Source organism: Homo sapiens, chromosome 4 (assembly GCF_000001405.40).
Source record: "Homo sapiens chromosome 4, GRCh38.p14 Primary Assembly".
Lineage (NCBI taxonomy): Eukaryota > Metazoa > Chordata > Mammalia > Primates > Hominidae > Homo > Homo sapiens.
The window spans coordinates 166,457,538-166,529,626 of record NC_000004.12 but is presented as its reverse complement, the minus strand read 5'-3'; the positions used below and the strand labels follow the sequence as shown (position 1 = coordinate 166,529,626).

Sequence of the window (72,089 nt, the reverse complement as noted above, 5' to 3'; positions counted from 1 at the left end):
GCCAATAGATATCTAACGCACTTGTCTTTCAGGACACCAAATCTTGGTTTTCCTCATATCTCTGTAGCCATTGCTTCTGAGTCTGTTTTGTTGATCATTCCTTATCTGTTTCTCTCTTTTGGATGAAATAGAGTTCTCTCGTTTATCACTGTCTTTATAATCAGATTTATAAAGACAAATGGCTTAAAGTCAAATGGCTTCAAATACCATCATCATGCTGACAACTACTAAATGTATATATTTAGAACTGTCGCCTAAACTCTAGGTTTATATGTCCAAATACCTGCTTATTTCCATTTATATATCTATTAGGCATCCAAATTTCATATCTCCAAAACCTTACTCCTGGTTTTCCTCTCCAAGTTCATCTTGATTGCTCATCTCAATGATTGACAAGCCTATTATACTAATTCCTCAGACCAACATCCTTAGTGTGATTCTTGCCTGCTTCTTTTGTCTCACACCCCACATCCAATCCATGAAAAAATTCTTTGTCTCTACCATAAAATTATCATACAGTATCTTGTCACTTCTCATCACTTCCAACCTACCATCCTGCTCCAAGCCACCGTTATCTCTCACCTGGATTGTTGCTATCGCCCTCTAGATGATCTCTTAACTTACTTTCTTGACACATAATCTCCTGTGTTGCTGTATTCTTCAACCTATTCAACAGAGAATTCAGTATCATTCGATTAAAACATAAGTCGGATTGTATTATAGATCTCCTTAAAACCTTCCACTAGATTACAAGGCTCTACATCATCAGTTTTCTCCCATAACCTTTTAATATAACCTATTTCTCTTATTTTCCCTGGATATACTCCATTTCACTGTTCTTTTTTGCTCTCCTAAAAATTGCCAGAAACAAATTCAGTTTGTTTTTTTCCTGCTGGAAACTTATTTCTCCTACTATAATCATGAATCACATGCTCACTTCCTTCCAATCTTTGCTTAAATGTTATTGTCTCAGCGGCGTTTCTGCTGACGACTTTATCTGAAATTACATTGCATTCCCAATTCAGACCTCTAGTATCTATTCTTTCTACTTTATTTATTTTTATGCCACTTATTACTTTCTGATCTAGTGTATGTGTGTGCGTGTGTGTGTGTGTGTGTGTGAGAGAGAGAGAGAGAAGGTATGCTATCAATTTTTTTTCTTGTTACCCTGGCTAGAATATAAGTTCTATGAGAACAGAAAGTTTTGCCTTTGTCATTCACCATTCTATTTCTAGTGCTTGGAATAGTAACTGACATATAATAGTTGTCCTGTATTTCTTTCAAATGTATTAGTTTGGTAATTTATTGAACAGCTATAAAACTCAGTTTCTTAATATGTAAAATAGGAACAATAATGTATTTACTTCAAAGAGTTACTATGAGAATTAAATGAAATGCTCTCCTTCATTTTTGATTTTTGTAATTATTGTTTTCTCTTTTTTCCTAAGTCTGTGTAGTTAACAATTTATCAATTTTGATAATCTTTTCAAAAAACCAACTTTTGGTTTTATTAATTTTATTGTTGTTTTATTTCATTGACTTCTGCTCTGATCTTTATCATTTTCTTTGACTATGTTTGCAGTAACTGCTTTAAAACCTTTGTCTGCTAAATCCAATCAAGGTTCATTTAAAGCCAGTTTAAATTGACTGTATTTCATCCTTAATACTAGTAAGAATTTCCTGCTTCTTTGCAAATCTGGTACTGTTTTATTATGAAAGGTAGACATTTAGATAATACTTTAACACCTCTGGATCCTGTTTTATTTTTCTCCCTCAGTGTACAGCTGCTGATGTCTCTGCTAGTTTTTTATTCTTATTGTAGTTTTCAGTCTGCATCACCCATGGTCAACCCTTTGCATAGTTTAGTCATCAGTTACGGCTGTGGATGGAGGTTATGCTCCAGCACCACAAGCCCACAAGGCTTTCATCTGCTAATTGGACAGGATGCGGGCTGGAATGCATGTGATGCTGTAGCCTGTTCCGAAATCTCCTTTGGAGCTCATGATTTGCAGGACCCTCTTTGATCTCTCTCATGCAAGCAGAGTTTCTGTCAGCCTGGGGACTGTGGAGAACTTACCTCACTCCTTCTATCTATGGTTCCCTCAGTTTTCAGAATCTCCCCATTAAATTTCTGGTTGGGCCGTTTCTTGCCCTGAACCAGGACCACAAACTCGATTTTTCCTGACTGTTTGTAACCAAATCTGCCACTTGTAGTTAGCAAAGCCATAGGTGTTTACATCTCTGGTCCTGGACTGAATTTTCTATGTTGGGCGCCAAAGCTGCTGTTTTATTTATTTATTTATTTATTTTTATTTATTTATTTTTTTCAGCCAGATCCAATTTGATGAAACTAAAAGTGTACACCTGTAAGTGGGGTGGGAGGGTGGAGATTGGGGGGTAATGGGGTAATCTCCAGCAAGAAGACCACTGACTCCAGTTTTTCTCAGTTTTTCCAGGATAAACATGCCTCAATTTGTTTTCTAATTTTGGTTAATTTCCAGTGTACCTGAAATATTTCTGACAAATTTTTCCTGATTTTTATATTTTATTTCTTCTGAGAGGGATTATCCAAATTGGCAACCTCTTCAGGTTACTCTTACCAGGAATGCCTCTTATTTCATTGTGAATAACTCAAATATACTACATTTTCAGAATAACCTCTAAATTATGTGCTTGAAGTCTTACATTTACATGGTAAACACAAATATGGATAATAGCCAGATTTTTAGGTGTGCAGATATTTATAATAATAGGGCTGAATGAAATTTTAAAAAATACTTGGCAATCTGCCATAGTGTCACAGAACTTGACTAAAGAATCTAAGAGCAGGAATTGTTTTTAACAAATCAATTTTCCTACTGATTTGAATTAAGCATGTACCTCTCTGAAACACATCTTTAATCATAAAAGCTTTTATGAAAATAAGTGTTTCAAAATGTGAAGCATCAGAGTATATGTCCCTATCTGAAGAGCATGTATATATGTGGCAGGAATTGTCAAATTTCTTTCTTGCTTTTTTTTTTTTTGAGATGGAGTTTTGCTTTTGTTGCCCAGGCTGAAATGCAATGGCGCGATCTCAGCTCATTGCAACTTCTGCCTCCCAGATTCAAGCAATTCTCCTGCCTCAGCCTCCTGATTAGCTGGGATTACAGACAGCTGCCACCGTGCCCAGCTAATTTTTTTTTTTTAGTAGATTTCACTTGCGTCCGTGTGAAGAGACCACCAAACAGGCTTTGTGTGAGTAATAAAGCTGTTTATTTCACCTGGGTGCAGGTGGGCTGAGTCCGAAAAGAGAGTCAGCGAAGGGAGATGGGGTGGGGCCGTTTTACAGGATTTGGGTAGGTAAAGGAAAAAGGGGGGTTGTTCTCTGGCAGGCAGGAGTGGGGGTCACAAGGTGCTCAGCAGGGGAGCTTTTGAGCCAGGATGAGCCAGGAGAAGGAATTTCACAAGATAATGCCATCAGTTAAGGTAGGAACAGGCTATTTTCATTTCTTTTGTGGTGGAATGTCATCAGTTAAGGCAGGAACTGGCCATCTGGATGTGTACGTGCAGGTCACAGGGGATATGATGGCTTAGCTTGGGCTCAGAGGCCTGACATTCCTGTCTTCTTATATTAATAAGAAAAATAAAATGAAATAGTGGTAAAGTGTTGGGACGGCAAAAATTGGGGGGATGGTATGGAGAGATAATGGGCGATGTTTCTCAGGGCTGCTTCGAGTGGGATTAGGGGCGGCGTGGGAACCTAGAGTGGGAGAGATTAAGCTGAAGGAAGATTTTGTGGTAAGGGGTGATATCGTGGGACTGTTAGAAGAAACATTTGTCATTTAGAATTATTGGTGATGGCCTGGATACGATTTTGTATGAATTGAGAAACTAAACGGAATAAGAGGAGGAGAAAAACAGGTATTAAAGGTCTAAGAATTGGGAGGACCCAGGACATCTAATTAGAGAGTGCCTAAGGAGATTCAGCATAGTCCTGCCAGCAAAGATTATTTGTTTACTTCAAGAGTTAAGAGTGGGAGTTTGGGGATAGCACCAGGAGATATCAGCTGTGATGGCTTGGAGAAACAGTGTAAACCGGCAGTGTAAACAAGAGCAGGGCATGTATGAGTAGTTGAGAACGGTGACTAGGAGTATGACTAGACAAGATAGTAGGGATGACAAGTTTTTTGGGGCACAGTCTAAGTTGGTCTGGTGTCTGGAATGAGACTGGGGCTTAATAAAAAGGAGCGTCTATACAGGAGCTCAAATGGGCTGTACCCTGTAGCATTCCGAGGACAGGCCTGAATTCTGAGAAAAGAAAGAGGTAAAAGTATTGTCTATTCCTTTTTAAGTTGGTGGCTGAGCTTGGTGAGGTGTGTTTTTAAAAGACCTTTAGTCTGTTCTACTTTTCCTGAAGACTGAGGACTGTAAGGGATATAAAGATTTCACGGAATACCAAGAGCCTGAAAAACTGCTTGGCTGATTTGACTAATAAAGGCTGGTCTGTTATCAAACTGCGTAGAGGTGGGAAGGCCAAACCGAGTAATTGTGTCTGACAGAAGGGAAGAAATGACCGTGGTGGCCTTCTTAGACCCTGTGGGAAAGGCCTCTACCTATCCAGTGAAAGTGTCTATCTAGACCAAGAGGTATTTTAGTTTCCTGACTTGGGGCATGTTGAGTAAAGCTAATTTGCCAGTCCTAGGCGGGGGCAAATCCTTGAGCTTGATGTGTAGGGAAGGGAGGGGGCCTGAATAATCTCTGAGAAGTAGTAGAGTAGCAGATGGAACACTGAGAAGTTATTTCCTTGAGGATAGATTTCCACGATGGAAAGGAAATGAGAGGTTCTGAGAGGCGGGCTAGTGGCTTGTACTGTAGCATAGCCTGCCTTTGCTGGTGTGTGGCGATTAGGCCTGGTGGGACTTCCATCAATAAACCAAGTGTGATCAGGGTGAGAAACAGGGAAGAAGGAAATATGGGGAAATGGGGTGAACGTTAGGTGGATCAGAGAGATGCAGTCATGAGGGTCAGGTGTGGTATCAGGAATAATGTGGGAGGCTGGATTGAAGTCCAGGCCAGGAACAATGGTAACTGTGGGAGACTCAACAAAGAGTGAGTACAGCTGAAGGAGCCGGGAAGCAGAAAGTATATGCATCAGGTGTGAGGAAGAAAATAGATTTTGGAAACTGAGAGCTGTAGAGGGTGAGTTGAGCATAGTTTATGATTTTAAGGGCCTCTAAAAATATTAGGGTGGCAGCAGCCGCTGCAGGAGACATGATGGCCAGCCTAAAACAGTAAGGTCAAGTTGTTTGGACAAAAAGCCTACAGGACGCGATCCTGGTCCCTGTGTAAGAATTCCGACTCCACAGCCCTGCACTTCGGCTGTGTGTAATGAAAAGGGTTGGGATGAGTCAGGGAGAGCTAGAGTGGGGGCAGTCTCTAAAGCTGTCTTCAAGGAACGGAAAGAGGAGTGGGGAAAGGATTTAGGATCTATGGGGTCAGCTAGGTTTCCTTTTGTGAATTTATATAATGGTTTTGTTAGGATGGCAAAACCAGGTATCCAAAGGCGAAAGTATCCAACCATGCCCAGGAAGGAAAGGAGTTGTTGTTTTGTAGAAGGGATTGAGGTTTGGGAGATTAGCCAGACACGATCAGCAGGGAGAGCACATGTGTTTTTATGAGAATTATGCTGAGATAGGTAACAGATGAGGAAGAAATTTGGGCTTGACTGAAGTAATGGGGGCTGTCTGTGAAGCTTTGCGCCAGTACAGCCCAGGTAATTTGCTGAGCTTGATGGGTGTCAGGGTCAGTCCAGGTGAAAGCAAAGAGAGGCTGGGATGAAGGGTGCAAAGGAATAGTAAAGAAAGCATGTTTAAGATCCAGAACAGAATAATGGATTGTGGAGGCAGGTATTGAGGATAGGAGAGTATATGGTGTTTGGCACCATGGGATGGATAGACAAAACAATTTGGTTGATAAGGCATAGATCCTGAACTAACTTGTAAGGCTTGTCTGGTTTTAGGACAGGTAAAATGGTGGAATTGTAAGGAGAGTTTATAGGCTTTAAAAGGCCATGCTGTAGCAGTCGAGTGATAACAGGCTTTAATCCTTTCAAAGCATGCTGTGGGATGGGATATTGGCATTGAGCGGGGTAAGGGTGATTAGGCTTTAATGAGATGGTAAGGGGTGCATGATCGGTCGCCAAGGAGGGAGTAGAGGTATCTTATACTTGTGGGTTAAGGTAGGGGGATACAAGAGGAGGACGCAAAGGAGGCTTTGGATTGGGAAGAAGGGCGGCAATGAGATGTAGCTGTAATCCAGGAATAGTCAGGGAAGCAGATAATTTAGTTAAAGTGTCTCAGCCTAATAAGGGAACTGGGCAGGTGGGGATAACTAAAAAGGAGTGCTTAAAAGAGTGTTGTCTAAGTTGGCACCAGAGTTGGGGAGTTTTAAGAGGTTTAGAAGCCTGGCTGTCAATACCCACAACAGTTATGGAGGCAAGGGAAACAGGCCTTTGAAAAGAAGGTAATGTGGAGTGGGTAGCCTCCGTATTGATTAAGAAGGGGACGGACTTACCCTCCACTGTGAGAGTTACCTAAACCTTGGCATCTGTGATGGTCTACAGGGCTTCCGAGGCGATCGGGCAGCGTCAGTCTTCAGCCGCTAAGCCGAGAAGATCTGGGAAGGAGTCAGTCAGAGAGCCTTGGGCCAGAGTTCCAGGGGCTCTGGGAGTGGCTGCCAGGTGAGTTGAACAGTCCGATTTCCAGTGGGGTCCCACACAGATGGGACATGGCTTAGGAGGAATCCCGGGCTGCGGGCATTCCTTGGCCTGGTGGCCAGATTTCTGGCACTTGTAGCAAGCTCCTGGGGGAGGTGGTTCTGGAGGAATGTGTGGCCACTGCGGTTTAGGCATTTGGAAGTTCTTGTGTACTGGAGATGTGGCTGGGGTTTGTCTCACAGTGGAGGCAAGGAATTGCAACTCAGAAATATGTTGCTACTTGGCTGCCTCTACTCTATTATTGTACACCTTGAAGGTGAGGTTAATTAAATCCTGTTGTGCGGTTTGAGGGCTGGAATTTAAATTTTGGAGTTTTATTTAATGTTGGGAGCAGATTGGGTAATAAAATGTATATTGAGAATAAGACGGCCTTTTGACCTTTTAGGGTCTAGGGCTGTCAAGTGTCTCAGGGTTGCTGCCAAATGAGTCATGAACTGGGCTGGATTTTTATATTTGATGAATAAGAGCCTAAATGCTATCTGATTTGGGATAAAGAAAAAGGAGCATTAACCTTGACTATGCCTTTAGCTCCAGCCACCTTTTTAAGAGTAAATTGCTGGGCAGGTGGGGGAGGGCTAGTCACAGAACAAAACTGAAAGCCGGACGGGGTGTGAGGAAGGGAGGTGATAGAAGGATTATAGGGTGGAGGAGAGGAGGCCAAGGAAGAATTAGGACCTAGCTCGGCCTGGCGAGGAGAGGAGAGGTCAGATGGGTCTGTAGAAAAGGAAGATTAGAAAGACTCAGTGAAGCTTGGGGTTGGGACTGAGGGGACTGGTGGGAGGGAAAGAAGGAAGATTTGGGATGAGTTACATTGGGAACAGAGACTAGGGAGGGACCGATGTGTAAAAGAATGCCTGGACGTCAGGCACCTCAGACCGTTTGCCTATTTGACAACAAGAATTATTTAGATCTTGTAGGATAGAACAATTGAAAGTGCCGTTTTCTGGCTATTTGGAACAACTGTCAGGTTTGTATTGGGGTCAAGTGGCATTGCAGAAGAAAAAAGACACTTAGATTTTAGGTCAGGTGAGAGTTGAAGAGGTTTTAAGTTCTTAAGAACATAGGCTAAGGGAGAAGAAGGAGGAATGGAAGGTGGAATCTTGCCCATAGTGAAGGAGGCAAGCCCAGAGAAAAGAGACTAGAGACACGGAGAAGGCGTGGGGGGTTCTTGCCCTCCAGAAAAGCAGATAAGGGGTCGGGGCATGGAAATAGGGATCAGGGCTCAGAGATAAGAGGTCGGGGTGTGGAAATAAGAGATTGGGGTGCAGAGATAAGTGGCCGGGGTTCCTGCCCCTACCCCAGAAAAGCAGGACTTGCTGCTAAGGGTGAAGGACCAAGGCAGGTGTCCCTGCGTGGTCTGACACCTCTGAAACCTGGGTAAATAATCAGAGAGTCGTCCCTGCAATGATTAAACACCAAGGGAAGGCTGCCTTCCCAGTCCGTGACCGGCGCTGGAGTTTTGGGTCCACGGATAAAATGTGTCTCCTTTGTCTCTACCAGAAAATGAAAGGAATTGAAATTAAGAGAAGGGAGAGATTGAAGTGTGGCGCCAAGATTGAAAGGAGAAAGAGGTTGAGGGATAGTGAGAGAGGTTGGAGAAGAGAGTAAAAAGAGGCCGCTTACCTGATTTAAAATTGGTGAGATGTTCCTTGGGCTGGTTGGTCTGAGGACCAGAGGTCGTAGGTGGATCTTTCTCATGGAGCAAAGAGCAGGAGGACAGGGGATTGATCTCCCAAGGGAGGTCCCCCGATCCGAGTCACTGCACCAAATTTCACTTCCATCCTTGTGAAGAGACCAGCAAACAGGCTTTGTGTGAGCAATAAAACTGTTTATTTCACCTGGGTGCAGGTGGGCTGAGTCTGAAAAGAGTTAGTGAAGGGAGATGGGGTGGGGCCGTTTTATAGGATTTGGGTAGGTAAAGGAAAAAGGGGGGTTGTTCTCTGGCAGGCAGGAGTGGAGGTCACAAGGTGCTCAGTAGGGGAGCTTTTGAGCCAGGATGAGCCAGGAGAAGGAATTTCACAAGATAACGCCATCAGTTAAGGCAGGAACAGGCTATTTTCATTTCTTTTGTGGTGGAATGTCATCAGTTAAGGCAGGAACTGGCCATCTGGATGTGTACGTGCAGGTCACAAGGGATATGATGGCTTAGCTTGGGCTCAGAGGCCTGACAAGTAGAGATGGGGTTTAACTATGTTGGCCAGGCTGGTCTTGAACCCCTGACCTCAGGCAATCCACCCGCCTCGGCCTCCCAAAGTGCTGGGATTAGAGGTGTGAGCCACCGCCCCGGCCCTGTATTGTCAAATTTCTACTGAATTGCTTCCTTCTTGTTTGACTATGTATCTGGCACTTTGCTCCAACTGAATAATACAGGGTAGAAAAAGCAAAGACTAAAAATTGCTTTTTCTTGGCTGAGCCAGAAATAATTTTAAGAATTGAAGTGAATGAATTTGTAGAACTCAATGATTCTTAACCATTCTCTCCTTCCCTACACCTTTCCATCTCTTCAGTTCCCAGGAACAGAAAACAAAGAAATAATCCAAAAGAGTGGGTGGAGTCCTAGCTCTGTCCATGTGGCTTTTCCACTGCTGTTTAGTCATGCCTGGGCTTTCCTTCCATGAGCAGGCATTGAAGGGACCACCAACTGGTGCTCAGGAAGTTTGATGAAACTGTGGAAACAGTTGCCACACAGGTGTTGCCTCTTCTGACTGTAAGCTGATTTCTTTTCTGGTGTTCACCCAGAGGAAAGCATTGTGAAATCATTTCTTTGGGTCATCTTAAGTAATTTATAAAGCCGTGTTTGACTAGTAATAATTCTGGGATTTTAATGAAGTGGATAAATTCAGTGAATAGTCAGAAGTCAGTGAGCAGAAAGGCATACTTTTCCTTCCCATGCGGTTGCCAAGGAACGCTTTTCCGTGGAGTAAGAAATGATGGCCTTTCAATGCTTGTCCTTCCCACTGATGCTTTTCACTATGTTACCGATTTGAAAGACCAAGTTTTTTTCTTTGTTTTCAGTTTTTCTCATAAAAGAAAAGAAGGAATCAGGTTTTACCTTCAATAAGTAAGAAAACCCCTATCTCATTACTTTCTACTTTTCAGTAAGTCCCTAAAATGGTGATGGCTTTTCAAATTTCTCTAAGAAAAGTAATGTTTATGCCGTTCTTTACTCTTCACCAATCCTTTGACTTTCTCCCCTTAACATCTAGACAACTGGACACCTTAGGACTGTGTAACTTGGTAACCTTACGGTGAGCTCATAAGGCTGATTTTAAGTTTTCTCAACAATGATCTGAAGTCACTTATCAATATACTAGTTCTTCTTCCTAATGAGTCAATTCTTTTCAAATTTCCAACATTTAAGTAAGCCCAACATGAAAATCAAGACTGTATTGATTTTAAAATGTGAATACTAAACTCTCTTTTCCTTTCATTTAAATTATAGAAAAATTGTGCCACAAAGAAAGAGCCAATCATGCATTTGATGGAAGTTATCATTTGAAATTAATTTAGTTTGTTTGTCAGGCACACCCCTTCTGCATAGTCACTACTTTATCATCTTGGGAAAAATTATCTTTCTCTTTTGTCTAAATAGAAAAATAATGGTGTTGATTCACATCACAGGATAAATTTCATTTCCAAGTAAATAATGTGCAATAATTACAGTGCACATATAGATTTTTTTTGGTCTCAGCCAAGAAGCACTGAGAACAGGAAATCATATCATTTATCACTTTCTGATATGAAAGATTGTTTTCTCCCCGTGGCTGCTGCTTGTTTACAGTTAGTAACAGCAGGTGGGGAGGAAGAAGCAACTCACTGCTTGCTTTGCTTCAAAGTGATTTATCCAATTCTTAGCAATACAGACAATATATATGATGGATGTGCTGTTTAATTAGACTGTTGTAAAAGCTGTAATTACATCTACTAAGTGCACTTGTATGTCTGTGTACATAAGCAATTTCAAAGAATGTCATTTATACTCCACCAGGCATTGTCTGGGCTTTTGGAATTGGTTTTAGGGTATACGTGTGTGTCTTCTGGGTTTTTATTTTGTAATCAATAACGACTTCTAAATAAAAGGATCTATTCAGAAATATCCTTTGAAAATACAGAAGATAAGAAAAATATAAGAGATCTTTTAGTATGAACTTTTGGGACACAAACATTATCAGTTCTACAATTTACATTAAGCCACGTAAGAACATCCATTTTGAACATTTAAAAAAAAGTCTGATAATCCAGTCTGTTGAAGAGCTTATACAGGCATTAGCAGTGAAGTCTACAGAAGTAATAGTGTTCACCATATTCAATTTAGACTAACATTTGTGTCATGTTCATACCCTCTTTGTGATCCATTAGTAAAATGGCTTTGCCTTATTACATGGTGTAAAAGTGATTTATTTTAAGGTTGCTATTAGACTTTGGACTCATGCTGCATCTTCAGCTATTAGAGAGCTATTGTAGCCAATACAAATGCATTCTACATCTGAAGCCGATGAAAAACATTTGCCAAAAGGCAAAAGAAAATTGACTTGAACAGCTCAGAGATTCTATGTAAATGAGCTGCTGTTCTTTTATTGTTTTTGTTTTCAAATTTTCCTTTTTATTACAATCTATTAATAGTACAGGTAGGCAAATTATATGTGCAGTATTTTCAAACTTTATTCCTAGAAAATTATAAATTTACTACTTGCATACAAACTATTTTTAAATGGAAATATTTTTATTTAATAGGGCTAAATAATGTTATTTACTTAAAAAATATAAACAAACAAGAAATTCTAAAGAAGTGACACCCTTCCTCTGCCTAACTTATATCACCTATATTATTAGATATATATATATCTAATATATATATTAGATAAACCTAACTTATATCACCTATATTATTAACTCTTTTATGTTGGCCTCTGTCTCCACTCCACGTCACTTCCTCCCAAGACTTTGCACCCTATGTTGTAAACCATGCCCGGCCTACATTAGACTTTTTGAAACCCCCAGTGAGGAAGAGTTAAAGTCAAATTTTTGGCAATTGTTATGTGATTAGGAACGTAAGGACAAAGTAGGACAAAGTTTTGAAATGCCAGTAGATCAACCTGATTTACTCTGTTGCACATGTGAATAATTGTTGAAGTTGTAAAAATTGATTGCAGCTCCCTCCTCTCTAATTAATATTTTACTGAGTTTAAGTTTCTTCACTCTAAACATTATTAAAAGTAGAACAGTCTGATAGCAAAACAGAGGAAGTAGATGAACCTAACAAACTTCATTCTTCCATATTCCAGGACTCAGCCACCATCATTCCTCATAGGTACTGAAGTCCAGTTTGAGAAATGATCAGCTACATTGACAAAATGTTTTAAATAGCTAATAAATATCTATTTATTTTTCATATCTTAATTTGATTTTGTGGGATTGTTTCATACACATAAACTTGAGTTTGAAATAGCTTTATGAAAATTAAAACCACATCCAAACATGTTCTTGAAATTCAAAGACTTTTGAAAACGAGAAGATACCTTATTGTTTGAGACACGTTTTCTTATTTCCTAAGTATTTTCTTAAGAATCAAATAAGAACTAAGACATTTTTGGATGTACGTTTCACTAAATACAAATTTTCAACAATAATTAACAATAAAACATTTATAAATCTCCTTATTTACATTTAGTTTATAAGCTCATAGTCAATCTATGTAGCAAAGCAGCATGACTTAATGGTTAAGAAGGTGGATTTTGGAGCCAAATTTCCTCAGCTCAAATTTTTATTCTGAGACTTATTACCTGTGTGACCTTGAGCAACTTGAGCTTCCTGAGATTATATTTCAATTTAAGAAATGGGAATAAAAAAGATCTATTTCATACATTCATATATTAGTCATAGTACACATTTTATAAATGATATCTTGTATTACAAGAAGAAATGCTATTATCAGACATATAATTCTCAAAATGATATTCACATCTTTGCTCTCTTGTAATTTCTAACTTTAAGGGCTTTGGACTGCTTTAGATGATATTTCTAGTATTTGTTGAGTGTCTTCTTGAGCCAGGCACTGTCATAGGTGGGAAGAAAGCACGGTAACTAAAATAGAAAAAAACAAATTTCTTTTTGATGAATTAATGACTACAATGACTCACGTACTAGTTGACAACGGAGTATAAGTTGAGGGAAGCTACCATTTCTCTCAGGTCTCGTAGCAGAGGCCAAATTGCTTAGCAGAGAATCTTCCACATAGTAATTGTTCATTAAGAATTAGTTGTTATTATTTACTGTGCATCTCTTCTGAGTCTTATTTAAAGATGATATTTCTGTAATTCAGAGTAAATGTCCTAGCTATGCTAACCTAGCTATACTAGCTATAACCTAGTAATGTAGCTATACTGAAGTCAGACTTTTTTTTTTCTTTTTAGTCTAATATATAAAGGAGTGATATAAATGTGACCTTTCTTCCCTTCCTCCCTCTAGTTGCCCGTCTTTCTTTCTTTCTTTCTTTCTTTTTTTTTTCTTTTTTTTTTGTGACAGAGTCTTGCTCTGTCGCCAGGCTGGAGTGCAGTGGCGTGATCTCGGCTCACTGCAGGCTCCGCCTCCCGGGTTCACGCCATTCTCCTGCCTCAGCCTCCCCAGTAGCTGGAACTACAGGCGCCTGCCACTACGCCTGGCTAATTTTTTGTATTTTTAGTACAGACGGGGTTTCACCGTGTTGGCCAGGATGCTCTCGATCTCCTGACCTCATGATCCGCCCACCTTGGCCTCCCAAAGTACTGGGATTACAGGCATGAACCACCGCGCCCGGCCGCCTGTATTTCTTCCTTTTAAAATTCCATCTTCTCCCAGAGTGAACCTTTAACAAGATGAGCCTCAACAAACTTAGAGAATTATTTGACACGGATGACTGGTTTTATAAGAAATGATAGACATCTAGACGTGGTGTAGAGTATTTAGCACTGACTTCTCTATTAAAATTAACATTATTTATGTTGTTCACACTTAATCAATAGCTATGTAGCTATACTGAAGTAGAACACAGAAACAAAAATATGATTCCAGAAATGTCATATGAACTCAATCACAATCTTCATATACTAGGCCAGAATATATTATGAGGCTCATCATAATTTTTGGTACTTACAACATGTCCATGACTTATTTCTTGAAAGGCAAAAACAACTGTCTTACATTTTACTAATAACTCTCAGTAAGTTTTTAGAAAATCACAAGAAAGAGAAAATATATTTACCATTAAGTAGAAATGGATCATCATAGAGGTCGTCATCTTTATTGTCTTGAATTTACTATCGGTTGTGACTATGAGCATGTGTGAGGAGAAGGATGATGGGAAACTAGCTGGAGCACATGTGAACAGATGTGAGGGACTCTTCAGTAGCCTGGTTTATCTTCTTTTCAGTGTGCTTCTTATTCAAAAGTAGAGCTCATTACGAAATAACAGAAAGACACAGAAGACTTTGGAGTATGATCTATGTTAATTTTCTATGTAATTTAGGGGATTGCCGATATTTTTGAGAGGGTTGGAGCTAAGCATCAGAAGTAGTCTTCTTCTTAATATAATAAGAACAGAGAAAAGAAATGAAGCATTTTTGACTTAAAACATCTGTTTGTATTCAAATGAGCTTTTCTGGGATGTATATGAGAGACATATTTTTTTCATTAAAACACCTATTTAAGAATATAGTTGACCCTTGAGCAACATAGGTTTGAACTGTGTGGATCCACTTATACATGGATTTTCTTCCTCCTCTGCCACCCCTGAGATAGCAAGACCCCTCTTCTTCCTCCTCAGCCTGGTCAACATGAAGACAGCAAAGATGATGACCTCTATGATGATCCATTTCCACTTAATGGTATATATATTTTCTCTTTCTTCTGATTTTCTAAATAACATTCTCTTTCCTCTAGCTTAAAAAAATCAGAAGAAAGAGAAAATGTTTGTACTAATCAACTGTTTGTGTCATCAGTGAGGCTTCTGATCAACGCTAGGCAATTAGTAGTTAAGTTTATGGGGAGGCAAAAGTTTTACTCAGATTTTTGACTGCACATGGTGCTGGTGCCCCAAGCCCCTCATTGTTCAAGGGTCAACTGTATATTCACAGTAAAATTCATTCTACACATCTTCCACACACCATCAAAAACGACATTGAAAAAGGTAGGACATTATTTCTCATAGCAGGAAGAAGACCCAACTTATCTTGAGAAACAGAGAGAGATTAGCAGTTGTCAGCTCTCATAAGTGAGTGAGTTCTTAGATTATTCATGTTCAAAGCAGGAAAAAAAAATAACAAAGTCACATTAATTGGATACTTACTATGTACCACGAACTATGCTAACTGCATTTATAATCTTATTACCTTAATGGAAGTATATGATTAAATTTTTCCTCAGCATTGTGTCAATTATCTCAAGAGTCCGCTCCTGTCATTTACATTTGCCATAAAAATCTATGGAATAAGCAATATAAATGCACTTCATGCTTTCATGGAGTTAAGAAGCCAGCAGAAAGTTTAATCTATATTCAGTAATATAGCTTCAAGATTGGCCAAAGTCTTTAATAAAAGATAGATGACTATGTCTATGTGTTCTGGCTCTAAGAACCTCCCATCTCTAAACCCCTTTTTGGCAGCTGTCATATGGAACAATGTTTTAGAGATTTACAGAGCAGAAAGCAAATATCAGATTTTTTGAAAAACTGCCTATAATCCAACTTTTCATCTTGATTTCTAACATGATTACTATGAACTTCAAGTGATCTCACTTGTGTTCTTGGAATAAAAATAATATGAAAAATTTAGAAATTTAAATCCAAAATAAAATTTCACAAATTTTTTGGAATTAGTGCATTCTTTCTATTTAAGAAGAATGACTTTGACCAAGCCTGAACTCTGGTCAATCTTTCATTTTTATGTTACAATAGAAAATTTCAAAACTTTTTGTTATTATTTAAATATTCTCCTAGAAACTAAACAGAGGGTTTTTTTCTTTTATTTTCAATAAGTGACACCAAAGCTTCTTTATTGTGACAAATGCTGTCCAACATTGAGAACATGGACATCACAAGACATAGCAGTGGTATCTTCTCCTCTGACATCTAAAAGGATGGTTGTTTTTTCAATTTTCTGATATACAATATGTTGTTATAAACTATAATCACTGTGATATTTAATAGATTTCTTGAACTTATTTCTCCTATCTAACTAAAATTTTGTATACCTTCACCAACATATTCCCAATTCCCCCACCCTCAGCTTCTGGCAACCACTATTCTATTCTCTGCTTCTGTGAGTTTGACTTTAAATTTTCACATATAAATGAGATCACGTGGCATTTGTCTTTTTGTTCCTGTCTTATTTCTCTTAACATATGCCACTCAAGTTCAGCCATGTTGTCACAAATGATAGGATTTTCTTCTGTTTCAAGGCTGAATAGTATTTAATTATATATATATTTTATATATAACATGATATATAAAACCACATTTTCTTTATTCATTCATTTTTTGATGAACACTCAAGTAAACTCCATGTTTTGGTTATTATGAGTAATACTGCAATGAACATGGCAGTACAGATAACTCTTTGACATAGCAATTTCACTTCCTTTGTATATATAACCAGTAGTGGGATTACTAGATTTTGTGGCAGCTCTATTTTTAATTTTCTGACAAATCTCCACGCTATTTTCCATAGGAGCTGTACTAATTTACATTTGCATCAGCTGTGTACAAAGGTTGTCTTTTTTTCCACATCCTCACCAACACTTGTTATCTTTTGTCTTTTTTGTAATAGCCTAATAGGAATGAGCTGATATTTTCTAGTGGTTTTGATTTGCATTTCTCTGATGATTAGTGATGTTGAGCATTTTTCCATATATCTGCCAGTCATTTGTATGTCTTCTTTTGAAAAATGTCTATATGGGTCCTTTATTATTGAGTTTTAATTCCTTAGGTTTTGATAGTTAGAGGAAAGGGAACTTTGTTAAAAAGACCTAAGTTTCCTTGAAATAATCTGGGACAATTTGTCTCATCAGTAAGTAACGCATATATTTACTCTTGTTGGAATAACAATAAACTTCATAAGCAAAGAAGAGTTTACTGGTGTACATACATATCATCTAGCATAATCTTACATCAACCAGAAAGACAAGTATTTTAGTAGCTGTGACAGGAAAAGTCTTCACCTCTTGCTGATTGTGAATCCCTGTTAACACTCTGAACACTTTATTTAAATGAGATTTTTTGTGTTCCTCTCATCCTACTTTCTTGGTGATTGACAGTGATCTATCGCTCACAAAGCAGAAGCTCTGATAGAATAATGAAAAGCTGATCGCTTTCCTCTTCCAACACAGTGTCTTTTCATCTCTTTCTCTAATCTCTGCTTATTGTTCATCTTTCACATTGTCAGTCACTGTGCTGTACAGTTTACAAATACGGGTGTAACAGGGGAGAAAAAATCGTCAATCCAATAATGCGAAGTCTATCAAGTATCTGCCTGGCTGCAGCTTGAAACTCCTCCTCCAGGCTCCTATAGAAGCCAGATCAGGGCTTAGATAACTGTTTTTCTTTAAAAAAGCAAATGGATTTTCCCTCTTCTCTCTGAAGAGCTACTCTGAGTGACTGAGTGAGATGGCTTATTCAAGGGCTCAATCTTGTTTTGTTGGATAGAGACTGATCAAGTTTTGGAAAGCAATGAAAAGAGAGCCAATGACACCTGGGTTTCTCCTTGTTAGAGAAAACACATGCATCGTCTATAGGAAAAAAAACCCATATAAACACTTGGCTTTCAGACAAATACAGTTTAATGCCTATTACTATGCTTGAAATAAAAATAAACCCATTGCAAAATTTCTTGCAGATTTTGGTTCACAGAGCTGAATAAACTCATTGAAACAATAATAAACTCTCACTGTTTAAAAAATATCTTTCATTTTTGTGATTTATCTACTTGTATCTTAAAAGTAAATTCAATTTTGATGGAAATTAAGTTTAATTGGTTATTCAGAAAACTGAATGTGTTCTTTATGTAGCTATTTTTACTTAAAATTAGACAATGTAATTTTAAATATAGAAATAATGCCCAACATTTTTCATAATTGTTATACCAAGTAAATAAGGAAACAGAGGAATGTGACCTTACCCAGAGCCTAGCAATTTATGGGTCTTCAATTAATAGTGGCTATTGTAATTATGATTTTCTTCTTGTTATATTAAAAATTCAAAGATATGAAGAAATTTACTAAGGAGTAACTAAAATTGGAAAATATAATGCATTACACTTAGTTTGAATCAAAAGCACACTTCATAAGACCTGATTGAAACTGATCTGTCATCACCATATTCAGTGTGATAAAGCTATTGCACACTGTATTCTGAACTGATCTGACTTCATGTGAGATATTGTGTAGTATTCTGGGTAGACTTTCTTTAGACTCACACACAGAATGTTCTCCCACCTACATATATACAAGAATGTTTTCTAAGTTGGAATATTTGGAAGTCATACCATATAACAAAAACCTAAAATTTATCCTGGAAAAGAAGATTCTTAGCGAGGAAATCTTGATTTTCTTCAAATATTAATTACACCGTGTTCAATGTGATTAGGTATAGTTATTTGAAGTATCAAAGAACAAAATTAGAACCAATAATTGTGATAAGAATTTGTGTTTAATATTAAAGAAAAACATTTTAAATTTAAAGTTAAGGGAGACTCTGCTGCTCGTAAGGTATAAGGTTCTATTTGATCAACCCTCTGGCATAAAACAACTTTAAATTCTACATAAATTATAAAATCAACTATCTGAAGACACTGAAGAGTGAGCAAAAATAGAATGAACCAAAGAAGATAGAACTTATACAGGATTGACTATTGAAAGAAGACAGCATACTAACTAGCCTGGGGCAGACTCTAGACTTCCCAAGCAGAGCTACTCAGATGGAAAACTCACAGTCCTACTGGCTTGAAAAACTAGAAGCTGGGTATGTTAGCCTTCTGTTGTTACCACAACAAATTACCAAAAGCTTAGTGGATTAAAACAATGAAAATGAATCTTATTACAGTTCTTTAGGTTGGAAACTTGACACGATTTCACTGGGCTAACATCAAGGTGAGGGCAGGGCTATGTTTCTTTATTAAAGATCTGGGGGAGGATCCACTTCCTTGCCTTTACCAGTTCTAGAAGCCATTCCTATTCCTTCGCTTATGGATGTGTCCTGTACCTACACAACTAGCAATGGATTAATTCTCTGACCCTTTATTACATCTCTCTCTGACCAAAGCCAAAATGGTTTTCTGGTTTTAAGGATTCATGTGATTAGACTAAGCCTACTCAGAAAATCCAGAATAATCTCTCCATCTCAAGATCCATAACCTTTGTCACATCTTTGAAGTCCCTTTTGCCATGTAAGGTAACATATACAGGTTCTGGGGATCAGGATATAGAGGTCTTAGGTGGGGAAAGTCATTATTCTGCCTACCACAATGGGGACTAGGGAAACTGCAGTTAGTAGAAAATGAGAGAAGTGGAATTCCAGACTGGAAAAAGCCAGACAAGGGTACTGTCAAATTGTACGTATAAGTTTTGTCCAGTTATCTGAAGCACCAGTGCATGACACAGATTCCAAACAGTTCAGCAAAGGCTATGTAAAAGACCTGTGGTAAAATTTAAGCTTCTGTCCACTCTAGGGGAAGAGAGGTTTTTGGTATTAGTGTGGCTAAGCAAACTGTGTGCTTACATTGAAATAATAATAGTAATAATAATTAAAGGTGTCAAATATCTTGAAAAAACCTCCCAGAATGAATTCCTTATCAATGAAATATCCAAATAGACCCTGGCTGGCAGTCTTTAGAAAACATTACATTGTATGGAAGGTTGAGCTACCCAGGATTCAAAGTACTTTCCAAATCTAAATTTTTTTGATCATGATATTTGTTCCATGAGAAATAGGTTTACATTTTTTAAAGGCTATGTCTTTAAAGTTTTGAGGCAGTAAAGTTTAAATCTTTTTGGGATTCCAGGATTCCTAGAGGAATTTAGAAGATTGTTAAACTATTGGATTGGCATGATTACGAATATCTATCAAAAGCCCAAAGTTAGTTCACTAAGTTTAGCTGAAACCCTGAAGAGGAAAAGAAACTATTATTTATTTAATTCATTTTATGTGTCAGAAAATTGACTCCATAATTTTCATATACTAGTCATTTACTTTTCACAAATTCTTTTGAAGAATAAATTATTCTTATTTTCAGAGGAAGATACTGAGGGTAAGAAGTTGAGCAGCCCCCTAGAAGTCACAGATTTGGTAAGTGGTAGACCACTATGGTCATTTAAATGCTAGTTGAGTTACATCATCTGCTGTCCTATTGGGAAACTCACTTGGGGAACTTCTGTTGCCCCAACCTTGAGAACATAATGACAATAAAATAAAATCTTCTAGTATAATAACAATTAAGTGAGAAGTTAGATCATGGCTGAATTGGTGTTGTTTTCTGATATTTGTATATACTGACATAAGAAAAAATACATACTTTAGTTGAAAAGGTAACAGTAGTCTTTAACATTCCTTTCTTTTCTAGCTTATCTTTAAGATTTATTTCTCCTTATAATTCTTGCATATTCTCTTTTTAAAGTTTTCCTCATCATGAAATATTTTACTTATTGTATAACAGTCTTCCATATGCCTGCCATATCTCCAAAAAGTACACTATGATTTTATCTGATGCTTCACTTCTCCTGGTGCCTTTACCCAATTGCTTACAAAGCTTCTGTTCACAGATAGTGGAAAGAGGGAAAACATGGCACACCTATTTCTTAAAAAGAGATGAAATCTTGTGGAAAGTTTGGTAATTTAATTTTGCCATTGAAAGTACCAAGCAATAATTTGATACTGACATTAAAGTAAAGGACAAAGAAGAAAATGGGTTAAAACAAACTATTTTATCTAAAGGGGAGAAATCCAAATGCTAACAATCTTAGTTTTGGGGTACAAATAAAAATCCATCAGTAGGAGGCAAGTAGAAATATATTACCCTTTATCAAAGAAGAAACAGACAAAAACATATTGCTATCCCAGTAGGAACATTTCAATTTAGATATAAGAATACCTCACAAGGTATATGGACTTTTAAAGTTTCCCACAGATTAAGGGTTGCATAATTGCAATATTTGAAAGCTTGGGCAGTAAAATAAAATAAGATTTATAATCTCCAATATCAAGTGTATCTTAATGCTAACCCACAATCTCTCCCATTTTCCTTGGCCAGTTCACTTTCCCAGGGGTTATTTAAAATATCCTTTACTTTTTTAAAACATCAACTCTATATTCCACAGTAAATGACCTCCCACCCAGGCTTCATCGATAATGTTAGATAGCATCTTACTTACTTTTCAATCACAAAATTGGTTAAAACAACATTTCATAGACAAATTTGTCAGAAACATTTATCAAATTTTATTAACTTGCAGCAAAGAAATCAAAATCATGACAAAAATTTTGTCATTTCAGAGAATATGAAAATAGGGTACCATTTCAGAGAGGGTAGGCAACATTTCACTTTTATAAGTGGCTAGTTTTGTTTTTCAGGAAGAAAGTTTTGTTTTAGTTATCTAGTTTAAAAGAATGCATGTATGTGTGTATGAGAAAGAGAGAATATATTTTATATATCCATAAAAGTTATTGAAAAGACTGGTAACATGCTTCAAGATGACATCAATATCTTCTATCAGAATAATAACAGCATATAGAAAAAGCAAACGTTAAAGATATATCTGTATATGAAGTTAGAATTTAAAAGTTTCACACCTTAGCATTAGTGCACAATACAGTCAACTAACAGGAAAACATAAAATGGAATCAGACAGAAAACAGAGGTAGAGGACCAAGCAATAATATAGTTCTAATTTTAAACATGCCATTATTAAAGATTGTTGTAGGCTGCAAAGGTTCAGGATACAAAATATACTCATTTGTTATGCTTGGGACAAAACTTTTTCTTTGACAAATCTGTCAATTTACCTGGCTCTTAGTTTCCCTCTTCCCTGTCATTAAGTGTAGTGGAAGTCAGTTTCCATCTTTTTTAAAAAAGCAAATCCTTCTGCCCTTCCTTGTGACTTACTCTATTCACTATCTCTGAACTCCCTTGGATCTCCGATTGCTTTTCTGTACTGAATTATAATAATCAGTATTTACACATACTCAAAGAACTGTCTTCTGAATCAAATACAGTACACACAATCCTCTAGACTTTGATCCTTCCAACTTTTGGTTTGCTAATCTTTCTCAATTCATAGCCAATGATTGAGATGATTTTTTCTGATCTTACAAATGCAAATACCTTTTCCAATATCACCATTGCTCTTTCTCTTTTGCTAAATTTAATATACACTTATATCTGTATTTGTCTAGCCACCTATATATTTATATATAATTTAACCCTTTTATTACTTAATGATTTATTAGCATTGACAATTCATGCGGTTTGGCTCTGTGTCTCCACCTAAATCTCATTTCGATTTGTAATCTCCATAAGCCCCACATGTCAGGTGAGGATCAGGTGGGAGGTGCTTGGATCATGGGAGCCGTTTCCGTTTCCCCCATGCTGTTCTCATGATAGTAAGTGAGTTCTTAAAAGATCTGATGGTTTTATAAGGGGCTCTTCCCCCTTCATTCTCACACACACTCTCCCACCTAATAACCAAGTTCTCTAACATCATCTACTAAAATCTCTACAGTCTGATCTCTGCTACCATCCCTGCCTCTTTATGGGTCATGGCTTCCTACCCTTGCCCACTCAAGCCACAGTGTCCTATTAAAAATTTCAGGTAGTTGCTATAATCCTTTCTATCACAGAACTGTTTTTCACTTGATATCCCCTCTTTGGGAAATGGTTTTCCTCATCCCTCTATTACCATAACACCAACTCATCATTTAAAACTCAGCTGAAGGATTATTCTTTCCAGATCCTTCCTGGACCTCCCTATTATTCCTCTTATTATGTATGTGTCTCTTCATGGTGCTTTTCGTATTATGATTTTACAAGCCCTTCTGTTATGAGTATTTGATTTCTTTTAATTTTAGTAATAGCTCCATGATTTTTTACCACCTTTATATTCACTGTGTCTGGTGAAGTGCTAAGCATTATAAATAAGTAAATGGATAACTAATATCATTGCTCACCACTGTAAAAATAAACATTTTGGTATTGCATTTTCATGTGTTATGTCCAGTTACATGGTGCAAGTAGATCGGTTCTCTTACAAGTGTTATCAATTCATACCAACTACAAATGTATTATCCATTATAAAAAGCTAAAATTTGAAAGGGAGAGGAAGGATAAAATGTCCGCTATTAAAAACTGAAATAACCACTTTGGTTAAAGTGGATACCAAGATTTATAGTTGATTTTGTCCCCCAGATCAACAGTTATTTCAACATGTTTTAGACACATTCGTAGTTGAAAGCATTTCTTCCTGAAATTTGTAAGAAGACTGCACAAAACACTTGCAGAAACTCTCTCTTACACATTTCAAAGTGAAGGGAGTAAAACTGCCTATAAAACTCCCATTAATGTCAATGAGAATCACTGACAAATTCCCAAGCAATACTTTGAAAACATCTTCATTGTTGCCTTGGGGCTATTGCTAATGCTGTGCACAAATAAGATTTCGCTGTTAAAGAGACAATTGCTTTTATGCTGCTGAGCCTGTAGCTTCATTGATGCTAAACAGAGATGGCAACACAAGAACGCACCATTCTTTTTACTTATCTGAAAGGCATTATTACACTCTTTCTCTTCTGTGTCCTAATTTAAAACAAGCAAAGCAAATCTTTCTCAAAATAAAGGCATAATATGATTAAATTGAGGTGACTTCATTTTTTTCTTTTTTTCCAAATATGTAGACATAAAACTCTATTTAGCCACTCTATTTATGAACCAGTTGCTGAAATTTCCCCTCAGATACATAAAATAATAATGATCAATCAAATTTGATTTACTGTACTACATAAATTATCTTTGATTTTGATCCAAACATTAGATTGCAAAAATTAGAAGACCGAAAAGAAAGAGTATTTTTATGTACTCTCTAGAACTCTGTTCTTTAGTGTGATATTTTAAGGAGACACTTTATACATTGGTCAAAACAAGTTTTCAAATTCTAGACCACAGGTTTTTGAGTACATATGTACAAAGCATTTAAATGAGAAAGAAGCAATTGAAAATGGATCTTCAGGAAAACTTTAAATAGCATGAGTGACTATTGCATTTCACTCTGCCACTTCTTCCATAATTGTTTTCTAGGTTTTCAATTTACCATTGGGAAATGAGGATTTTGAAAATAAGCAGACTTGCCTTTTCTAACTGATTAAATGCAGTGGAACGCAAGAAAGAAGGAATACTCATTAACAGAAATCAATGGAAATCCTCAGTAGCTTCAAAATTGTGTTAGTCTTTTTATTTGTTGAAAGAAGTAATTGTTTTTATATTTGTTAACATTTACATGATTATATTTCAATTTTATTTATTATTATTGTTATTATTATTATTATTTTGAGATGGAGTTTTGCTCTTGTCACCCAGGCTGGAGTGCAATGGTGCGATCTCAGCTCACTGTAACCTCCGCCTCCCTGGTTCACGCGATTCTCCTGCCTCAGACTCCCGAGTAGCTGGGATTACAGGCATCTGCCACCATGCCCAGCTAACTTTTGTATTTTTAGTAGAGACGGGGTTTCACCATGTTGGCCAGGCTGGTCTCGAACCCCTGATCTCAGGTAATCCACCCACCTCAACCTCCCAAAGTGATGGTATTACAGGCACAAGCCACCGTGACCAGCCAAATAATCTAATGTCTTAGTTTGCCATTTGTTCATTCCTATTTGTAGATGGCATCTTATTCTGTAGTGGCCGTTGATTCTGAGAATCTCTATATGTTGAAGCCAAAATATAAAAGAATTCCATTATTTTCTTACTGTGAAAAAATTTTCAAGTTCTGTAGTATTGGCATCTTGAACAGCCCTGACTTGGTTTACACCTCCTTTCCTAAAAATAAATTCCATAACTTGGTGTGTAAATCATGTTGAGAAGAACCTCATTTTCTACATTTTGCTTGTGATTATCAGAAGTTGGCCCAAACCTACAACCCTGGTGGGCCTGAAGGAAAATTTCAGTGGTGGAGTTAGTTTCATTTTAGTACCTGGGGAGAAGAAAGGACAATAACTCACACAGTAAGTCCTAGAGACAGAAAGAAATCCACTCTATTCTTCAGTACAAAGGTAATGGATCGTCAATTCTTCTACAGCAGTTTTCAACATCAGAAAATTTAGTATGTTCTACTTGTTCTTGTCTGCCTCTATTCTAGAGAGTCTGATACCTTTATCTGTAGAGGTTTGAGAGGAACATAAAACCATGAATAAGTAAAGAAACATAAATCACTGAAGGAAGCTCAATAAGCAAAGTATAGAACACTAAATTGATTATGCAACATAGATTTTTCCAAATTGCGAGTATTCAATGAAAGAGGATTACTTCAACAATTAAGTCATGAAATTTCTGTTTGTTCCATGAACTACATTCCATGGACTACGTAATCCAAAAACCCTCTCACTAAAAAATACTTTAAAATACTCGAAAAACTGTTATGTCTTTAAATGTAAGGACGAGTTTAGAAGAAAATAAGATAAATCTGAAGAAATCAACTACAAAGTGATGTCTGTGTGGAATTGTAATTCAGTCTTCTATATAAAACTGGATACATCCTCAGTAACATGTGTTCCAGAAAAATAAATAAATAAATTAGTGTCTTCGAAGAGGTAGATGTAATGGAAATATGTCTTTCTTAACTTGGGATCCTTAACATTTCAGAATCACAGTTATGCCCTCAATCAGTCTGTGATGTAAATGCATGTTATTGAGTAGCTCAGGACTCTACACTGAATAAATAACACATTAGTCCTAAGGCGGAGAGAGCCTTGGACACTTGGCAAAAGCAAATGTCAAACTGATGTGGACAGGTACACCCTCAATCCAGGTCACATAAGATTCAAAAACAGGATGATTTGAAATCAAAATAACAAACTAAAAATAATCTCCCATAAACAAAATGCATCACATATAATGAACTAATCTAAATTTCAGGTAACAGAAAAATTGAAGATTAGAAAATAATATTTATGATGATAAAAACAAAATTGTAAAAATGGAAGATATAAGGAGAGGATGACAGTATTTTTAAAAGAACAGATTTGAAAAATAAAATCTTGATACTAACAACAGCCATTGAAATGATAACATAAGTGGATGGTTTAAATAACAGTTAAGATATGGCAAAGAAAAGAATAAATGTCCCCTAGAACTGATTATTTGCTGAGAATGAAACACAGAGTGTGATCAAAATGGAATAAATGGAAAAGGGATTGAGAGATGGAGAATAGAATAATAATGTCTAGTGTATATGCAATGTAAGTTATAGAAAGAATAAAAACAAAAGGTACAGGCAACTTTCAAAGAAATACTGAGAACATTTTTCAGATCTGACAAAAGACACGGCATTCACAATAGATATCACGACTCCAGAATACTTAACACGACTACTGTACCCATTCACATTGTGAGACCATAAAATTCCAACAACATAGAAGGTTGTTTTTCAAGATGTCTGACTAGACCCATTGATTGCCAATTATCTCCATAAAGAAGATAAATGTTACTAGTGAATGGACAAGTTCCAAATGGAAAACTGAGGGAAGAAAGCCAGGGCCTGTTGGAGTGCCTATGGGAAAAGATGCGATGCAGAAAAGGAAAGCTGCAGGAGTCTGCAGGGATTGACTCCCAGGGAACTCAGAGCCCCATGGAAAGGGTTAGTAGGAGTGCCTCTCTGCTGCTCCCCTCACCCCTGCGGCAATCTGCTGACTGCTAACACTGTGGGGAAGCCCCTCTGCCCTCATAACCCAAGGCAATGCTATCTGTAACGATTTGGGAACTTGCCGGAGATGCAGAACCGTGTGGCCAGCTCATGCAGGCAGGCTACACTCCTCCCAGGCCTGAACCCAGATGGCAGGCGCCATACTGGTGGTGCATTCACAGTGGGCCACTGCTCTGCGCAGGGATCTTCTGCCGTTGAGTCACCGCACCACCAGATCCCTCCCAAACACACCTCACAACTGAGTCTGACTCTGGCATGCACAGGGGACTAGCGGGTCACTGAGTAATACAAACCTGGGTGTGGACCACCCCTCAGGGAGAGGGGAACAAACCCTGAGAGAATCCCTCTTGGGACAAAGAAAACGTGGGTGCAGAGCCAATCACTGAAGGGGGCAGCACTGATGCCTGGGAACAGACGTGGAGAGGGGGTGCTCTCCTGCCCCACCCCATCCTCTGTTGAGGTTGCAGCAGTGGTTCTTTACCCTGGGGTCTGGCGCATGTGCACCTAGAGAGTTCTCCTTCACTTTTCGTAGCTGCCCCACCCCCGCTGAAAGCGAGCCTTTATATAAAGGTTTGGGCTCAACTCCCACTTCCTACACAGAGCAGTAGCAATGCAGGACAGACCAGTGACAGAGTTTGGGCCTATCCGCACTGTGGCTGGGAAACAAAGGACAAAGTCTTTATGAACTGAAGGTCATGAGCCCTGCAACAGGGGCATGATAGGGAAGCAGACCGTGTTCCTGCCGGCTCAGGATGAGGAACGGGTGCTACCCCTTTAGCTCCCCTTCCCCCGAGGCCTCAGCGCACACCTCAACAGAATCTCATCCTGCCACTGCTTGCATCACCTAGTATGCTTCCGCTGGTCATCAGCCTGCCTGAGGGTGAGCCGGCTATCGCTCTTAAGCGCCATCTATTGGACTGCAGTAGAAGGCGCGTAAGCGCAAATGAGAGGATTGGGTTCTATTTCTGCAAAGTAAGGGTATCAAACAGTTTGTGAGCATAGTTTATTTTTCAATATCTCTGTATATTATTATATGTTATATACTGTTATTCAAACGAACACTGAATAGATTGACTACAGTTGCTGACTTTGTCTTTCGTCCGTTTATCCCTTTAAATCCTCAACCTAACAACAAATTCTAAAGACACTGCTTCTCAGAAGCTCTTCATGCCAATCAGCCCAAACCACGTTGTCATCACTAAGGCTAACGTGACCTTTTAAAGCCATAACTTATTTAAGAGGGTCCCAGCATTGGGCACTACTGGCATTTCTTCTTCCTTAAAATACTATCCTTCATCGTTTCTGTGGCACCACGCTCTCATGGCTTTCTCTTCTCCCTCTATTTCCTACCCACGTTTTATGTTCCATTTTATCAACCTATTATGAAAGTGTGAACATTCTTCAGAGTGGTGCCCTAAAAACTATCCTGTCCTTTCCCCCTTGGTTCCTTTTTTTTTTTTTTTTTTTGGTCTTTTCCAGATTACATGCAATTCATTTTTTTTTCTTAACAATCTCTTGGAAGGGCATGCACTCTTTGTTTTTTCTTCCACTCTCTATGCATTCATATGGAGACTGAATTTATATGTCTATGTTTTTTTCCTGGGTCCTGCAGCATTAGAGTTCAAGGTGCCTATGTACACTCTCCTTGGGCAACCACAGTTACTCTTTCGACTTGAGTTATTATCTAAGTGCTGCTCATTCCCAAATCTCTACCCTCAGCAGAGACATCTCTACTGAGCTCTTGACCCATATATTCAACTGACTCTTAGACCCTCCTCTCAAATGCCTCTGGCACTTCTACTTCCGCATCTAAAACTGAACTTCTGTCTCCAAATGTACTTCCCTTCATAGCTTTCCAGAGTATCGTCTTCTCTATTCCCTAATATATAACTTTTATGTGATTCTTTATTCCTCCACCTCTCCCATTCAAAAACATTCTTACAGCCCTAGCATTTCTACCCCTTAATATTAGGTGTGTATACTCCCTTCTATCTCCTCTGTCCCTGCATAAACACAAGCATTCCTCAACTCAGCTGCCTCCTAATGACCTTCATCTCTCCAATATTGTTCCATTATGGATGCTAGCCCCAAAGAGACGCTTTAAAAATTCACACCTCATTGTGTCTTTCCCTAGCTTAACAATTTTCAGCTATTTGGCATTCTGTGTGGAATAATGTGTAAAAACTGTAGCATGGTTTCCAAGGCTTCTCATGAGATAATCCCTGCTTACTTCAGGCTTCACCACCACTGCCACTTCCCCACATCTACTGCATTTCAACCTGTTTAATTACATTATTCATTATAAAGATGTCCAATATCTAAAGCAGACTTCCTCCTTTGTCTTTTACTTACAATTGTTTAAATGGCTCCTCTTTTTTCCTTCCCTTGTTATTGAGTAAAAAAAAAAAATTCAAAAATTTCTTTAAAGAAGTGTGTCTGCAGAATTATTTGTCAGGCTCTGCAAATAAAGTTGTAGAAAAATATTAATTGCAGGATTTTTGATGTTTTGCTTAAAGATACATGGTGTCAAAGTTTCAGTGTTTCTGAAAGACAGCTGAAGTTCATAAAATGCATGGAGTAAACAAATAAAATGTCTGGCTATAGACCACCAGGAACATATCTACAGTGCAGCAATGAAGGCCTCTGCAAAAAGCATTAAGTGGGAATTGTTAAAGGATTATGGCTTGTTGTGAATGATTTTTTGAGGGCTGCAGGAAGCAGAGGTTTTCTCTGAACTGGGTGTTCTCAGGAAGAGGGAATAATTCCATAATTTGATCTCTTAGATTTTTGGGTTTTGTTGTTGTTGTTCTTGTTGTTTTTACTGAGAAAGGAGGAGTAACAGTTGGAGCCGTGATTGGTAAAGAAGCAGCATTCACTGAGGCGAGATGGGAGGGAGGGAAATTGGTCATGTTTGTGGTTTGCGCAGTTCCTTGTTTTTATCTGTACTCAGTGAAAGTTAGAAAGGTTTCAGCTTGCATCACGATCACAGAGTGCCTCCTCAGATGTCATTTTTCCTGAAATTGTGTGTGTTTAAAAGAAGAAAGCTATGGCCTAGCTCTTAATGTCATAACAAATGAAAACTCTCAAGGCTATTTTTTTCTTTCTCAAAAAGAGGGAATTGGAGACCACACAAGACAAAAAAAAAAAAAAAAAAAGATTGTAAACCTCCCTAAAAGCAATCACTTCAGCCTCCTCTTCTATGTCAAATAGATGGAAGTGATTGCAGTAAGTGATGGAGAGGGATGGGAGATGAGAAGTGATTTTAGATATAATTTTAAAGCTCACAGAATCTTTGTGAAAGTATTCCTAGGAATGGGGTTTCATTTGGGATATTGCTAACTCCCGTGGTATGGAAGCTGCTATGATGATAATAATTTCTCTTAGGATTCTGTTTCCTACTGGGTTCTGTGATCATAGAAGCTACAGTTACAGTGTGTGGAATGGATATTGTGTAGATGTTGTATATATGCTGACTATCCATAAAATATACATTGATTAAATTTGTGTTTGGTTTCATGAGCATGACAGTCTTGGAGCTTTTGCCCAGAGTGCTTCTTACCTTTAACAGTCTTCTACCCACTTCCCTATCCGCTAAACCCTACTTACATTTTAGGCTTTAGATGAAAATTCTCTTCCTTGTATAATCTTCCCCTTGCCCATTGTGATTATTTTTATGCCTTCCTCAAGATCCTAAACTTTGCTTATCAGACACTTGGCATGATTTATTATAACTATTTCTTTCATTGTCTCTCTACTGCTGGAGTCTAAGTTCAGTAGAGGAAAGAACGATACTTGTCTTGTTAAGAGTTATGTCTTCTGCAACTAGAGATATATTAAATTAAATCAAAATTTACTTTTGCTATTAAAATTGCAAAAAATGCTTGGTTTGTGGTAGGTACTCTAAACAATTGCTGAATTAAGTTATTAATAAAACTTGTGGGAAAGAACTTCAAATGTCTTTAGTAAACTGAAATATTTGCTTTCTTCTCTTTCTCTTGTATGTGTTCTTTAATGTGTCCGCAGCATTCATTCACTTGTATTTCTTTCAACAATGTTTACAAAGGCATACTGTGTGCCGCATATTTGCATATTTTGTTAGACATTTGGATATGAAGATAAACCCTGACTCAAGCAGGGCTTTGTTGCCACAGAGATCTGTTGGCTACAGAAGAGCAATGTAACAGTAGAGTACTTATGTAATAAACATTTGCCTGGAGAAAATTCAGGTTGTTATAGAAACACACAGAAATATGTTAAGGCAGACTTGTTTGTGAGAAAAAAAGCACACTTAAACTAGCGCAAGCAAAGGAGTATTTACTATAAAGATATACAGGACATGGTAAGGGATCCTGAAATGCAAATACAGGAATTGTAAATGGATGTCAATACATTATAGGAAAGGTTCAGAGTTCAGGCTCTCAAAGGAGACTGCAAAGGTTAGTCTTTGGGAGGCATCATTTGCTCACTCTACGGCCTTAAGAAACAGTTTAACTTTTCTGTGCCTTGATATGTAGAGTGGTGTTCCCATATGTAGAGTAGACTGTGGTCCCAACCTCTTAAAGTAGTTGGGAAGATAAAATGAGTTAATCCTTGTGGACCATTTGGAATACTACCTGACACAGGATTCACTCGCAGTAAGTGTTAATTTTTGATTTTAATGGAATAGTGCTTTTTTGAGATGGAGTTTGGGAACTGGTTCCGTATGTAAGACATATCTGGGAGCTAAAAATATCTTGGATCCTGGCTCTCACTTACACTTTGCACACCCAGATTTTCTTGCTTACCACTGTTTAGCTTCTTTATCTCATTTTTAGGTCATTCTCCCAAGGATGACTCTGTAGTCTGAACACTAGCAATGATCTCTTAACTGCAGCTTCTAACAATTATTGCCTAATTATTTTTGTGTTTCTTATTTCATGTTTCCAGGGGAAAGAATAAAATTGGCTTATCCTATCTGCATCACAGGCCAGAGAGGTCCTCAGTTTTCCTTATGTGCCATCTATAGCCCAGCCACTTTTGTTTAGAGATGATTCATATGATACAAATGAGAAAATAATGTAAGATGCAATGTTGAAAATATGCCAATTCTAACATTTTATTATACATTCCTAAGAAGAAAAAGGTTAAAATTTCTAGGGAAAACAATACCAGTGAAGTAAAATGAATTTGTTGTAAAGCAAATTTAATTCTATATATAATAATAAAAGTAAACTTACAAATTTCTTTCCAGCTTTATTGAGGTACAATTGGCAAATATAAATTGTATATATTTAAGGTACATGACATGATGTTTTGACATATGTCTATATTGTCAAATGTACCACAATCAAGTTAATTATTATAGACATCACTTTACAGAGTTACCATATTTTGTGTGTAGGGTGAGAATATGTAAGATCTTTTTCAGCAAATTACAAGTATACAATACAATGTTCTAAACTATAGTCACCATGCTTTACATTAAATCTCCAGAACTTATTTATTCTGCATAAGGGAAACTTCATAAAAAGTATATTTTTCAATGTATTTCTGAGCTAAAAAGAATGTAAAGAAAACTACTATATGCCAAATATATGAATGAAGGCAGAAATCCATAGAGGTAAAAAACTCAAAAGCCTGTGAGTCCCTGAAGGCCCATGCCAATCTTTGCTGACTTCGAGCTTGTGTTTTAATGTCTGTGAAGTATGTGGGAATAGAGGGAAAAGTTCAGTGTTTGCTTGGAGAGATCACATGGGAAAGTTAGCAGAAGAGCCAGCAAGGCACTAGGTGGTGGGAAAAATTATATCTCACCTGAAAAAGGATAAAAACTTTCTGTAACGTTGTGGCCTTATATATATTTGGGACCTACCTGGGTAGTATCCAAAACATCAAATGGATAGATATTTATTGCAAAGTGTTCCCCGGTATGTAGAGCCTGCAGACATCAAATACAAATGCCTCATGGAAGAAAATAACCCATACACGATAGCATACTTAGGAGCAATGACAATATTCATAATGGAATGATTTGGATACTTCAGTGATTACTGAGAAGTATTTTATAACTCTTTATGCATACTTATATTTTTATTTGTAATCATATTTGTATCCATATTCATAACATTTATTTAGAGTGAAGTTTTTGTTATTCAATTTCAATATTCACTGCTTCTACTTTTATAATAACATCCCTAATCATGAATTATTTACTTGATTTCTCTCTCAAATTCCATTGACTAAATTCCATTTTACATATTATAGAGATGTGTGTATATCTGAGTTATTATATACGAAAGCAAGTCCTTCTGTTTCATAAACATATGAAATACAATATCATAAAGAGTATGTTATATTGAATCACAACATTTTTCCCTAAAAATATCTGTCATTGTTCTAGAATTTTAGTATTCAGTGTTCCTGTGTAAAGAATGACTTTCCTTGTTTTGTAGGAAACCTTCTATTTTCTTCCCCTATGTTCCAGAAATCTTTTATCCCTTAAATTCAAAATTGTGTCAGACCAATTTTAGAGGTTTTTTGTTTATTATTATCATTTCAGATTTTAACTGGATGATTGATTGAAAGTAACAGTCCTTGATTATTTTCTTATGAGAAAGAGGTTTATTCCCAGATATCAACGACATTTTTCTACAGCCAGAAACACTGAATGAAGTACTACAACTCCCAAAGTGCACTGCTTCCTTAGCTCTTCCTGGACCAAACCCGTTTCATTACTGCCTTTACATATCCATAAGTAAACCATGCATGTAGATTAATATAGATGCATCAGGGAAGGTGTTGATCAGTGTATGAAATAATCTATATCATACTACCTATTAAAATAATATATGCAAAGATATTCTCTTTCTTGTATCAAACGCTATTCTTCCACCTTCTGCAATACCTTGTTCATCTCTTACACATTTATGTGTTGTCATCTACTATGAATTGATAAAGAAGCTGATTAAATTCAAGATAAATTTATCTTTTAGGTACTATTAATTATTTCTGAAAGAACACATAGTGTGAATAGATATATTATAATTCATATTATAAATACCCTGCATGCTAATACTTAAACATTCATTGTTTCTGAAATCCCAGCTCCAACATGCTTTAGGCAGAAGAATTTAGTTGAAGAAAGAAAGAGCAGAGTAAAGGGGCATGAGAGGGACAATCCTAGAGACTGGGGCTAGTTCACTGAGAATAGAATAGTTCACTAAGAATAAACGTGACTAAGAGCTGTCAGTACTTTAGCTCCATTTGGCCAAGGTGGACTACAGAGCAAAATTAAATGCAGGACATGCCTTCAACAACACACCAACATTTTGGTCTTTGTAGAAATTACTTATTCTGTACATTAAATAAAATTCAAGTTCAGAAGAATAAATACAAAACTTTAGATATTAATTACGATTTCTATCTTTTTTCTGGAAAAAGGTAAAATAAAGTTGCAAAAACTCACTTCTCATAAAAAAGATCTTACCTATTAATATTTCCCCTTTGTATATGAGGTTCCTTTCTACCTCTCCAGTACACAAAATAATGTATTATTCCTTTTATTATCAATATTAGTTTCTTAGATATAGTTTATCACAGTAAAATGACTGAAAAAAAGGCTTATTTTCCTCTTATCTTTATTGGAAACCATTGCAGCTCCAATGAACCATTAGCTGTCTTAGTGAAGAATAGTTTAATGTTTACATTTTTTTGTAATCTTCTTAAAATAAGAAAATGAGCTTGGTAAATGTCATTGCTGAGTTAGCTAAGTATTTAGCTAATACTGTGATCGCTTAATCTTTTACTCATTAATGATTTTACTAAACCTGTAATGGCATCCAGTTGAGGTCAAACATCTCTTGTGAGTTCTATGGAGAATTCATTTAACACTTAGAAATTATGCTTTGAGAAAAACAGATATTTAGTCTCACACACAAATGAACTTCATAAATCCATCATTTTTGGATAAAGCTGTCATCTGGCATGGCTTAAATGAGTTTAAACAATGGCCATTAGAGCCTCTTACAAAGTCAGTGAACATGAGCTCATGGTTTTTCCCAAGGATCTATCATGACTTTATATGGATAGTCTTAAAAAGTTTCATCTTGTCTTCTGTCTCTTTCTACTGGTTTTATAGTCTCCTCATAGACTAATCTAAAAACTCTTTGTTCACCTCTTGCATACTGTTTTCAATCTGACCTTGTTCTCCTATGACAGGGACCATTAGTTAGGAGTGTGTTAATGAGAATAAATGCCAAGATAAAAAGGATAACAGAATCTTTATTTTATTGCCTTATAACAGAATCTTTATTTTATTGCCTTTTCTCTGTCAATGAAAAGAGTCAAACTCTGTAAAATATTCGAAGAGACTTATTCTGAGCCAAATATGAGTGACCATGACCTCTGACGCAGCCATTAGGAGGTCCTGAGAACATGTGGCCAAGGTAGTCTGGGTGCAGCTTGGTTTTATACATGTTAGGGAGGCACGAGGCATCAATCAAATACACTTAAGAAATACATTGGTTTGGTCCAGAAAGTGGGGGCTTCCAGCTTATGGGTAGATTTTAAAACTTTCTGGTTGACAATTGGTTGAGTTTATTTAAAGACCTGGGATCAACAGAATGGAATCTCTGGGTTAAGATACAGGATTGTAGAGACCAAAGTTCTTATTTGCACAGGAAGCCCTAAGGTAGCAGGCTTCAGAGAGAATAGGTTGTAAAATGTTTCTTATCAGACTTGAAGTCTGTGTCGATGTTAATGCCAGAGAAGTATAATGAGGCATATCTGACCCCCACTTCCCATCATGGCCTGAAACAGTCTCTCAGGTTAAATTTTAAGAGTCCTGGGTGAGCAATAAGTCCATTCAGATGGTTGGGGGGAGGTGCTTAGAATTTTATTTTTGGTTTACATCCCCGTGGTTACCAAGAATTTACTTCTCTGTTGAGTCAGGGTTCCATTCATTTGATTGATGGGTCTTCTATTGTAGCTTCATACTGCAAAACTGCCTATTAGTTGTGGAGAAAATTGAGAATGTTATGTTGCCAATGGTACTTGATATGAGTATTTAGATGAAATGAGGAAAAAGAACTAACACATTTAGAGTGACAATTGGTTTTACTAAAGTCCTGCAACTTAATTAAAAAATGCAAAATCTGCATAGATCAGAATGACCACCTGGTGGAAGTGGAGAATAGAATCTTTAAAATTAAATATAGTGAATTAAAAATAGGAGAACCATGAATCTTAGTAGTACTGCTATTAAAATACTCTTAGAGGATATCATTCTATTATATGTTGAAATGTGTAATCAGAATTGATAAATAGTGCAGATTAGCCCAATGGTTTTCAAATCATTTGGTCTCAGGTTGTGACTGAACTATTAAAATATTTTGGGAGTGCAAAGGACTTTTTGTTCATATATGTGCACTATGTTAATAACTGCATTAGAAACTAAAACAGAGATGCTTAAAATATATATGTATTCAGTAATAAAAATAATGAATCAATTATGTAACATGAACAATATTTAAATAATATAGTTATGTTTTGCAAAATACAAAGATGAGAGAGAAGTGACATTGTGTTTAACTTATCAAATATGTTTAGTATCTGGCTCAATAGAAGAGATCTAGATTACTGTATCTGATTCTGCATTCAGCCTGTTGTGATATCACCTGTGAGGTAGTGTCCAGAAAACATCACTGTACACACTTGAAAAAGACAAATAGCATCTTAGTATTATTAGGAAAACAGTTTTATCCAAAAAATCCTTTAAAGGGGCCTCCGGAGACTCCTAAAGGGGTCTGCAGAGGCCTTCAGGTTATGGTTTGAGCCTGCTGGAGTCGTAGTTAAGAGGATGGATTTCAGAGTTGGACTGGCTAGGCATGAGCCCTCTTCACTATATGATAGTTATTTTTCTTGGAGAAAGTTGCTTAACACTTGTAAAGCTCAAATATCCCATCTATGAAATGGACTTAATAACTATTTTGAGATTTAAAATATACATTTGTCAAATGTAACTCACTAATACTAAAAAATCAATAATTGTTTGTTCTTATTAAACAATGCAAGTATCTATCGAAGTGGACTTCTAGAAATCAAATTGTAATGGTTATATATTTTTTTAATTATTTGTTTGACCTGTTCATGACCATTCAACATGTTAGGAAAGTTTTTAAAGAGTTTTTGACTTACACAACCATAAAACTAACTGAACCATGGGGCTCTCTTTATTGTCAACAGGATACAGGATTCCCTGTGTATATAAAACAAAATCCTCCCAAACTCCTTTAAAAGCAAAACAAAACCAAAAAACAAAAAAATAAAGTCTAAAGAATAAAATTAAGAAAAAAAAGGAGAGAGGTGACTGAAGGCAGGTGATTAGACATAGACAATGAATGACTTGCTTCAAGATGGCAGTCTGTGTAATACACAATCTCAATTGCTTTTTTAAACATATATTTTCAACAATTCTAGGTAGGAAAAATTTAGTATCTGAACAACTGAGGTAGTGATGCCATGATTAGGTATAAGTTTGAAATATTTATTTGTAGAAACATTATGAAAGCATGTAAGACATACCATAATGAACACTTTATTTTTTAAGCAGGGGTAAGACAAAAGCTGTAAATTGCAAAGGTTAAAGATTAACTATTGTATTTATTATTATAATTAAACAAAATTTACAAAAGAGCCAAGCTGATACATAGGTAAGGGATTCTTAATGATTGCTGTGTAGAACGTTAACTAGGCAGAGTGAATTTTCTTAAATATTGATTCCACAAATATGAACCTAAGTATTACAATTACATGTTTAATGCTTAATTTAAATCCGTATAATTAAATAATTTAAATAAATGCTGGGTTTTCATCTTTATTGGTTTATTTTACCATCTATAAGTAGTATTTTATCAGTAATTTCTTTTTGTAAATTATTATAAGTGCAGTTAGAACATACCTAAAATCAGTGCTAATAGATAAATGGATTCCTAACAGTGAAAATGCACAGGATGCCCCATTTAATTCCTCCTCTGTCCTTTCTCATAGCTTTCATGCAAGGGTTCTTGTTTAACGTGTTCTGTTCCTATTGTCAATCCTCACCTTACACCACTACCTCCATCTGAATGATTCACTTCAGGTGCCTGGAATGCCACAAACCATGAGGCAGTAGAAGTGCTGCCTCACAAATTTACACAGGACTGAGGGCAAGGGTGGTGTCTGCTCAGGATCTTCATGTAATCATCTCCTTACCTACCATAGATGACAGAATTTAATGAAAACAGGAAAAGACCTCAGTCAGACTGTAAGCCAGACTCTTGGGGAAGGTAAAATACCTATATTTGAAATTATAGGTAGACACCAAATATCAAAGCGGCATCAGAGAAAGAACTAATTAAAAGGCAAACAGAGAAAATTATGAAATCTATTTCTGATTAGAATTCCAAGATTCTTTTTCATCTGGAAATTTTCTCCCCTATCTCAGAAAATTCACGAAATATTCTTTAGCAGTCGTAACACAGGAAAACTCATTCCAAGTTATTTTACGACCCCAAGTGAGTAAGTTTTTTGGGAGAGTGGAGAATAGAGAGAAGTAGATGAAGACACAATAATCTCTTTTCTAGGCATCCTAAATGGATTGTCTTTGCTTCTAGTTTAGACTTATGAGTAGGCTGCTGCTTAATACCCTGCAGGAGTTTCAGGAAACCCAACATGCCTCAAATTACACTTTCTTCATTTACTTGCTGACCCTTGAAATAATTTTAACACCGGTCATTGATTTTAGTTCTATAATTAAAATGTAAAAAATTAAATGATAATAGCCTAGCCATAGAAGAAAAAGCACAGTGATAGTAAAGACTCTTAAGTGCCTTACATCTTTCTTGAAAATTAATCCTATCTGAGTAGAAAGAAAAAGATAATGTACTAAGATTATATGAGGGAAATACAGGTACATAGAAACATAGAAAGATAAGGTTCACCGGGAGGCGGAGCTTGCAGTGAGCCGAGATCCCGCCACTGCACTCCAGCCTGGGCGACAGAGCGAGACTCCGTCTCAAAAAAAAAAAAAAAAAAAAAAGATAAGGTTCAGGGTAGAGAAGACAAAAATCATGTATTTCATATCAAGTAGATTTATTTAACATTAGTAAATATATACAGAAAGATATATAATATAATATGAATTCCTGGGTTGCCTTAGAATAGAATAAATATATACAGAAAGATATATAACATAATATAAATTCCTCGGTTGCCTTAGACTAAATTCCTGGTTGCCTTAGAAAATTGGAATCCTTTCTTGTGCCTTAAAAAGAAAAAAAAAAGCCTGAAATCAACACAGAAGAGCCAATAAAAACACATATAACTTACTCCTTTAGCATAATTGGAAAACAGAGTACCATGAACACAAATTTGTTTGTAAATAGAGAAATAAACATCAAGCTGATATCACATGACTGTTCAGAGAGGGAAATGGAAAGCTTAAAATCAATTAGCACAGTATAACATCAACATCCAAGAAAGTTCTACACCAAGTGAGAAATACCAAGAACATTTCTGACACCTGATAGATCCAAGCACTCCTACAGGGAATGCATAAGAAATTATTCAAAATTTGATAATAAGGAAAAAAAGATACAATTAATTTTATAATTAAAATATATGAAGTTATTGTCATGTAGGATGTTTAGCATGTTTTTATTAAACTATTCAATTTATTTCAGCATTTATTGGTATGTGTGTTTCATTGAACACACACACACATATATACACACATAAGTATTTATATCTTCCTTGTTATCCTATAATACTATTGGTTTATTTCTATTAATGTGGTAAATAAACATTGATTTGGGATCATTGTGTATTTATATTCTAATTATGGTTTTAATATTTTGAAAATTCTACTTGACAGACCCGAGATTTAGTCTTGAGAAGACATTGGTTCTAGCAGGGAAGGTGGTAACAAAGAAGGTAGGCAATCTTGGACATTTGGTGATTGAAGAGATGTATTTCAAGGAACTGGGTTACTTGATTGTGGGGCCTGAAAAGTCTAAAAATCTGTAGGGTAGATCCACAGGCTGGAAACCCTTGGGCAGTAGTTAATGTTGTAGTCTTGAAGTAGACATTCTTCATGGAAACCTCAGCTTTGCTCCTAAGACCTTGCAAGTGGTTAGATGAGGCCCACTTAGATTATTAAGGTCATCTCCTTCACTTAAATCTACTGACTAGATATTAACCATGTTTACAAAATGCCTTCATTGCAACAACCTATATTAGTGTTTGATTGAATAATGGGTACTAGAGCTTAGCCATGTTGACATATAAAACTAAACATCACAGTGGTAAAGGGAATTAGAAAAGTAGAAGTGGAAATTAAGTGTCCTGAAAAAAAGCAAACAAGAGCCAAAAAAAAGATCAATTAATATTCTCCTAGCACCTGAAAACAATTCTGTTTTTTAAAGAATTCACAATATACAGATATAAGGAAATGCTCTTGAACTAAGAATGTCATAAATTCTCCAAATTCTAACTCTCACCTGCATAAGACTGTTGAGAATCTATCATATGGCCATAAATGCTGTTAGACAAATGTATTTACACAAACGTATTTTGAGTATTGAGTAAATTTGGAGTATTATAGGCAATACTCCAAACTGAAAAATGTTCTCAGATAAAAATTATTTGTTATAAAAAAAGTTGAACTCATGATTAAACAATTAAGTGTAGCTTCTCACAACGGAAAAGTGAAAATAACACAGGAAAATACAGTAAGTCCTCACTTAAGTCGTTGATACGTTCTTGGAAAATGCAAATTTGAGAAAAATAGTGTAAAGTAAAACCAGTTTTACCATAAACTGACTAAGATAAACAAGAGTTAAATTCCTGCAGTATATTTCTGGTCACAGAAACATCACTAAACTTCTAAACAAAAACGCAAAACACTTTGAATAATAAACATTGAAATAAATGTGAGCTAGCTGTACATACATTTAAGAAAAATTAAAAAGATAATTATTTACCCAATTTATGGTGAATTCAGGAGTGACGACAGTCATAACAGTGGTAGATTAAATCGAGAAATAAATCTTTGCAAAGCGAACATTGTCGGGAGCACCTCCTCTCACCATGCATTTCAAAAACAATCACAAATATGGTGGGTTCACTGAGACTTTGTACTGCATTATTTATTATTGTGCATTTGTATGATTATAACTCACTTTATGATTTTTTTACAATAATTTCTATTCAGTCATTAATTCATTCATTTTCCAAACTGTTTATTTCTATTCAGAGTCATGGGTGGCTTGAGCCCTACCCCTACAATTTAGGAGCCAAAGTGAGAACCAACCAGTCCTGAACCAACAGGCCTGGATGAGTGCATCCCATTGCAGGGTGCACTCACATGTGCCCACACTCACTGGTCCCACGGTCCCACACTCAGTCTTACTGGGGTCGTGGAGACAAGCTCATTCAGCTAATGTGCACATCTTTGAGATATAGGAGGAAACAAGAGTAACCAGAGAAAACCTACACAGACATGGGAAAATCATGCAAACTCCACACAGATAGTGGCCCCAGCCAGAGTCAATTTCTCGTTCTCATCAACATGATTTGATGATCTGCTATATGCAATGATATTTACCAAATACAGAACAGAAATTGATTAAAAAAATGTTTTTTAAATCTGAGAGAAAATCAGATAAGATGTAGTCAAGAGGTAATAGATATGAATATAAACCGACTAAGAAACATTGAATAAAAGTCTGAATAGAGAATACAAACATAATTTAACATTCTTAAAAAATAGAAATTATATAAAGGATGAGAAATTCACATGTATATTTGGGATCACTAAATAAGAAAAACAAAACAACAGGAACAGAAAAACTAAAGCAATAGTCCAAGAAAAAAATTTCCAGGACCACAAAAAAGGGCAAAGCCAAAATTGAAATCTACATATTGAATAAGTCCATCCTGTACATAGGAAAAAATTATCTATAATTTGAAACTGTTACTAATATCCCAATAAAACCGTTACAGATTTAAGAAAGTCTTCAGGATTTCCAAGTCATTTTTAACAAAATCATAAGTTTAGTGTTGGAATTTTTGAGATTAATTTTAAAAGCATCAAATAAGTTCCATAAAGTTAAAATACACTCTGATCTCTGACTTTAATATAATAAATTAATTTTTAAAAAATTAAAAAATTAAACAATTCTCCTGGAAATCAAAAAAATATATATACTTCTATAGTAGCTATCTATTGCTGCACAAGAAACAACTCCAACATTTACTGGTTTATATATAAAACATTATTTGCACATGAATCTGCAATCTAGGCCAGGATCAGCTTTGTGGTTCTTCTGCTGGTCTTGTCTGGGGCTGGTCATGCAGCTTCAGTCATATGGAGACCTGACTAGGCCTGGAGGAGCCAAAATGACCCCAGTTGCCTTTCTGTTTCCTCAACAAGGAACACTGTAATATTGGGTGAACCCAGAAACTCTCTGGGTTTCTCTCCCTCATTAGTTTCTTCTTCGGTGCTATAACCATAATTCTTAACATGACAGCTCATGGTTCCCAGAAGTCCTCTTTTGGTCTATATCCAGAATTCACATACTATTACTTCTGCAGCATTCTACCACCAATGTAATCATAGATACAGCCCAGATTAAAGGGAATAAAACTATGTGGGAAAGGTGACGTGGCATTGCCAAAAAATATGTGAAATGGAAGGAATTGTTAATAGTCATCTTGTGATATGATCAGTTAAACAGCTTCTGATGAAAGACGTAATTCAAACTCAAATTACAAAATCTACTTTAAAAATAACAATAATGAAAAACCACATAACACAATATATGGGACTCATTCCATTTAAAGCAATGTTTAAAATTGAATAGAAGTATTTGCTTAGACATGAGGATTAGAAAAGAGCAAATAAAACTATCTGTATTTGTAGATAACAGGATAGATAATATGAAAAATCCAAGATAATCAATGGAACTCTCTAATAAAAAATAATTGTACAACTAACCAGGATTCAAAACTGTAATGAAAACCCAGGGTCTTTATATACATGAAAAGTTATTTACAAGGCATAGAGAAGAAACATAAAATAGCAATAAAAATAAAATGAAAAGATATGTACAAATTTAAGGAAACGTAAACATAAATTTTGTTCTTAGATAATACAACTGAACATCATATAGATTTTGTCTCCTTAATTTAATTTCTAAATTTAGCATAACTAAAATAAAAACACTAATTTTTTTCTTGAAGTGAGTCAGTTGGTTATAAGTTGTATTTGTAAAAATAAACACACATAGCTTTCATCAAGAGCCTCTAAATATGTGGTAGACTACCCTCTGATTCCAAATACACAGAAACATTTCTCCTAAATTGACAATATAAACAAATTGCCATCTCATCCCAACATTTTCAGCAATGCTTGAATATTTGTGGAGTCAGAAAATATTGCTTAATGTTTTATTTAGCTTGACTTTTAAATGAAAATTTTGCCTGAAAGAGAACAGTAATAGGATTCAGTCAAAAAATAACCCTATACCAGGAAATTGGGGGACAGTTGATTTTGTTTGAAAAAATTTAAAAAAACAAAGGAAAAGGAAAAGGGGGAAGAAAAAAGAAAAGAGGAGGAAGAATAAAAAAGGAAGAAATTACAACTTTAGTGTGAGAAACAGAACCTGAGTTCTGGAAACCTCACCCATTAAATTTTTAGTTCAGAACCTGTACTCAGCAATCAGCCTGCCTTATCAAAACTCCTTGCTGTATCTAATGAACAGTCCTCTAGTACCGAAGTTTGCACTTGTCAACTAAATATTTGTAAGAAATCTGTGTATAAAACAGTGCCAAAGATATATAAAAGTCTTAAATTAATGTGATGTGCAAATAAGTGGCATTTATTACTCATTTCTACCACTACTTGCACACCATAATGACATAGGTTACCAAGGGACAAGGTATTCTCCCTCTTAATTATTATTGGTTCTACAGAGAATATAGCCGTTTCTTCATGGCACCATACACCTTTCCTCTTATGTAAAGGAAGAGCTTTTTCATCTCTGTACGTCATAGCTTTAGTTTGTGATAAAGATGGAAAATATTTGAAGAAATCAAACATTGACATGAGGCTACAATATCCTGTAGTTTATAAAAGGTATTTGGTGCTGAGCAGGCAGCAGAGTGCAAAAGCTGGTTTCATCATGTTCAATACAATATTGCCCTTCTACCTGTTTTGAGGAGAATTATATAAGATTCCAGATTTAACGCAAATATTTTTGAATTTTAAATATGTTCCTAGATTAATTTTTAATGAGACTATGCCACCAGTGAGTAAGAAATTTGAAACTCATATCAAAGACATTTGCACAAGTCAATAATATCACAGATAATATAGTATTTTAAGTTCAGATTGTCACAGGTAAATAATTTGAAAAACATCATGTTAACAATAAATACTTTAACATATATAAGTGGCAAATTGATAATTACTTTGGTGATATTGGAGATTTTTACCTGTATTCTGATCGGATTGTTTCCATATCTCATAAAACAAATCATTAAAAAGGACCTGTTTTTCCAGGATTTTTGCATCTTTATTTATATTTTAATGATCTTTAATATTTAAAGAGTTCAAACTGAAATTGGTTAAAGATATTGTCACACATTAACTCATTATCTGTGAGAATCTCTAAACATACTGAAATCATTGATAGTTTCCATGAAATGCAAATATAAATTTAACTGAGAGATGGCATATAGATCACTTGGAAGGACATTTATGAATAACAGAAATACTCCTCAAACTTTTATAAGATTATTAGAGTGCTGAGAAATTACACTCCACTTTCTTTTAGGGTATGCAACCTGCGCATTATTGTCAATATTCTAAAAGTCGACTACCTAGTGTGACAATCAACAAGGACAAACTTGGATTACCTATTTGGTACATTCATTATAATTATTTCATTGAGGCACATTTTTGTGTGTTTACATATAAAATATAATATAATTTAATATAGTATGTAAAATATAAAGGCAATTTAATATTCAACACAATTATTTCTTTCTGTTAATTCCCTAGCTGTTGGATTCATACAATTTACAGTATTTTAGGAGAGTATAGGCTATTATCCTTTAATTTCACATTAGGTTGAGCATATTCTATCTACTTTGTTTAAAAAAAATTAAAAATAATGTTATTTGTCAGTAGAGCAAGTATATTTTGAAGAAAAGACAAAAGACTTAATTCACTAACTTGACTTTTAGTAAATCATGGCCAAAATAACTTCACAAATCTTAGGCCAACTCACTTATAATTGTAGGGATGTTGCTAACACCCACTCCACAATGCCTTAGTCCAAGCCTTCAGTGTCTCTTGCAGTGAGTATGGCAAGCACTAACTGCTCTCCTTGCCCATCATCTTGTATCCTTGCTAGCCAGCTTTCCACATACTTCAGAGGTAAACACTCATACGTTGTGGAACTATTAAATGACTTCTCCGCTTAGAAGTTAGTAATTTTGCATAGTCTGTAACATAATCAATATACCTTAGAATACCTCAAAATTCCTGATTCATACTCACTTTAAGTCATACAGAAACCTGGCAGTTTTCCTAAAATTTTTCCTTAGCATATTTCTACTCGTCCTTGAAGGCCAAGTTAAAGCTTACCTAGAGTCAGAATTGATCATGACCTACTTGAGAACTCTTAATTTCAATATCATCATAAGTATATATGTCCCTGCATTTCATTTTTATTGGTTAACTATTTTATATGAAGATAAATAAAATTCTAAGTTAAATAAAAAACTCAGACCAACTGGTAGCCCCATACTCTGGCATAGGGAATCTACATGGTCTCCTTTTACCAGATGCCATATTGTTCCACCTGTTTGTTAGTTTCATCTATGTGATAGGGAGTGTTTGCCATATTGAAGTGTCAAGACAACCCTTTAGCACAAATTCCATTTGGACGTTCTTAAAGTGGAGACATCGAAACAAGCAGCAGTCTTTAGAAGAAATGCCCCTTTATCTATCATTTTACCAGTTCAGGTTACGAAAGCTGACTCAAGTATTTTTGTTTTGTTTTGTTTTGTTTTTTGAGACAGAGTTTCACTCTTGTGGCCCAGGCTGGAGTGCAATGGCACAATCTCGGCTCACTGCAACCTCCACCTCCCAGGTTCAAGCAATTCTCCTGCCTCAGCCTCCCAAATAGCTGGAATTACAGGCATCCGCCACAATGCTCAGCTAATTTTTCGTATTTTCAGTAGAGGCGGTGTTTAATCATGTTGGCCAGGCTGGTCTTGAACTCCTAACCCCAGGTGATCCACTGGCCTAGGCCTCCCAAAGTGCTGGGATTACAGGCGTGAGCCACCGTGCCCGGCCAAAAGCTGACTCAAGGTTAAGCTAATTAAATTACAAAGTTTGTCCATAAAAAAAAATCTATTACCCATTCACTTTGATCATAATTTTGAACATACAATAAATTTCAGCCATGAGTTTTCTAATACATCCTCAGGAGATTTTTATAGACAGGTAAAATCACATGAGTTTTCCTGTTTTCTAATGTACAATATATTGGGGTAGATCTCACTTCACATTCCGCACATTGGCTACCTGTCTACCTGCTGCAATCTGAGCTCCTTAAAGACAAGAAATATGTCTTATCCACGTTGATATTGCTTTTGCCTGACATAGAATTAACAATTAATAGATGCCAAATTCTTAAATAAATGAACTAACAAATTAGGGGGAGCTAAATAAACTACATAGGCTCAGGAAAGCAATATAGGGTATATTATAATTGAGGTAAATTTTTAATTATATATATTTGCAAGGAAAAAGCATCAAATAATTTTTAAAATTGAAAAATACCAAGCATTTGTGTGCATTATGTCTATGTGACAGATGTTGCAAGTGGGCATAAGGAGGAGAGTGACAGTTGACCAACCTCAGTGGTAACAGATATTCACCAAGGTTATTTCTTGTTAAACAAGGAAATATTTGTATTACAGATAAGAGTTATGCACACAATTGGACAATTTCCTTTAGAAAAAAGAGCTACATAGATATGATTATGTAATCAAGCGTCAGAACAAAATGTTTCTAAACTGGCTAAATGCTTGTATTCCAGCATATTTTCTTTTTTCTAAATTATGATATATATTTTTATTTCTCAGTATTACCCTGAATTTATCTTACCTTAGAGACTTGTTTTACATATTCATAGGATTCTAAATATATTTATAATTCGGTATTCAAAAATATATTAAAAATAAAAATATACTAGACAGTGCATTCAACATCCTGAGAATATATGTATATAATTCATCAACTTGATAATTTAAACATACTAAAAGCCAAATATTTATTATAGACTTTATATAACACCTTTATTGACATGTAATTCACATACCATAAAATTTACCTTTTTAAGATGTACAATTTGGTGCTTTTCAGTATATTCACAACATTGCACAGCTATCACAACTATCTAATTTTAAAACATTTTACCATTTCAAAAAAAACCTTGTAAGATTAGTAATCACTCTTCATTCTCCCCTTCTCCCAGCCTCTGGCAACCACTAAACTACTTTCTATCTTTTAGATTTAATTATTCTGAGTACTTTATATAAATGAAATTGTACAATATGTGGCTTTTTATGAATGCTTTCTTTCACTTAGCATCATGATTTCAAGGTTCGTTTGTGCTCTGCTCTATGTCACTACACTTCTTTTACTAACTGAACAATATTCTATGCTATGGATATATCACCTTTTGTTTATACTTTCACCATTTGACACATTTTTGGGTTGTTTTCAATTTTTAGCTATTAAAATGATGCTGCTACATAAACCTACAGGCCAACTCACAGATATAAAACTTGCTATATATGATCTAATATGGAGGTATGTTTTCAGTTTTGTTGTTTATATGGTTAGATGAGTAATTGCTGGGTCATATGGTGGTAAATCTATATTCAACATTTTGAGGAACTGACAAGCTGTTTTTCAAAGTGGCTGCACCATTTCATACTTTCACAAGTAATATATGTGTATTCTGATTTCTCCACAAACTCATCAATACAGGTTATGTCTGTTTTTTTTTATTTTTAGTCATCCCAGTGTGTGTAAGTGATATGTTATTGTGGCTTTCATCTGAATTCTCCTAATGACTTGTCATCCAAAAGACCACCAGTATGGCAAAATAGTAGAAAGAAGAGTTTTACTGGCAATATCAGTTTGTAAACAGAGAAGAGACAGTCTCTAGCATGTACCAAAGATGTTATCTTCAAAGAGAAAAAAGCCAGGTGGGTTTTTATGCCTCACAAGATCTGAATTACGCAAAAAAGTGATACTATTTAGCGGGTTTGGGTGAAAAGCTGTACGTATTTAAAAGAGAAGTGGAGTGTTTGTGCAATGGGGAAACATGTACCTAACATATATCCCATGTTCTCCTTGGGGCAGGCTTTAGCATTAAAATGAGGTGGAATTTGGCTCTTTACATCAAAAGATGAACTATAGAACACAAAGGCAGTTTGTGTGAAGTTTCTACAAGTTGGCTGAAACTGGCTTAAGGTCTGCAGCAGCTTATCAGAAAACAGCCTGAGACCAGTCCTCTGTTCAGCGCTGTAGTGGTCTGGGTTGTAAATCAGAGTTAGGAAGGGTCTGACAATTTGCCTGATAGATCCTATTGGTTAGCAAGAGTGTGGTTTTACTTGTAGTCATAGAGACTTAGGAAGTTGCCATGCCAGCTCATCTCTGAACCCTGGTAACTTTTGTTTCCTTAACCTTAGAGTCCATATTAGTTGATAAAGGGGTATTTGTTTTGGTGTCTCAGATCACACAGACTACTGATGTTAAACATTTTGCGTTTGCCTATTGGTCATTTGTATCTGATTTAAATAAATGTCAATTCACATTATTTCACATTTTAAAATTATGTTTTAATTGTTGGATTGCATTCATTTATTTTGTATTCTGGATATAATATTCTTATCAGACATTTGATATGTTAATCCTATGTATCAATTTGGGGAGTATTTTACATCTTAACAATATTATGTCTTTCAATTCATGAACACAGGATGTCTTTCTAAGTCTTCTTTAATTTCTTTTGATGAAAGTTTATAGCTTTCAATGTACAGACTTATACATCTTTTGTTAAATTTATTCCCAAGTATTTTACTTTTTTGATGCTATTAAAAATTGTTTTCTTAATTTCCTATTCATATTGCCCATTGCAAATTTATAGAAATACAATTGGCTTTTGTATATTGAGCTTGCATCCTGCAACCTTGCTGAACTCATTTGTCAGTTCTAATAGTTGTTCAGTGGATTCCTTAAGATTTTCCATGTGCAAGATCATGCCATCTGCAAATAGGGATATTTTAAATTTTAGACCTTTCTATTTTTCTTGCCTAATAAAACTGTCTAGAACCTCAAAGAATGCTGAAAAGAAGCAACAACAGATATTCTTGCCTTGTTCCAAATTTTGGAGGAAAAACATTCAGTATATCCCTATTAGTATGATGTAACTTGTGGTTTTTTGTTTTGTTTTGCTTTTTGTTGTTTTTTGCTTTTTTTAATAGATGTCCTTTATCGTATTGAGGAGGGTCCATTCAATTCCTAGTTTGCTAAGCACTTATCACGCAAGGATGTTGGATTTTGTCAAACGCTTTCTCTGAATAGATTCAGAAGTTCATATAGTTCTTGTTCTTTATCCTGTTAATATAGTACATCATATTACACTAATTGTGTGGATTTTGCTAAACTAACTTTGCACTTTACGAGTACGTCTAACTTAATTAAGGTTTATAGTTGCCTTCATGTACTGATGGATTTTGTTTGCTATTATTCTGCTGAGAATTTTTTAATCTGTCTATACTGACCTAGAACAGTTGAGAAGACTTACTTCCTCTTCTATTTTTTATAAGAATTTTTGTTGATTCTTTCTATAAACATTTGGCAGAATTCACCTGTGAAATAATCTAGAACTGGAGGTTTCTTTTCGAGAGGTTTTTAAGTTATGAATTCAATCACATTGCTCTTTATTATTGGTCTATTCAAACATTCAGTTTTTCTTGAGTCACTTTCCACAGTTCTCCTCTTTCTAGGAATGTCTCCATTTAATTTAGGTTATCAAATTTAGCAGTTAATTATAATATTCTTTCAAAACATTTTATTTATGAAAGATCAGTAGTGACATCCCTTCTCTTTTTTTCTGATTTTAGTAAGTAGAGTTCTTTTCTTCAGCTAGCCAGCTAAAGTTTTGTCAAGTTTGTTGAAATCATCAAAAAAACAACTTTAGATGTTATTGATTCTGTTATTTTTATATTCTTCACCTCCTTTATTTTGACTTTAATATTTATTATATCCTTCTTTCTTTGCTTTGAGTTTAATTTGGTTGTCTTTTTCTGGCTTTCTAAGGTGGAAGAGGATTATGTCATTACTCCATTTATGTGCCATTTTAATTCATTATTGTTTATTTTACTATATATTTTTGAGTTATTTTCTTAGTGGTCCCTGGAGATTAAATAAACACCTTAATTTAAAACTATCTAAGTGGGAATAATATTGGTCTAATTTCAATAGCGTACACAAAACTTGCTGTAATATAGCTCTGTACTTTTTGCTTTTTTTAAATAGTTATTTTGGCTGGGCACTGTGGCTCACACCTGTAATTCCAGCACTTTAAGAGGCTAAGGCTGGCAGATCACTTGAGGTCAGGAGTTCAAGACAAGCCTAGCCAACATGGAGAAACCACAACTCTACTGAAAGTACAAAAATTAGCTGGATGTGGGGGCGGGCGCCTGTAATCCTAGCTGTTCGGAAGGCTAAGGCATGAGAATTGCTTGAACCCAGGAGGCAGGGGTGGCAGTGAGCTGAGATTGCGCCACTGCACTCCAGCCTGGGTGACAGAGTGAGACTCCATCTCAATAAATAAATAGATAAACAAATAAATTGTTATCCCTTTTAGTCATTGTATTTTATGTCAGATAGAAAAAGAAAGAAGTTACGAATAGAAATATCTTCATGCTGTCTTCCATATTACCTACTAGTTAACTTTACTGATGTTCTTCATTTATTTTCATACTAATTAGTATCCTTCCATTTAACCCTGAAGTTCTTCCTTCAGGAAGATGTATTTTGTGTATGGCAGTTCTTCTAGTAACAAATTCTCTCAGTTTTTGTTTATCAAGGAATGTCTTGTTTCATCTTTTTTGATATAGATTTGTATATAATTGCTCTCATTTTATTGCACCGTATCCTCTTTTTATAGTATATCTGACACATGCATTAAATAACTACAGAGAGACCTTTTCTATTTTTTTTAAAGTGTTGCTAGATGTAGAATTTTTGCTTGGCAATCTTTTTTTCCTGCACTTTGAATTTTGTATTCTATTGCCTTCTGGCCTCCATAGGTTCTCATGAGAATTTAGGGGTTAGTCTTACTGAAGTTTCCTGTATATAATAAATTGCTGTTCACTTGCTCCTTTTAATAATCTTTGTCTTTTGCTTTAAATTATGTGATTATGTTGTGCTTGCAAGTATAACTTTTTAGTTTATCCTACTTAGATTTCATTGACCTTCTTGGAAATGTACATTCAAGTTTGTCATCAAATTTGGCAAGTTGTTAGCCTTTTTTTTTTTTTTTTTTTCCAATATTCTTTCTGCTCCCTCATTGCTCTCCTTTCTTTCTGGAACTCCCATTGTGCATATACCGGTACTTGATGATGCTCCACAAGTTGCTAAACATCTGTTAATTTCTTGTTATTATGGTTTCCTTTTTGTTCCTCCAACTAGATATCATTTGACCTATATTCAAGTTCATTGTTTCTTAATTGTGCCAGTTCAAAATGTTGCTGAGTTTCTCTATATTTTTAAATTTCAGTTACTGTATTTTTCATCTCCAGAATTTCCATTTGGTTCTTTTTAAAAATATTTTCTATTTCTTTATTAATATATTCTATTTGATGAGATTTTATTTTTTACACTTCTTTAATTGTTTAGACATGGTTTCCTTTATTTGTTTAAACATGTTTATAAAGGCTGATTTAAGGCCTTTGTCTAGTAAATCTTGTGTCTGGGTTTCCTTAAGACTATTTCTGTTGACTCTCCTTTTCCTTCCTATGGGTCATACACTGCTGTTTTTTTGCATACCTTACAACTTTTCATTGGAAACTGCACGTTGAGAAAAACATAATGTGATAACTCTGACAATCCAACTCCTGTTTCTCCTTAGGGATTATTGTTGTTTCTGTTTGTTGTTTTTGTTATTGTTTTTACCATTGTGGCTTGTTTATCGTAGAAACTTTACTATTCTAACTCTGTGAAGTTTATATTCTATTTGTATGTAGCCACTTAAGCCTCTGTTTTTTAGTTTGGTGGCTATCCATCTAGTGATTTGGCAAAGATTATATTTAATGCCATGAATAAATTATTTTTAGTCTTTGCTCACAAGCTTTGGTGATATGTTAGGGCACACCTACAATGCTTCTAAGATATACTATTCTGTTTCAGCCTTCACTTTTTGCTTATGCAGAGAGGCAAGGTAAGACAGAGTTGAGAGATTAGGGCCTTCTTAGATTATTCTTGAAGTGCGCATAGCCTTACACATGTGTATGGCCTTTTAGATTCTCAGGATTATGTTAGAACCTTTCAAAGTCCCTTATGAACACATCACTCTTTAGTTTTCACTGTTAAGTTTTTTAGTCAGCACTTCATTAGCCTCAACAGGTATCTCTAACTGAGGCACCTACAATGTTAAACAATTTTCACTGATCATTTTTTGACAAACACCCAGGAGAAAGGCACTTCACAATGAGCAAACTCTGAGCCAGATCTAATAAAGATAAGCCATGTGAATTGGGCTTTTTCAGACAGCTGCCAGACAAGTCAGTTCTCTGAGGATGGGTTTCTTTTTGCAGGAGTCGGAGGCAGGAGGTACTTTACACCTTTCTGTCTCCTTCAGTAATTGCTAATTTTCTGTTTTTCACAAATCCTGTGGGGCTACAGTTTACAAGGCTGCCATGGAGCTATAGACAGAGGAATCAGAATATGGCAAGATAAATAGCATGTTACTATGTATTATTACAGAAATTCAGCCATTTTCTTGAATAATTGTTTTTCATATTGTAGCAAGCCTTTTGTTAATTTCCAGAGTTCTGAAACAGTTTATTCTGAAAACTTTTTCCAGTGTTCTCATTGCTTTATGGAAGAGTGTATTTTTGAGGTCCCTTAACCATTCAAGAAGTGCTTCCATGATAAAGAACTCCATCTATACAGAACTCTGGTAGTCTCAGAGATTAGAAAAGGTATATTCACTATAGTCTCACACTAAATTTTTACTAACACTTGTTCTGATGAAAGCAAAATAAGAAATGTAAGGAAAAAAAATTATTCCAATATAATTTTTAAATTTCTTTGAAAGACAAGTAATTTTTTATTTTGCTGTGTGTTTATACTTTAAAGACCTCCTATTTACATCACTACTTGACCATATAGATGAGTAGAAGAGAAATTATCCCCACGTCAAAGAGGAAGGAGATATGCAGTAAGGTCAACAAATTACTTATAGTTTCTTATTAAAAAATGGAACTTGGAAAGACAATATTAAATAAGGATATTCACATATTTAATATTTGTATTTTTTCTATTAAGTATTTTTTCAGCATAGTACATCATTTTGTTAGATTTCTTCTTTAAAATATTCAAGATTTTCCCTTTGGCTGAAATTTAATATTTTATTTTTTTAACATATTTATAGTTATGGATATAACTATAAATAACATTTTTCATTTTTGCATTTAGTTAGTTGAAATTTTCATAACTCAATAAAATAAACAATCATTTTATTGTATATTTCATAAGAGCAGTTACATTGACTGAAATGAGGTTGAAATGAAAAATAAACACAATAGGAAAACACAAACTCTGTGATCTATACTTCTGTGCTTTATACCTTGACTTATCTGAAAATGTGAGGAAGAAAATTATCTGTTTTATTGACAGAGGTGGTACAATATCCTGGAAAATGACATGATTTGTAATGGGATTTCTGAATTTTAATCCAGTTGTACCTACACCAATTGCTTGCTTATAAAATGAGTTACTTATTTTTCTGAGTCACATTTCTTCATGATTTTACATGAAGAGAAAACAATACTTGTATTATTGTTAATTGTAAGGACTAAATTAGATAATTTATTTGACAGTATTTTGTAGGCCACTTAAAGTGCAGTATAAGTGTAAGCAATTATTCTTTGTTCATCATAGTTCATCACATTTGCTCATTCACAAATAATTCTATTCTTTTAGGGAGTTATCGGCATCAAGTCTACGCATTTGCAATTAATTATATACTTGAAAAATATTTCATCTTTTTTCATACGCTTTATTAAGGATTAAGGGAGTTTTACAACAATAGCAAACTCAAACATTTCACTCACAAAGTGTTGATATGAACATTAGGCATCAGATTACAGGCTACTTAAGGGGAATTTTTAGCATTATAATGTATGCTTCTCAATTAGATATTACATTGTAGCATAATATTATTGAAAAATATCTCTTGAGTTTCTAAGATAAATTAAAAGTACCTTTTATACTTAGTCCAATGTCAGGAAGGTTGTAAACAAAACTCTTCAAATATTTATTAAAGTTTGCTGGTCAGAAAGTCCAATTATCAGTTTCGGTATGAATATATAACTAAATCATCTCACATTTTTGAAAAAAATAAAAGTTTTGTAAAGCCACAAAAAATTTTAACTTTCATAATTTATTTCCAAGCTTCATACTTCCTAGGAGGTATTCTCACATTGAAAAAAATCAATCTGATAAATAAATCTCATTCAAATATCTACTTAGGTAATATGTTGAAGTAATAATCAGTAGAAATATTTTATACAACACATATTGAAGCCTAACAAGCTAAGATTTGCTTTCAGACAATCAATTGATATTTTTGTCCACATTTAGAAATTTCCCCCGTGTCAGCTATACATTTTCTTGCTGATATTTTGTGAGAATTTCCCTGAATAGGGAATCCTAAGTGTAATACCAGAACAGACAGTTAAAGCGATGAGGTCTCTGGAGCAAATGGTGAACTATTTCCCCGCATTTGAATTCACAGATGATTGTCATATACAATGCTTTTTCTCTCACTCTGCAATCGTCCTGATATTTTTACCTATACCCTTTCAAGTGTAGTATAGCCTACATTAAATGAGACTGAATAAGGAAAATTAGTTTAAAAGTGTTGAATGTTTTACAGATTGGCAAACGTCAAATCCCATCAGACAATTAACATGTATCTTTGAGAGTTGTATGGCAAACACTGGTTCTTAAACAGGCCATCTTGTTCTAAACAGACTCATGTAAGAACAACAGAATCAGACCTCTCAGGATGACTTCTCATGTGCTTCTTGGTCATTACATTATCTTCTAGTTTTTATTTTGTCTTCTCACTTTGGACATAGGTTTTAGCTATAGTATTTTTACTTACTAGTTACTTTCTATTAAGGCCTTGATTATTCACAGTATCTCAGGTCACAGATTGAACTTGCCACCTTCTTATGATTAACAAGTGTTGTCACTGTGAACATTCATTTTACCTTCTCTCTAGCTCTATACCACTTTAGAGAGTATGTTACCTCTGTCAGCCTCCAACACACAAGAATTCATCTGCTTTTGGTATATGCTATTTTTCTGCATTTTGGAGAAGGGATAAGGTAAAACTAAAGTAACAGAAAGCCAGAAGGTAGCTTTTGAGAATTTTAAGGAGTAGAAGCAAAACTTTAGATACTACTATTAAAATAATGTCTATTTATGTTATCTATTTTATTAATTTGCTCAACAGATAATAAATAACTTATTATAAATTTATAGTTTTGCTGGTAGTTGTGGTGCTTCTAATTTCTAAGTTGGGCAGAATGTGTTTTTATATATCTATGTATATTCTTTAATTCTATCATGTAAATCACTGGCAGTTTGCAATCTGTCTTTCTCTGCTTGACTTAATGCATTACATTTTCTACCAATTTTTAGTAGCAAGGGAAATGTTCCATATTACTACAACTCCTAAATAGAGCTTCATACTTGAGAAATTATACAATCTGGTTAATATAACAGTATGGAAGGCTATGGTTAAGGAAATGAATGATGAATTTAAAATAAAAGCTCCAAATAGAAAAGGAAAAATGCTAGGCGGTGTATTTGCTTTCGTTTGAGCTGTTTTTTTGATGGACAACTCTAGGTAACATGATCCACATATGTGGCAAATAGATTTTTCTTGAGGAATACTGAAACCTGATACAATTTTATGAAAGGAAACTGATATTGAGTGATGGAAGATCCTCCTACAATCAGTGAGGAAGGAGCGGTAGGTCAGACAGACTAGATAATTGAGTCTTGAAACTGAGGTTCAAGACTCTCTCAAAATTATTCTTTATTTTTCTCTGTTAATTCAGCTTTTCTGGTAGTGTTGAAAATCAGAAGTTAAGATTAAGTTACCTCTACCAGCCTTCAACACACAAGTCAAACTAAGATATTCAGTTCTATCATAGTTATACCGCAACAGCATTCTCATCACCTAAAATTTAGCACGTCTGACTTACTGATTTTTCTCTTCATTTGTATAACAATATTTTATAATACAGTAGAATTCTTCCATTTTTGGTATATGTTTTCATAAACTCTTTGCCATCACCAAGATAAAGATATAGATTGAAATATTTACAATTCATGTCTTTCTCTGACTCTCTGTAAACCATTATTTTTTTTTAACTGTGGGTCTCATTTTCTAGAATTTCATGTCAATAAAGCTATAAATATTACACTATAGTCTCTCATATTAGACTAATATTTTGAGATTCATCTACGTTGTTTCACTGTAACAATATTTTGTACTACAATTGTTTATCCATTTATCAGACGAAAAACATTTGTGTTTTTCCAAGTTTGGGTTTCTTTTGAAGAGAAAACTTTTTCGAAGACTTTTGTCAGATATAGATTTTGTAATTTGTCCTCCAATCTGTGGCTTACCTTCTCATTTTCTTATAAAGAAAAGAATTACAAAAGACTAACTTTTTGAAGTCTGCCTCACTGATTTTTTTGTATGATTCAGTTTTTTGTCTTGTTTAAGAAATCTTTTCCTAACTCAATGTCACAAAGGTTTCCTTCTTTGTTTTCTTATACAAATTGTAGAACTTTAGCTCAGAGAGTGATAAAGAGATAGAAAGGTAGATTTTGATACATTTTATGTGAGGCACAGGTTCATTCCATTTTATTTTCATACAAATATTCAGTCTTTTAAATACCACTTATTGAAAATATTATTATTCCTTATTGAATTACCTTGGCATCTTTGCAAAAAAAAAATCAATGGAACAAATAGGTGTCTGGAATCTATATTTGGTCCCATTAATCATATATCTATTAAATGTTAGCCTATCTTGATTACTGTAGCTACAATAGTAAATATTTGAAGCAATATGAGTTATCTACTGTTGTTCTTTTTCAAAATTCAATACACTATTCTAGATGATTTTCATTTTCAAATAATCTTTGGACTTGCTTTTCTTTCTTCCAAACATATTTTCTAGGATTCTAATAGATGTTACATTGAATTTAGGATTTTCCTTTACATAATTATGATGCATGTGAATAAATACAATTTTACATGCTGTACTCCAATATACGTTACCATTATTTCTTTTTCCAGCCTTAATGCACTGACTATACTCTCCAGTAGATAGTAGTAGATAGAATTCATGACAGATGTCCTGACTTTGTCCTGATCTTAAGTGGAAAGGCTTGAGAATTTTATCATAGATTTTATATTATCTGTGGGTTTTTTTTAGTTGCCTTCTATTACACTGGGGGAATTCATTTCTATTTATAGTTTGCTGAAGCTTTAAAAAATTACTACTACTATTACTTATTATAATTATTATTAGAGACAGGCTCTTGCTCTGTCATCCAGGCTTGAGTGCTGTGGCAGGATCATAGCTCACTCTAACTTCAAACTCCTGAGCTCAAGCGATCCTCCCACCTTAGCCTCCCAAGTAGCTAGGACTACAGGCATGCACTACCATACCTGGCTAACATTTTATGTCATTTTTTTATAGAGACAGGGTCCTGCTATATTGCCCAGGCTGGTCTCAAACTCCTGGCTTCAAGTAATCCTCCTGGCTTGGCCTCCCAAAACACTTGAATTGCAGGTGAGAATCACCATGCTGGGCCCTGCAAAATTTTAACATGAATCAATGTTAAATTTTTTTCAAGATCTTTTTTGATATCCTAATTATGTACTCTGTACATAATTTCTCTTCCTTTTAGTATTAACATGATTAAGTTATATTAATGGATTTTCAGACATTAAAATTGTACTACATTTCCATGATAACTTCCACTTATTCATGATGCATGATCCTCTTGGTAAATGACTGAATTCAATTTGCTAAAATTTTGTTAAAGATCTTGCATCTATTTTCATAAGAAATTTTACTCTGTGGATCTCCCTTCTTGTGATGTCCACAATGTTTGGAAAAAATGTTGAGGTCAGTGTTAACACTGGAATCCTAAATTCAGTTGAAATATTATCCCTCCCCATTTTATTTTCTGACAGAATTTATAAGAGATCATTATAATGTCTTTCTAGAATATTTGAAATAATTCACCAATGAGAACATTTGAGCTTTAGCTTTTCTTTGAAGGTAAGGTTTTCAATTATAAATTCAATTTCTTTATTTAATATAGGTCTTTTCACGTTTTCTACATTTTCTTAGACAGTTGTAGCATTTTTATATTTCAGTAAATTTGTCCACTTTATCTAAGTTGTCAAATTTATTGCATAAAGTTATTAATTCTATTCTGTTATTATCCTATTAATGTCTGTAGGGCCTTTAGTGATGTCTTCTCATTCTATCTTGATATTGGTCATTTGCAATTTCTCTATTTCTTTATCTGCTTGTGTATCATTTTACCAATTTTGTAGATTTTTTTTCAAAGAATTAGCACTTGGTTTTATTGATTTCTCCTCTGCTTATTTTATGTCTAATCAACTTTTGCTCTTAGGCATTTCTCTCTATCTACTTAGCGTTTATTTTTTGATTACGAGTTTCTTAAGTTGGAAACATTGATTTTAGAACTTTCTATATTTCTAATATGTGTTAAAAGCTATGAATTTTTATTAAGCACTGCTTTACTTACTTTTCTCATATATTGTTATGTTTTATTATTATTTAGTTGGTAATATTTTCTATTTTCCCAGTGATTTCACTTTTGAACAGTGCTATGTAAAATTACATTGTTTAAAGTTGTATTTTATCTTAAATTTAAATATTCGGGTTTACCTAGTTGTCTTATACTTGTTAATTTTTAATGTAATTCAACATTTTCTGATAAATAAACTCTGTTTGATTACAATTTTTAAATTTAAGGACTTTTTTTGGCCCAGTAAATGGTATACTCTAGTGGATAATTTCAAGTATTCATATGAATACTTGAAAAAAAAGTGTTCTATAAATATCAACTAGGTCAACACAGTTCATAGTATTGCTCAGATTTTCTGTATATTTGGTAACATTTTTTGTCAATTTATTTTGACAATTGCTAAGAAATGGTGTTAAAATCACTAAATATGCTTTGGTAATTGTGTATTTTTTTAATGTATTTTGAAGCCCTGCTATTAGGCAAAACATTTTTGTAATTATTTTTTCTTTCTGATAAGTTGATCCTTTTAAAAATATTAAACACTATTTTTATCTTGAATGATAAATTATGTTTATTAAAATATATTTATCTGATATTGATTTAGTCATCTCATCCTTTTTTCTGCTGTATGTGTAGTATGTTTTTCCATGAATTTTCTTTCAAACATTTATGCTTGTAGTGCATATCTTGTAGACAGCAAATAAGTAGGTCTTGCTTATTTAATCCAATCTGACAAACCCTTTCTATTTAATTGCACATTTAGTATAATTATTAATATAGTTGAGTTGAATTACCATTTTGTTATTAGGTTTCATTTGTCCTACTTTTTTTCTTTAATGTTTCTTCTTTTTTGAGTATTTTGCTATACTAAAAACTCATACTTTTATGACTCATTGTTTGTGTTTGTTCAGGGGATTACAATATAAATCCTTAGTTTTCCCAATTGTTGCTGTTATTATGATACTACTACAAATTAAATATAGAAACTCTTCAGCCACGAGATGATCACCCCTACCCTATCTTTTATGTGCTAGTTTTAGTATTTTATTTATATGTTCTGTAACCCTACAAAATAATGCTACAAACTTAGCGTTAAACAAATTCTTGAATTACATAGTAATTAAGAAGAAGACAAAATACTTTTTCATATTTACCTAATATTTACAGTTTCCATGCTTGTTATTTCTTTCTCTGGACCCCTCCTCCACTGATGGTGATGCAGACTCCCTGTAAGTATTTAACTGCATTTGTTCTGTCTTTAGGGCCTTCATGTAGTGGCTTGTTTACTATGTCCACTTTTTATAGTTATTTTCTGCTCACAGAGTTGGGAGTCTATGCAATAGCATCTTACACAATCATTAGCAGAAATTCGACTCCGTAAATTTTTTTTTTAATTTTTTTATTACACTTTTAAGTTTTAGGGTACAGGTGCACAATGTGCAGGTTAGTTACATATGTATACATGTGCCATGCTGGTGCGCTGCACCCACTAACTCGTCATCTAGCATTAGGTATATCTCCCGATGCTATCCCTCCCCCCTCCCCCCACCCCACAACAGTCCCCAGAGTGTGATATTCCCCTTCCTGTGTCCATGTGATCTCATTGTTCAATTCCCACCTATGAGTGAGAATATGCGGTGTTTGGTTTCTTGTTCTTGCGACAGTTTACCGAGAATGATGATTTCCAATTTCATCCATGTCCCTACAAAGGACATGAACTCATTATTTTTTATGGCTGCATAGTATTCCATAGTGTATATGTGCCACATTTTCTTAATCTAGTCTATCATTGTTGGACATTTGGGTTGGTTCCAAGTCTTTGCTATTGTGAATAATGCCGCAATAAACATACATGTGCATGTGTCTTTATAGCAGCATGATTTATAGTCCTTTGGGTATATACCCAGTAATGGGATGGCTGGGTCAAATGGTATTTCTAGTTCTAGATCCCTGAGGAATCGCCACACTGACTTCCACAATGGTTGAACTAGTTTACAGTCCCACCAACAGTGTAAAAGTGTTCCTATTTCTCCACATCCTCTCCAGCACCTGTTGTTTCCTGACTTTTTAATGATTGCCATTCTAACTGGTGTGAGATGGTATCTCATTGTGGTTTTCATTTGCATTTCTCTGATGGCCAGTGATGATGAGCATTTTTTCATGTGTTTTTTGGCTGCATAAATGTCTTCTTTTGAGAAGTGTCTGTTCATGTCCTTCGCCCACTTTTTGATGGGGTTGTTTGTTTTTTTCTTTTAAATTTGTTTGAGTTCATTGTAGATTCTGGATATTAGCCCTTTGTCAGATGAGTAGGTTGTGAAAATTTTCTCCCATTTTGTAGGTTGCCTGTTCACTCTGATGGTAGTTTCTTTTGCTGTGCAGAAGCTCTTTAGTTTAATTAGATCCCATTTGTCAATTTTGTCTTTTGTTGCCATTGCTTTTGGTGTTTTGGACATGAAGTCCTTGCCCATGCCTATGTCCTGAATGGTAATGCCTAGGTTTTCTTCTAGGGTTTTTATGGTTTTAGGTCTAACATTTAAGTCCTTAATCCATCTTGAATTGATTTTTGTATAAGGTGTAAGGAAGGGATCCAGTTTCAGCTTTCTACATATGGCTAGCCAGTTTTCCCAGCACCATTTATTAAATAGGGAATCCTTTCCCCATTGCTTGTTTTACTCAGGTTTGTCAAAGATCAGATAGTTGTAGACATGCAGCGTTATTTCTGAGGGCTGTGTTCTGTTCCATTGATCGATATCTCTGTTTTGGTACCAGTACCATGCTGTTTTGGTTACTGTAGCCTTGTAGTATAGTTTGAAGTCAGGTAGTGTGATGCCTCCAGCTTCGTTCTTTTGGCTTAGGATTGCCTTGGCGATGTGGGCTCTTTTTTGGTTCCATATGAACTTTAAAGTAGTTTTTTTCAATTCTGTGAAGAAAGTCATTGGTAGCTTGATGGGGATGGCATTGAATCTGTAAATTACCTTGGGCAGTATGGCCATTTTCACGATATTGATTCTTCCTACCCGTGAGCATGGAATGTTCTCCCATTTGTTTGTATCCTCTTTTATTTCAGTGAGCAGTGGTTTGTAGTTCTCCTTGAAGAGGTCCTTCACATCCCTTGTAAGTTGGATTCCTAGGTATTTTATTCTGTTTGAAGCAATTGTGAAGGGGAGTTCACTCATGATTTGGCTCTCTGTCTGTTGTTGGTGTATAAGAATGCTTGTGATTTTTGTACATTGATTTTGTATCCTGAGACTTTGCTGAAGTAGCTTATCAGCTTAAGGAGATTTTGGGCTGAGACAATGGGGTTTTCTAGCTATACAATCATGTCATCTGCAAACAGGGACAATTTGACTTCCTCTTTTCCTAATTGAATACGCTTTATTTCCTTCTCCTGCCTAATTGCCCTGGCCAGAACTTTCAACACTATGTTGAATAGGAGTGGTGAGAGAGGGCATCCCTGTCTTGTGCCAGTTTTCAAAGGGAATGCTTCCAGTTTTTGCCCATTTAGTATGATATTGGCTGTGGGTTTGTCATAGATAGCTCTTATTATTTTGAAATACGTCCCATCAATACCTAATTTATTGAGAGTTTTTAGCATGAAGGGTTGTTGAATTTTGTCAAAGGCCTTTTCTGCATCTATTGAGATAATCATGTGGTTTTTGTCTTTGGCTCTGTTTATATGCTGGATTACATTTATTGATTTGTGTATATTGAACCAGCCTTGCATCCAGGGATGAAGCCCACTTGATCATGGTGGATAAGCTTTTTGATGTGCTGCTGGATTCGTTTTGCCAGTATTTTATTGAGGATTTTTGCATCAATGTTCATCAAGGATATTGGTCTAAAATTCTATTTTTTGGTTGTGTCTCTGTCCGGCTTTGGTATCAGAATGATGCTGGCCTCATAAAATGAGTTAGGGAGGATTCCCTCTTTTTCTATTGATTGGAACAGTTTCAGAAGGAATGGTACCAGTTCGTCCTTGTACCTCTGGTAGAATTCGGCTGTGAATCCATCTGGTCCTGGACTCTTTTTGGTTGGTAAACTATTGATTATTGCCACAATTTCAGCTCCTGTTATTGGTCTATTCAGAGATTCAACTTCTTCCTGGTTTAGTCTTGGGAGGGTGTATGTGTCGAGGAATTTATCCATTTCTTCTAGATTTTCTAGTTTATTTGTGTAGAGGTGTTTATAGTATTCTCTGATGGTAGTTTGTATTTCTGTGGGATTGGTGGTGATATCCCCTTTATCATGTTTTGTTGTGTCTATTTGATTCTTCTCTCTTTTCTTCTTTATTAGTCTTGCTAGCAGTCTATCAATTTTGTTGATCTTTTCAAAAAACGAGCTCCTGGATTCATTAATTTTTTGAAGGGTTTTTTGTGTCTCTATTTCCTTCAGTTCTGCTCTGATTTTAGTTATTTCTTGCCTTCTGCTAGCTTTTGAATGTGTTTGCTCTTGCTTTTTTAGTTCTTTTAATTGTGATGTTAGGGTGTCAATTTTGGATCTTTCCTGCTTTCTCTTGTGGGCATTTAGTGCTATAAATTTCCCTCTACACACTGCTTTGAATGCGTCCCAGAGATTCTGGTATGTTGTGTCTTTGTTCTCGTTGGTTTCAAAGAACATCTTTATTTCTGCCTTCATTTCGTTATGTACCCAGTAGTCATTCAGGAGCAGGTTGTTCAGTTTCCATTTAGTTGAGCGGTTTTGAGTGAGATTCTTAATTCTGAGTTCTAGTTTGATTGCACTGTGGTCTGAGAGATAGTTTGTTATAATCTCTGTTCTTTTACATTTGCTGAGGAGAGCTTTACTTCCAAGTATGTGGTCAATTTTGGAATAGGTGTGGTGTGGTGCTGAAAAAAATGTATATTCTGTTGATTTGGGGTCGAGAGTTCTGTAGATGTCTATTAGGTCCACTTGGTGCAGAGCTGAGTTCAATTCCTGGGTATCCTTGTTGACTTTCTGTCTCGTTGATCTGTCTAATGTTGACAGTGGGGTGTTAAAGTCTCCCATTATTATTGTGTGGGAGTCTAAGTCTCTTTGTAGATCACTCAGGACTTGGTTTATGAATCTGGGTGCTCCTGTATTGGGTGCATATATATTTAGGATAGTTAGCTCTTCTTGTTGAATTGATCCCTTTACCATTATGTAATGGCCTTCTTTGTCTCTTTTGATCTTTGTTGGTTTAAAGTCTGTTTTATCAGAGAGTAGGATTGCAACCCCTGCCTTTTTTTGTTTTCCATTTGCTTGGTAGATCTTCCTCCATCCTTTTATTTTGAGCCTATTTTTGTCTCTGCATGTGAGATGGGTTTCCTGAATACAGCACACTGATGGGTCTTGACTCTTTATCCAATTTGCCAGTCTGTGTCTTTTAATTGGAGCATTTAGTCCATTTACATTTAAAGTTAATATTGTTATGTGTGAATTTGATCCTGTCATTATGATGTTAGCTGGTGATTTTGCTCGTTAGTTGATGCAGTTTCTTCCTAGTGTCGATGGTCTTTACATTTTGGCATGATTTTGCAGCGGCTGGTACTGGTTGTTCCTTTCCATGTTTAGCACTTCCTTCAGGAGCTCTTTTAGGGCAGGCCTGGTGGTGACAAAATCTCTCAGCATTTGCTTGTCTGTAAAGTATTTTATTTCTCCTTCACTTATGAAGCTTAGTTTGGCTGGATATGAAATTCTGGGTTGAAAATTCTTTTCTTTAAGTATGTTGAATATTGGCCCCCACTCTCTTCTGGCTTGTAGGGTTTCTGCCGAGAGATCCGCTGTTAGTCTGATGGGCTTCCCTTTGAGGGTAACCCGACCTTTCTCTCTGGCTGCCCTTAACATTTTTTCCTTCATTTCAACTTTGGTGAATCTGACAATTATGTGTCTTGGAGTTGCTCTTTTTGAGGAGTATCTTTGTGGCGTTCTCTGTATTTCCTGAATCTGAACGTTGGCCTGCCTTGCTAGATTGGGGAAGTTCTCCTGGATAATATCCTGCAGAGTGTTTTCCAACTTGGTTCCATTCTCCCCATCACTTTCAGGTACACCAATCAGACGTAGATTTGGTCTTTTCACATAGTCCCATATTCCTTGGAGGCTTTGCTCATTTCTTTTTATTCTTTTTTCTCTAAACTTCCCTTCTCGCTTCATTTCATTCATTTCATCTTCCATTGCTGATACCCTTTCTTCCAGTTGATCGCATCAGCTCCTGAGGCTTCTGCATTCTTCACGTAGTTCTCGAGCCTTGGTTTTCAGCTCCATCAGCTCCTTTAAGCACTTCTCTGTATTGCTTATTCTAGTTATACATTCTTCTAAATTTTTTTCAAAGTTTTCAACTTCTTTGCCTTTGGTTTGAATGTCCTCCCGTAGCTCGGAGTAATGTGATCATCTGAAGCCTTCTTCTCTCAGCTCCTCAAAGTCATTCTCCGTCCAGCTTTGTTCCATTGCTGGTGAGGAACTGCGTTCCTTTGCAGGAGGAGAGGCGCTCTGCTTTTTAGAGTTTCCCGTTTTTCTGTTCTGTTTTTTCCCCATCTTTGTGGTTTTATCTACTTTTGGTCTTTGATGATGGTGATGTACAGATGGGTTTTTGGTGTGGATGTCCTTTCTGTTTGTTAGTTTTCCTTCTAACGGACAGGACCCTCAGCTGCAGGTCTGTTGGAGTACCCTGCAGTGTGAGGTGTCAGTGTGCTCCTGCTGGAGGGTGCCTCCCAGTTAGGCTGCTCAGGGGTCAGGGGTCAGGGACCCACTTGAGGAGGCAGTCTGCCCGTTCTCAGATCTCCAGCTGCGTGCTGGGAGAACCACTGCTCTCTTCAAAGCTGTCAGACAGGGACATTTAAGTCTGCAGAGGTTACTGCTGCCTTTTCGTTTGTCTGTGCCCTGCCCCCAGAGGTGGAGCCTATAGAGGCAGGCAGGCAGGCCTCCTTGAGCTGTGGTGGGCTCCACCCAGTTCGAGCTTCCCGGCTGCTTTGTTTACCTAAGCAAGCCTAGGCAATTGCGGGCACCCCTCCCCCAGCCTCGCTGCTGCCTTGCAGTTTGATCTCAGACTGCTGTGCTAGCAATCAGCGAGACTCCGTGGGCGTAGGACCCTCTGAGCCAGGTGTGGGATATAATCTCGTGGTGCGCTGTTTTTTAAGCCGGTCCGAAAAGTGCAATATTCGGGTGGGAGTGACCCGATTTTCCAGGGGAGTCTGTCACCCCTTTCTTTGACTTGGAAAGGGAACTCCCTGACCCCTTGCGCTTCCCAAGTGAGGCAATGCCTCGCCCTGCTTCGGCTCGCGCATGGTGCACGCACCCACTGACCTGCGCCCACTGTCTGGCACTCCCTAGTGAGATGAACCCGGTACCTCAGATGGAAATGCAGAAATCACCCGTCTTCTGCATCGCTCACGCTGGGAGCTGTAGACTGGAGCTGCTCCTATTCGGCCATCTTGGCTCCTCTCCGACTCCGTAAATTTTAAACGTTCTTCACATTACTAAATTTTGTGACCCTGGGATTATAGTTCTTTTACTGGGATATCATACTGTATAAATAGCAGTGGTTAGACAAGGATTAAAATTCAAGTACACAAAATTCGGGACAATGCCTCTTGTCCTGAAAGAAAACAACATTTCCCTAAAACAGTGTATTCTCAAAGCATTATCTGGTTTATAACTAACAACATTATATAATTTTAAATTAGCAGCAAATCTGTGGATTAACTATTGATAATCCAGATTTTTACCATCAGGATAAACTGGAGTATATTAACATGTCCAGCTTCACAACCGTGAGCCTTCAAGACCTATGCTTTTTCCAGTACACTGTGCTGCAGCTACTGGTGATGGGGAACCTTGTGAATAGAAAAACAACTGGGTGTGGTTGCTCAGGCCTGTAATCCCAGCACTTTGGGAGGCCGAAGTGGGCAGAATGCTTTAGCTCAGGAGTTTCAGACCAGCCTGGGAAAAATGGTGAAATCCTGTCTGTATTAAAAAATAATAATGATTAAAAAAAAGAAAAACAAATAAGGAGTCACAAGAAAAGATCATGCCTTTTCTATCCTGATTCAGGACAAGTGTTATCCATTGTCTATGAGTTTCTTTTTGAAACAAATAATGGAGTTTATCAGGTGTTTCAAATTATAATTTATTTAACATATCTTGCCAATTCACTTACACAGAATTGTTTCTAAAGGTTGAAAGCCTGAATAATAGAAATTAGTTTTAATGAAATGCAAGTGTTTTCCAAATGCAGGACATGGACTACATAAAATGATTTGAAGAGGTCCCAAGTATGTTGAATTCCAGATTTTAGGCCTAGACTGTCTGATATAGTAGGTCTGTAATAGGTTCTGCCAATTGTATTTTTAAATATTTCCCCAAGGGATTCTGATAAGCGTTGAATTTGGTGAACCATTTGAATGATGAATCTTGAAATGTAGGTTATAATGAAGAAGGAGAGGATTTTTGTTTTGTTTTTATAATAAATAAAGCACACATTCCTGATGGTGATGTGTTGTTTGCATTGTTACAATTAAAAGAGTCTGTTTCCAGAGAAGAATGCTAAATTTCTGAAATTGTAGTAATTTGGGGAATTGGTATAAACAATTACATAGCTGAGCAAGCATGTATCTTAACCTTACCTTGAGTCTATTACAGAATCTACCTTTATAGTAGAAAAAATAAAACCCTACTGCATACTGTAGCTTTTACTTAGTTCTTGTACCATTTCTTTGTTTGTTTAAGTATGAGGCAAAGTATAACCTGAGGTCATCTCTGAGATGCGGTGAAGTGAGAGATGGTACTGAGGCCTGGGTGCACTTGAGGCTGCTGCTACATAGTGGTGACTTAGAAAGCCTATTGGTGCTGCAGCCTTCTGCTAGAAAAAATGACCAGAAAATCATTCTTTATCCTTTTCTTCTCAACAAACCTAAGTGGATAAGGTTTCTCTTTCCCTTATGAGCTGCCAGGTGGCCCTTTTGTTAATTTCTAGAGTTTAAAAAGAAGCCGTTGGCATTTCACTTGATTTGTCCTGTGTTAAAATGTTCAAATCAATGAGGCTGAATAAGACCCTATAGGCATCTCTAAACTTCAAATTATTGTAGTTAAGGCCTTGAGGTCTATTGTCATATGAAGCGATGTAATAAAAATATATACCTAGAAATGACTTACAAAGAGAGTAAGTCAAATGTAGAACACTATTCACTTCTCCTGCTAACAAGCACTTGACAGTTAAACCTATTCTATAGATAAAGCCACAAATTGTATTATGATTTAATTCAAACAAAATAAATAGAAATTTAAAAATTAGAAATTTTCACTTATTTGTAAAAACTTTATAGTCAGAAATTTAACAGTCAGATAAGTATGTGCCTCATGGGCAGAACATGGCACTGGGAATCTTAGGCAAACACCGAAGAAGTTAAAGATATGATTCATAAATTTAATGACTCATAATCTAGTTGGAGAACAACCAGCAAATAAAGTTCTGGAAAATTATTACTTAGAACAGAAAGTCATTAACAATTATCTTTCAAAGGAAGCTGCTGAGTAGTGGAGGTCTGGACTACCCTATAACTTGCCGATATCAGGCAATTTCATTGAACATACATGAAGTTACTCCACTAAAATCGAGACTTCATATAGATTATTTAGAATATTTCAAATAATTTTACACCCAGAACATAATTCTTTGTAGACATAAATGTTATTTATCTTGCTTTCTTCATAACCATGTGAGAGGCATTATATTCAAAGGAAAAAAAAAATGAACTAGAAATCAGGATGTCTGCCCCATGGGCTTTCTTTTGCTATTTACTGGCTCTGTTCTTTTGCAATCACTAGACACTCTATTCTTCATTCCTGTTGAATAGACTTCATGCCAATTGCTCTAACACCACTTATGTTTGCTTTTAAAAATCCTAAAACACCATCCAAATGTGCTATTATTATTAAATGGAAAGCTGAAGAGGGAAAACAAGATATTTTGATGTCAAAAGGAAGAAAAATACCTTGTATTTTAGTCTAAATGATCCAGACTTGCTTCCTAACTTGATCATATTTGCCAGGAATGAAACGCTCTGTACTTCCACTATGTGTTGCTGGTGTAAGTAAAGCCATACAGTTCAGATATGAAGAAAGGAGCATGAGGTATGACAAGGAATACGTTAGAGTCTCTTGGAGAATACATATATATATGTGTCTGTATGTGTAAGCTCTGAGCTAGATTTCTATTCCTTGGTGAAGTTGCTTTTTATATTCAGTTAATACAGATTGTAACAATGAGCATTTTCTCTGCATTACAGATATAGTGTAAGAACCTCTAGTTTTACTCTCATCGAAGATCATTTTGGATTATGAATTTCATGACATAAAAGCCTGGCAATGAAATCACATTTGGAATACTGCAGAACGGCTTTGCTTCTTTGTTTATGATGACATTGAATAGAAAATTTCTGCTAAACACTCTATGCCCAGACAGGTACCATATAAAAGATATAACTCATAATCATATGCACACTTTTCTTAGGACTTCGACAATTTCAACAATATGAACTGCATGTAGGGAGCATAATGGTATTATATAAAATATTAATTTCAATCTAAAAACAAGTTGAATGCAGTAATAAATAATCAGTTTGAATTTACTAAAATACCTTATCTACTGCTATGTCCTTTCAATGACTCCTTTTTAATTTAAGACTTTAGTGTAGGTTGTGTAGGAAACACAAAAATAAATACAAGATGAACACAAACACCACCGTACCTGATATTAAGAGCTGAGAGTGGAGTTAGGGAGACACATATGTATACACCTGATAGTAAACTCAAGGATGCCCAAGTGCAGTGGAATTTCAGAAAATGAAGGCGAGAGAGCAGGTTTCTGAATACAGTGGACAGTTTCAGAGGAATGTGGTATTTAAGCTTCCCTTGGAAGATGATATTTAAGCTCCCCGTGGGAGGATGGCTAACGCTGGCAACCAGAGACTATCCCTTTAACATGTGGACAGCTATGTAAATGTTACTCAGGATGGGTAATAAACCAGCACATTAAGCAATTCCATCATGATTTTTGTTTGCCATTTCTTGCCATAGAGAGGAACGTAATGCAGGTGAACCAGAATTAGTTGCATCTATTCAATTTAAAACTGATGCTCTCTGAGGATAAAAACATAAATAAATGAAAGTAAAGATTATAAGGCTATATGTCTACAGTACTGATACAGTACCTGTTTAATTAAGTTTATCTTGACTTAATTAAAGTATGTCAAAATTAGGGTATTGGAATTTAGAAGCCATAATCAGAAACACCAAAAATACATAGATGCTGACCCGGTCCCAGTCTGACACAAATACGTAAGGACAGGTATCTTGTCTCTTTTCATGCATTCTCACGTTTCTAGGAATTATGACTTTCTCTGGGTTTTCAAGTGTCCTAGATGTTTAAAACCAAGTTATTCATGAATAGGACATATTGCTATTCACAATGTAGGACACTTTGAGACCAAGCAGGTTCCTAGAACTTAGGTGGGTGCCACTCCTGTTGGATGGCTAATAGGCAGTGATGTGCTGGCTGCTCTAAAAGGGAGGATGTCACTGGGTCACACCAAGGACAGCTAACATGGCTTCTGGACTTAGCGGATGCACAGGGGAAAGGAGACCAAACAGGTTGGGCACTGACAAGGCTCTGGTGCAGGTTCCAGGGGTGAATTCCCAGTCTAGTGGGGAGTAGATGACTTCTATTGTTCTGACCTAGTTCTGCCAAATGTAGCCATCTAAGCCAAACCTCAGTGGTATCTCCCCTGTCATCCCTCTAGTCCTGGGAACCTACCTAGTCATGGCTGAGAGAAACTTTACTCTGACTCATCAAGCCTTTCCATACTCTGAGTTCCCTCAAGAGTTAGCCTCCTAAATCTCAAAAGCCTGTGTGTGTTTTACCAAAGTGATAGTCATAATCTGCTGCATATATTAGCTAAGGCCACAAATGGCAGGGAGAGGCAGGATGAAGGGAGGATCAGAAATCTCAAAAAATAATAATAATAAAGCAAACACAAAACAGCTGGGAGAGAAAAGCATGCATTTATATTGTCTGAAATATTGTTCCATTGCAGTTTTCTCTAAGTTACTCTTGCTAACCTAAACATTGTGGGGAAATGAACCTAACAATTTCTTTTATTTTGTTTATTTTTGTATGACAAATTTCATATTCTGAGAAAAAATAGAAAAATGAGGACGGGGATGGAGATGGTATATTTTACACACACCATCACATATTTTGCTTTTAACAGCTCTGTTTCTCAGAAAGCAATGGGAATCAGTTCTGGAGCAAACTTTGCTCTTAATCTTAAAGCCATGGTATAAGAGGGAAATAATTGATGGTATAAAACAGGTAAGTTTGAAGAACTTGTAGAGCACAGGAGAAAGAAAAATACCAAGCCCTCTGGAGTCGTGATGGGGGCCCTAAATGTATAGGTTCTGTGAAAGCACACTTGGCAGGTATTAAAATTATAAGATACATACTTTTGGTGTTTCTGATTATGGCTTCTGAATTCCAATACCCTAATTTTGACATACTTTAATTAAGTCAAGATAAACTGAAGCTGTTTTGGAAATAAACTTTAAGGTGAGAAGGACTTCAGTACATCCAAGTTGTAACCACTGGAAATGAGTGATAAAGTTATATCTAATGAAACTGAATAATGGATTAATTATGAATCATAATATTACTTCTTGCTTGTATCTTTTCATAAATAACAAATCTAAAATTTAACATTTATTTTCTAAGATTTTAGCTTTTGATATTTTGGAATGAGGGTTTTTTAGTATGGCAGTGATTTACATCTGCAATTATACATCTGTATTAAAATTTTGACATTAATGTTAACTAGCATAATTTTTGCCATGTTTCTACAAATTCAGTTTTGATTCTAATACATGTCTTACCCATTACTAGTGAAATTCTAATTTTCTGATGTAATATTTATAATAGCTTCTCTAGATAGCCTGAAATTTGGGCCTGATATAAGTCAAATGCAGCAAAACTTTGGTATGTAAAAGATCTGCAAAAAGTACTTGAAGTAAGAATATTTATGGTAACTCTAATTTCTGTATTCAGAATGCTGAAAATATGGCTGTTCATACCTAGGCAGTATCTTTACCTATATATCCCTTTTGACAGTCATTATTCAAAACCACAGACTTCATAACCCACTTTTCTCATCCTTTATCTTAAAACTATAA

At 35.7% G+C, this 72,089-nt stretch overlaps 2 annotated features.

The window, feature by feature from the left end:
* Nucleotides 24,897–25,066: an enhancer, noted in NCBI's record as "experimental_76035 CRE fragment used in MPRA reporter constructs". NCBI's record gives its function as "activates a minimal promoter by MPRAs in K562 erythroleukemia cells, with activity observed for both the introgressed and non-introgressed 4:167425798 variant alleles {active_cell/tissue: K562}" and the evidence as "EXISTENCE:reporter gene assay evidence [ECO:0000049][PMID:34662402]".
* Nucleotides 27,376–27,670: an enhancer, noted in NCBI's record as "tiled region #523; HepG2 Activating non-DNase unmatched - State 12:CtcfO, and K562 Activating non-DNase unmatched - State 13:Ctcf". NCBI's record gives its function as "activates a minimal TATA promoter and a strong SV40 promoter by Sharpr-MPRA in HepG2 and K562 cells {active_cell/tissue: HepG2 | K562}" and the evidence as "EXISTENCE:reporter gene assay evidence [ECO:0000049][PMID:27701403]".